Raw genomic sequence first — 57,671 nt, 5'->3', positions numbered from 1 at the left:
ATTCCACAAACACAGGTGGGAAAAATATCTACTTAAATATGATCCCCAATTAGAGACAATGTTTACCAGCTGCCACTAATTGGAAATCATACAAAACTCCAACATAGAAAATATAAACTAGAACACAACATAGAAATTATAAAGTAGAATAACCCCTAGTCACGCCCTAACCTACTACACCATAGAGAAACAAGGGCTCTCTATGGTCAGGGCGTGACAGTAACCCCCCCAAAGGTGCGGACTCCGGCCACAAAACCTGAAACCAAATGGGGGGGTTAGGGAGGTGACGAGTGTCGGTGGCGGCTCCGGTGCGGGTCGTAGCCCATAGATCCAACCATGGCGCTGTGCCTGTACTGGGCACCGGCGCAGAGGAGGGCTCCGGCCATGGAGCTGGGTTGGACGCCGTGCCTGTACTGAGCATCAACGCAGACGAAGGCTCCGGCCATGGATCTGGGCTGGCCGCCATGCCTGAACTGGGCATCGGCGCAGACAAAGTATCCGGCCATGGATCTGGGCTGGCCGCCATGCCTGGACTGCGCATCGGCGCAGACGAAGGCTCCGGCCATGGAGCTGGGCTGGCCGCCGTGCCTGGACTGGGAAACTGCTCAGAGGAAGGCTCCAGCCATGGGGCTGGACTTGACACCGTACCCGGACTGGCCAATGGTGCATAGGAAGGCTCCTGACCTGGAGCAGGATTGATCACTGTGCCTGGACTAAGCACTGGCGCAGAGGAAGGCTCCTGACCTGGAGCGAGACTGGACACCGTGCCTGGACTGGGCCCCAACGCAGAGGAAGACTCCGGCCCTGGAGGTGGACTGGACACCGTGCATGGATTGGGCACTGGCGCAGAGGAAGTCTCCTGCCCTGGAGCAGGACTGGACGCCTTGCCTGGAAGCTCGTGACCGTTAACTGTCGCAGGAGGTTCCGGACCGTTGACCGTCGCTGGAGGTTCCAGACCATTGACCGTCGCCAGAAGCTCTGGACTGGGAACAGTCGCTGGAGGTTCTGGACTGGAAACCGTCACCAGAAGCTCTGGACTGTGAACCGTGCCCGGAAGCTCTGGACTGTGAACCGTTGCCTAGGCCTAGTGAGTGGAGCCGGTACAGGTGGCACCGGACTGGTGACACGCACTTCAGGGAGAGTGAGGCGAGCACAGGACGTACCGGACTGGGAAGGCGCACTGGAGGCCAGATGAGTGAAACCGGTGCAGATGGCACCGGACTGGTGTCACTCTCTTCAGCATGCCTGTACGGAAGCATTCTCATTGCTACCACCTCTCTCCGGAATCTTTCATTGAATTCCTCCTCTGACTCCCAAACAGGCTCTGGCACTCTCCGCTGCTCGACCGCCAGCTCCATGTGCCCTCCCCAAAAGAATCTTGGGGTTTCTTTAGCAGCGGACTGACGACACGCTCCTCATGGCGAGTGCGAGGAACTGGCACAGGACATACCGGGCTGAGGCGGCGCACTGGAGATGTGGTGCATGGAGCCGTCACATATGGCACCGGACTGAGGACCCGCTCTTCAGCACGCTTGATCTGCCACATACTCCTAGCCAACTCCATCCTGGCGCTGCCGCATACTCTTAGCCAACTCCATTCTCCGGTATCCTTCCTCACACTGTTCCATCAACTCCCATGCGGGCTCTGGCACTGTCCTTGGGTCGACTGACCACATCTCTATCGCCTGCTCCATGTGCTCTGGCTCTTCACGCATTTCAGCCGGCCACCCCTTGTGCCCCCACCCAAAAAAATCTTGGGGTTGTCCTTGGGCTTTCGGTGGACGTGAACCCTGTCGTCGTCGCTGTCCTCCATTACTACCTTCCGTCTGCCGCCAAGGGAGGGTCTCGCATCCACCCATCACTTCTTCCCATGTCCAAAACTCCTTTACCCCGTGGATACACTGCTTGGTCCTCTTTTGGTGGGTTATTCTGTCACGGGTGCCGTAAGAACGGGACCAAGGCGCAGCGGATTTTGAGTTCCACATATTTAGTCCAATGTGAAACTTAAGCCAAAACCAAGAAATCAAATTAACGAACAACGGTATGTGACTACGTGGTACACATGCACAAACACAAAATAATATCCCACAAACACAGGTGGGAAAAATGTTTACTTAAATATGATCCCCAAATAGAGACAAAGATTACCAGCTGCCTCTAATTGGGAATTATACAAAACACCAACAACAAAATATAAACTAGAACACAACATAGAAATTATCAACTAGAATAACATGTAGTCACGCCCTGACCTACTACACCATAGAGAAACAAGGGCTCTCTATGGTCAGGGCGTGACAGTACTATTGTTTGTACAGATGAACATGGTACCTTTAGAAGTTTGGAAATTGCTCCCAAGGATGAACCAGACTGTGGAGGTCTACAATTGTTTTTCTGAAGTCTTGGCCGATTTCATTTGATTTTACCATAATGTCAAGCAAAGAGGCACTGAGTTTGAAGGTAGGCCTTGAAATACATCCACAGGTACACCTCCAATTGACTCAAATGATGTCAATCAGCCTATCAGAAGCTTCTAAAGCCATGGCATATATTTCTGGAATTTTCCATGCTGTTTAAAGGCACAGTCAACTTAGTTTGTTATCTTCTCACCCACTTAAAGTGTGACACAGTGAATTATAAGTGAAATAATCCGTCTGTAAACAACTGTTGGAAAAATGACTTGCGTCATGCACAAAGTAGATGTCCTAAAAGACTTGAATTTGTTAACTAGAAAATTGTGGAGTTTTAATGACTCCAACCTAAGTGTATGTAAACTTCCGACTTCAACTGTATCTGAAAATGTTTATTATATTATTATAATACATAATATGATGCATTACAATATCAACTGAACACATGCACTTTAATGTTATACCAATTCATATAGGAATAAAGCTTTTCTCCAACAACATGGAAGTGGTTCCACTCTGTAGGCTACTGCTAATCACATCATTTAGCAGGTCAAATCAGATTTTAACACTCTAGATTTGAACAATCTCTCATAACATTGGAATATCTAAAGTGAACCTGTCATGTTACTAGTTACAAATTTACCAATGATTATCTGCTAAATTGTTGTTCATCTCTGTCAGAGTAGTCCTACCTAACTGTATGTTAAACCATATTACTGATTGTTACAATGTTTTTTCCACTCAATCATTTCTTAATAACGTATATCATTGGATGTCTTATCCCTAAGGTGTTTCTTGGTGTTCTTCTCCGGCCTGAACAGAATAGTAAAGCATTTAGGAACAAATAACAGAAAGAACAACCCAAAGCTAGAGGTGATGATGGCAAAGATCTCCACAGCTACAGTCAACTTCCCAGGAGAGCTGACATAAGCTGGGATAAAGGTGATCCAGACTGCACAGAATATGAGCATGCTGAAGGTGATGAATTTGGCCTCATTGAAGTTATCAGGCAGCTTCCGAGCCAGAAAAGCCAGCACAAAGCACAAGAGAGACAGGAGTCCTATATAGCCCAACACAGCCCAGAAACCAATAGCTGAACCCACATCACACTCTAGAATGATCTTTTCCTTGTAGGTAGTGAGGTTTTTAATGGGGAAGGGAGGGGACAGGACCAACCACAGAGTGCATATCATAGCCTGGACAAACGTGAAGGACACTACTGTCAATCTCTGCTGTGGAGGACCAAACCATTTCATGACATTACTGCCTGGAAGTGTAGCCCTGAAGGCCATCAACACCACTATTGTTTTCCCCAGAACACAAGAGATGCAGAGGACGAAGGTGATCCCAAACGCTGTGTGACGCAGCATACAGGACCACTCAGAGGGCCGGCCAATGAAAGTAAGAGAACAGAGAAAACACAGAGTCAAGGAGAAGAGCAGCAGGAAGCTCAGCTCAGAGTTGTTGGCCCTGACTATGGCCGACGTTCGGTGGTGGTAGAAGACAGTTGCCGTGGCGATAGCCAGACAAGCCCCGCACACAGAGCAGGCGGCCAGGATGATTCCGAGGACCTCGTGGAAGGACAGGAACTCTACAGGCTTAAGGATACAGTGGTCTCTCTCAGCGTTGGGCCAGTACTCCTCGGGACAGATCAGACAGTCTGAAGAATCTGACCAGGACAAAACAATAGACATCAAATGTTAATAATAATAGATTCAGGTTCAATTTATTTACAAATACATGTCCCACAATGATGCACTTTGTCAGGTTACAATAAAGAATGTTGAATTAATGTGCTGCTTACATAAGATAATAAGAACAGGAACATGATTGACAGATACTACCTTTGTAGTGCTGGTAATATGAATAAACCAATACTTAGTAAACCGTGATAGAAATTACTACACAACTGTTCCTATAGTCCTACCTGTGTTATTACTGATCTCTCCCTCTGCACATTGGATACAGTCATAACAGCATACAGGCTTTCCTTTCTGTACAGCCTTACGAGTGCCTGGGGGACAGCTCTCACTGCACACTGACACAGGTACTTGTGTACTGTCCTTTACCCAGGTGATTTCCCTGTTGATGTCAAGCCTCTGGTCAGGAGGCAGGGACGCATCATAGCGCCCCACTGTCACAAACTCCATCTTCCCACTCTTCCGTCTCTGCCAGTTGACCAGCTCATAGGTGGCCACTGGGTCCCCGTTGGCATCGAAAGACACCTGGTACCCGTTACGAGAGAAGTTCACCCTCCTCAATCTCTCCAGGACCTGGGGTTTGGAAGGGCAAGGGAGAGAGAGAAGGGACGTGAGAGAAGGAGAGAGATGGAGCGATAGATGGAGATAAGGGAAGAGAGAGATGAGAGATGGAGAAAGGGGAAGAAAGATGGAAATAGAGAAATTGAGAAAAGGGAAGTTAGATGGATGGACGAGGGACGAGAGAGAAGGAAAGAGGGGAAGAGAGATGGAGAGAGAAACACAACATTAATTCACCTCAAATTTATCAGATGTGTTACTTCAGAAGAAGTTGTAAAGTATAATGAGAACTCCTAGGCCTTCATACATATAGTATAAATCAACATATTCACCAGGAAATTAGACTATAGACTTGTCATTCACCTGTGTTGGCTTCACATTAAGGTTTTTGTCACAGTTCACAGTGGAGTTTTCTCTCTCTTCACAAACGATGCTGTGGATGGCGTGTGCTATGGCATAAACAGCTTTATACACCATGTTAGTGACACGCAGCTGGGATGTATCTGTGTAGGGGGTCTGTAGCTGCTGTATATCCTCACTGCCATCACACACCTTCTCTTCAACCCCAACACCTGTAGATGAGGTCCCTACAGACAGACAGACAGACAGACAGACAGACAGACAGACAGACAGACAGACAGACAGACAGACAGACAGACAGACAGACAGACAGACAGACAGACAGACAGACAGACAGACAGACAGACAGACAGACAGACAGACAGACAGACAGACAGACAGACAGACAGACAGACAGACAGACAGACAGACAGACAGACAGACAGACAGACAGATACCAACAGACCAACAGACGGACGGACGGATGGATGGATTGATAGATAAATGATAGATAGATGATAGATAGATAGATAGATAGATAGATAGATATATAGATAGATAGATAGATACCTATACCCAGCCTACAGCCAAAGGCTCCCTCCCAGAACTCAGTGAGCAGGGGAGAGTTGGACACATTCTGTGGGGAGAGGTCCAGGAGGAAGTCCCTGAGGCCGGGGATGACGGAGCGTTGGATGCCAAATCCGATGGCCCCGGCACACAGGCCAAAACTCAGCAAATTTGGGTCAGTGACCCAGGACTCACTCCCGATCCACTGGCGGGGCAGAGAGGGCAGGCGTTCCATCTCCCTCATTAGGATTCTCATGTCCCAAGCGGATACGAATGCAACCACCACCCGGGCTGTTGAGCTGGGGAACATGATTATATCATATGCTTAATATGCTGGTCATGTTTGTCATTCATTGAAATGTCTCAGTGAAGTGAACATGAACATTAGTATTAATCAACACTTTTGACATGCGTAAGATATGCAAATCATGTTGGTCTCACAGATCAGCTTTGGGTGTAGAGAGAAATAAGTAACAATATTATTTTTTATAAATATGGTCTTGCATTTGTATGAATGAAAAGTTCACCAGTATTCATGGATCACCTGCGGATCACGTCAGCCACCCGTTGCACTCTGCTGAGTGGGTTGGTAAGGGAGACGGCTTCAGAATACTCCACACAGATGCCTTCCTTTTGTGCTGCCTGTAGGAAAGCAGCCATCCCGTTATTACCGTAGTCAGAGTCGGAACGGACCGCCCCAATCCAGGTCCAGCCGAAGTGCCTGATGAGGTGGGCCAGAGCGGCAGCCTGGAACTGATCACTGGGGATGGTTCTGAAGAAGGTTGGATACTGTTTCTTATCACTCAGACAAGCACAGGTGGAAGAGTGGCTCACCTAGGTAAAAACAGACAATCGAAAACATGAGAAAGATCATCATGTCGGCCTCACAACTCTAATGTATTGGCTACTTCCTGCTATTTTATTTTGCTATGTAGTTTGATGTCAGGGAGACATTAATAATAATAAGCCAACCCATTGTTTTTCATTAGGCCAGAATGAAAAAGTAACACTGTGACACCAATCCCTGGTCTCCCATAACAACCTCGCCTATGAAAGATAGTCCTCAGATCGTGTTTTAATGGCGACAGAAGTTCTCCAGACTCATAGTCCTCAGTCTATGTTCAAATGCCTAGAGAAGTTCTCCAGACTCATAGTCCTCAGTCTATGTTCAAATGGTTTTTTCCACATAATTTCACACAGAAATGTATATTCTTGAAAGAGAGGAGAATACAGTTGAAATACGGTAAATTAAAAGTAGAACTCATTCCTGAAAGAGAGGAGAAAATACTCCTGGAATTCAGTAAATTAAAAGAAGCTGAATGATTTATTTTCACAAGAGTTTACCTGAGGAATGCCGAAAGGGCCGGTGATGCGCAACATGCTGATGGTTGGCGTGGAGCCAGACTCGCCCACGATAGCTGTCACCGTAGCCGACCCCGAGCACTGTTCTCCGGTATCAAACATGGGATCCAGGCCGTTAGCCAGTTGGAAGGCCACTTTCACGGCCATAGGGACCGAGGCGCAGGAGTCGTGCACTTGATAACCAAGCGTGACACCCGGTAGAAGGTCTGAACTGTTGTTTATCTCCTCAACTGCGAAGATCATGGCGCGCGAGAAGCGTAACTCACGGGAATCCATACTGTAAATAGAAGATAGGTGAGTGAGCACCTCCTGACAAATCATAAACTAGCCTATAGAATGTTTCCATGGCAAACAGCCTAATATCTAGAATTATTTTCCATACCGTCTATATGACTACACTTTTGTTGTCTGTAAGGACATTGTAGCATAGCCTGCATTTGAAAATGTGATCCTTTGTAACAGTAGGCTTTACCTACACTTTTAATCGTCTTTTAACGGACAGTTTACCTGTCTTTCAAACCCTGTTTGTCTCTTTAAAAACTGTTCATCTGTCTTTAAACAAACTTTTTATCTGTCTTTAAACACACGGTTTCTCTGTTTTTAAAACACAATTTATCTGTCTACACACACAGCCACAGTCCTGTCCCCTGTTCCCTCTTGCGCTCACTGACCTCCCTGTGCACTGCAGGGGCTCAGGCAGGCTGGTGTAGCTGTGATCCACAGTGTGCATATAGTAATGAATGGAGAAAACACCCCCGATGACAAAGTCCCCATCCTGGGAGAACGCCGGAGGACGAGGGGTGCCTTGGAGCCTGCATCTGACAGACTCCAGCCCAGAGGAAGAGACAGAGGCAGACGGGAGCAAGGCAAGCCCACCAGCCACCACAGCTAGATGTAGTAGAACCAGACTACCAGCCAGACTTGGATCTAGAGCAGGAGCCGGAGAGAGCCTCATTCCTCTGATGTGTAGAAGGTATGGAGTAATACAGCGCCACACAGACCCACATAGGTCAGGTTACCTCTCTACTCTGCGTTAAATACTCCCCGTACCTCTGTGGGGATTCCTCTGGGGGCCACACTGTGGGTATGGCCATGCCAAGGAGGGAGGGGTTAGAAGCTGTTCTTTCATCTATAGAGAGTGTACGCACCAGCATCAGAACTACTTTGACTGTAATCTTTTAGATAGACATATACATACAGTAGACACACTATAACCATCTGGCTCTCTTATATTTCCACTGCAGTCTAGTCCTCTCTCCACGCTGGCTCTACACAGTATTTCCTCTACAGTCTAGTCCTCTCTCCATGCTGGCTCTAGACAGTATTTCATCTACAGTCTAGTCCTCGCTCCACGCTGGCTCTACACAGTATTTCCTCCACAGTCTAGTCTTCTTGGCTCGCTGACTCTCTTATATTTCCACTGCAGTCTAGTCCTCTGGTATGCTGGCTCTACACTGGAACCTAGAACGAAACCTGGAGAGGAACTAGGCTCCGAGGGGAAGCCAGTCCTCTTCTGGCTGTGCCAGTGAGAGAGTCAAAAACAGCAGGTCCAGGACAAGGGAGCACTTCCGGTGACCAGGTCAGGTTTCAGTTGAAACTGGAACAGCAGCACAACCAGGTGGACTGAGGACATCAAGGAGTCATCAGGCCAGGTAGTCCTGAGTCATGGTCCCAGGGCTCAGGTCCTCCGAGAGAAGAGAAAGACAGAGAGAGAAAGAGAGAGATAATTAGAGGGAGCATACTTAAATTCACACAGGACACTGGATAAGATAGGAGAAATACTCCAGACACAACAGTGAACCTAGCCCCCGACACATAATCTATTGCAACATAATTACTGGAGGCTGAAACAGGAGGGGTTGGGAGACACTGTGGCCCCATCCGACTATACCCACTGACAGGGCCAATCAGGCAGATATAACCCCACCCACTGTGCCAAAGCACAGCCCCCGCACCACTAGATATCTTTAACCACCAACTGACTATCCTGAGACAAGACAGAGTATAGCCCACGAAGATCTCCTCCTTGGCACAAACCCGAAGGGGGCGCCAACCAACAAAGGAAGATCATGTCAGAGACTCAACCCACTCAAGAGACGCACCCCTCCTAGGGACGGCATGGAAGAGCACAAGTAAGCCAGTGACTTAGCCCCCCTAATAGTGTTGGAGGCAGAGAATCCCTGTGGAGAGAGGGGAACCGGACAGGCAGAGACAGCAAGGGCGGTTCATCGCTCCAGTATCTTTCCGTTCACCTTCACACCACTGGGCCAGACTACACTCAATCATAGTCCCTACTGAAGAGATGAGTATTCAATAAAGCTTTAACTTCTTGGTGACTGGGGGGCTGTATTGAGTAGCTTGGATGAATAAGGTGCCCAGAGTAAACTGCCTGCTACTCAGGCCCAGTTACTAATATATGCATATTATTAGTATATTTGGATAGAAAACACTCTGAAGTTTCTAAAACTGTTGGAATGATATCTGTGAGTATAACAGAACTCATATGGCAGGCAGAAACCTGAGAAGAAATCCAACCAGAAAGTTGGAAATCTGAGGTTGGTTGTTTTTCAATTCATTCCCTATTGAAGATACAGTGGGATATTGGTCATGTTGTACTTCCTAAGGCTTCCACCAGATGTCAACAGTCTTTAGAACCTAGTTTGATGCTTCTACTGTGAAGTGGGGCTAAATGAGAGGGGAATGAGTCAGAGGTCTGGTAGAATTCTTTGAGCTCGTGATGCGCTGTCATGTGAGATAGCTCGCGTTCCATTGCTTTTCTGCAGACAAAGGAATTCTCCGGTTGGGAAAATGTTTGAGGATTTATGTTAAAAACATCCTAAAGATTGATTCTATACTTAGTTTGACATGTTTCTATGGACTGTAAACGGAACTTTTTGGACTTTTCGTCCGACCATTCGGCTGGAATTGCACGTGCGTTTGGATTTGTTTACCAAACGCCCTAACAAAGGAAGGTATTTGGACATAAATTATGAACTTTATCGAACAAATCAAACATTTATTGTGTAACTGGAATTCCTGGGAGTGCATTCTGATGAAGATCAACAAAGGTAAGTGAATATTCATAATGCAAATTCTGACTAATGTTGACAACATAACATGGTGGATATCTCTTTGGCTGTTTTGGTCTCTGAGCGCCGTACTCAGATTATTGCATGGTGTGCTTTAAAAAAAAATCTGACACAGCGGTTGCATTAAGGAGAAGTTTATCTAAAGTTCCATGTATATTAGTTGTATCTTTTATCATTGTTTATTATGAGTATTTCTGTGAATTGATTTGGCTCTCTGCCAAATGTTTTGGAACTACTGAACATAACACGCCAATGTAAAATAAGATTTTTGGATTTAAATATGCACTTTATCGAACAAAACTTACATGTATTGTGTAACATGAAATGCTATGAATGTCACCTGATGAAGATCATCAAAGGTTAGTGATTAACTTTATCCCTCCTGTCTCAGCCTCCAGTATTTATGCTGCAGTAGTTTATGTGTCGGGGGGCTAGGATCAGTTTGTTATATCTGGAGTACTTCTCCTGTCCTATTCAGTGTCCTGTGTGAATCTAAGTGTGCGTTCTCTAATTCTCTCCTTCTCTCTTTCTTTCTCTCTCTCGGAGGACCTGAGCCCTAGGACCATGCCCCAGGACTACCTGACATGATGACTCCTTGCTGTCCCCAGTCCACCTGGCCGTGCTGCTGCTCCAGTTTCAACTGTTCTGCCTTATTAGTATTTGACCATGCTGGTCATTTATGAACATTTGAACATCTTGGCCATGTTCTGTTAAAATCTCCACCCGGCACAGCCAGAAGTGGACTGGCCACCCCACATATGCTCTCTCTAATTCTCTCTTTCTTTCTCTCTCTCGGAGGACCTGTGCCCTAGGACCATGCCCCAGGACTACCTGACATGATGACTCCTTGCTGGCCCCAGTCCATCTGACCGTGCTGCTGTTCCAGTTTCAACTGTTCTGCCTTATTATTATACGACCATGCTGGTCATTTATGAACATTTGAACATCTTGGCCATGTTCTGTTATAATCTCCACCCGGCACAGCCAGAAGAGGACTGGCCACCCCACATAGCCTGGTTCCTCTCTAGGTTTCTTCCTAGGTTTTGGCCTTTCTAGGGAGTTTTTCCTAGCCACCGTGCTTCTACACCTGCATTGCTTGCTGTTTGGGGTTTTAGGCTGGGTTTCTGTACAGCACTTTGAGATATCAGCTGATGTACGAAGAGCTATATAAATACATTTGATTTGATTTGATTTGATCTCCATTTGTTCTTTTTGGGACTCCTCTCTTTGGCTGGAAAAAAAATTCTGTGTTTTTCTGTGGCTTGGTTGTGACCTAACATAATCGTTTTGTGGTGCTTTTGATGTAAATCCTGGATTAATGACAATTTTATCTTTAAAATGGTGTAAAATACTTTAAAAATACAAAAATACAGTGCACTTTCACTGTCTGTTGTGGGGTGGTTCCGCTAGAGGAACGGGGTTCTGCTAGCGGTACCCCAGTCCTAGACAGGCACACCATGCGATTATGTTAGGTCAGCGCTTAGCCACCAAAAACCATACAGCCATTTTCTAACCATTTAGTGCAGCGACTGTGCAAAAAAGAAGGCCCAAAATGAAGCCTATGTGGGATATGAATTCCATATCAAACTGTCTTCGATGACAATCCATCAGGCCACTATGAGGTCTATCTGTGTTGATTCTAATCTTCCGGAAGTGGGTTAAAATCCCCCTAAAAGTGTTTTGATATACCCAATTTACAATTTGTGAAAAACACTGCATTCAACCCTATGTAAATCAGTCAGTTCTTAAACTCTCTAGGATAGGTGGGACGCTACCTTCCCACCTAACCAACATCTGGTGAAATGGCAGAGCACCAAATTCAAATGAATTTACTATAAATAGTCAACTTTCATGAAATCACATTTGCAATACACCAAATTAAAGCTACACTTGTTGTTAATCCAGCCAATGTGTCAGATTTCAAAAAGGCTTTACGGCAAAAGCAAACCATGCTATTATCTGAGGACAGCACCCCTTGAAACGTATACTGACAATCATATTTCAACCCGCCAGGTGCGGCACGAAACTCAGGAGTAAAGATATAATTCATGCCTTACCTTTGATGAGCTTCTTCTGTTGGCACTCCAATATGTCCCATAAACCTCACAAATGATCCTTTTTCCAAAATGTCCATTTATTTGGCGCGTTTGATCCAGAAAAACACTGGTTCCAAATCGCGCAACATGACAACAAAATATCTTATAAATTACCTGTAATCTTTGTCCAAACATTTCAAACAACTTTCCTAATACAACTGTAGTTATTTTTGAACGTAAATCATCTATACAATTTAAGACGGGATAAACAGCATTCAATACCGGAGGAAGACAAAGTATAGCATGCTTTTCAGGTTGTGCGCCTCTATCAAACAATACACTCCCCTCGACCCGTGTTCTGAACAGGGTTACTTCTTCATTCCTCAAAGGAAAAACATCAACCCATTTATAAAGACTGTTGACATCCAGTGGAAGCGATAGGAACAACAAGCAACTGCCTTATAATTCTAGATTCCCAATGAAAACTATTGAAAAGAGAGTGACCTCAATTTTTTAAAATTTTCTGGATGGTTTGTCCTTGGGGTTTCGGGTGCCAAATAAGTTCTGTTATACTCACAGCCATCATTCAAACAGTTCTATACACTTCAGAGTGTTTTCTATCCATATCTACTAATATGGCTATGCCGGATTAAGTGATATGACATGCTATTCTATAAAATAATTTCTCTGTAATTGATATTACGTGATTGAGCTAATCATGTAAATGTGATTAACTAGAGAGTCGGGCACCACAAAATAATATTTATAGAGCTGTTATCTTCTGAATAAACTCTTAAAGACCTCGTAATATTTTACATCAACAGCAGTCAATATTAATCGTCATCTTAATTCAGTCTCAGCTGAAAGTTGCAAATTCTTGGTTATCTGCACGAACCCTGGCTAAGTTGAACCAGCAATACAAAATTGGGTTAAATTATTTATTTACTAAATACCTAACTAATCGCACATAATTACACATACAGATAATTAAATCATAACTTGATTACAAATGACATCATAAAGGATAATGTCCCTAGCGGGCGGAACAGATATGACAGCTTGTTACACAAAAGAAAGGGGGCTGGGTTTGAGTGAAAGAGCGGGAAGACTGAGGAACAAAGGGCAAAGCTGTGCTATCGTAAATACAGTATCTATGCATTCTAAATTACCGGCCATTTGGAAAAGGAAAATGCAATAAATATTTACTCTGAGCTGCGCTTCAGTAGGTTGGTTGTATATGGAAGGCCGTTTTGCCCAACCGAGTCCTGAAGGATGTCTCTGCTGGAAAATTGGATACGTTGTAGTAACGTCATTGTGTGGTAGACGGGATACTCTGTCTGTTCCTTCCTAATCTGCGTTTGCAGCTGTGGTTGCTAACTCAAAGGCTAGGAGGTATCACTTCTGTAGTGAATAAGAGTTTAAAGTTCATACCATTCGCAGCTCATGGTGATGTTGGCTTCGTTCTGTATCTGTTATTATCTGAACCATTTTGACATCAGACCGTCATCCTCACATCCTCGGAACAGGAGATTATATTGTCGTCAAGGGCTTACATAAGAAGGGAGAGGAGGGCGTGTTTGAAAAGTTGTATAGCACATGTCCCTTCACAGGGGCGGGCCACTGATTGAGCAGAGCCCTATCTTATGAAAACCCAAATCTCACATTTTAGAAGCTAAAATCACATGTCATCCCATCACGAATAATTTCATATTCAAACATTTCAATTGAACAACAATTCCACGTGAATCCGATAACTCTGATGTGTAGACTTTCCACTGTAGAGTTTATGTCATCTTGTCATTGATGAGAATGTCTCAGATGACAACCGAACTGACATCATATTCATTAAAAGGTCATTTACAACCTTCACGAGTGCAGTCTCAGTGCTATGATGGGGTCTAAAATCAGACTGAAGTGTTTCGTATACGTTGTTTGTCTTCAGGAAGGCAGTGAGGTGCCGTGCAACAGCGTTTTCTAACATTTTTGAGAGGAATGGGAGTTTTGATATAGGCCGATACATTTTTATATTTTCTGCGTCAAGGTTTGGCTTTTTCAAGAGAGGCTTTATTACTGCCACTTTTAGTGAGTTTGGTACACATCCGGTGGACAGGGAGCTGTTTATTATGTTCAACATAGGAGGACCAAGCACAGGAAGCAGCTCTTTCAGTAGTTTAGTTGGAATTGGGTCCAGTGTGCAGCTTGAAGTTTTAGAGGCCATTACTATTTTCATCAATGTGTCAAGAGATATTAAAAAACTTGAGTGTCTCCTTTGATCCTAGGTCAGTGTTGGTCAGACTCAGGACAACTGAGCTTTGGAGAAATACACATATTTAAAGAAATGTCTGTAATTTGCTTTCTAATGATCATGATATTTTCGTCAAAGAAGTTCATGAATTTATCACTTCTGATGTAAAAGCCATCTTCTCTTGGCGAATACTGATTTTTAGTTAGCTTTGCGACAGTATCAAAAATAAATGTAGGATTGTTCTTACTCTCCTCAATTAAGTTGGAAAAATAGGATGATCGAGCAGCAGTGAGGGATCTTCGATACTTTCCAAGCAAATCAGAAGACTTCCAGTTTGGTATAGTGCCATTTCCGTTCCAATTTTCTGGAAGCTTGCTTCAGGACTCGGGTATTTTCTGTATACCAGGGAGCTAGTTTATTATGACAAATGTTTTGAGTTTTTAGGAGTGTGACTGAATCTAGGGTATTACATAAGGTTAAAATAAGTTCCTCGGTTAGATGGTTAATGTTCCAACCGGACAATTCCTTTGTATGTAGAAATTAAGTGGAATGTAGCTACCTTTCACGTGAGTGCGCCAGACCGAGGTTGTGGCACTCTGACAGACAACTCACTCAATGAGCTCTTATGAACGCCTCCTTTAGGGTAGAATCCTCAAAACAGGTTCTAAATACTGTTGACATCTAGTGGAAGCCGTGGGAAGTGAAACATAACTATATCCCACTGTATCTTCAATCCTGGTTGGATTCTTTCTCAGGTTTTGCCGGCCATATGAGTTCTGTTATACTCACAGACATCATTCAAATAGTTTTAGAAACTTCAGAGTGTTTTCTATCCAAATTGAATCATTATATGCATATTCTAGCTTTTACGGCTGAGTAGCAGGCAGCTTAATTTGGGCATGTTTTTCATCCAAGCTACCCAATACTGCCCCCTACCCCAAATAAGTTAATCTGGAGTTATTGTTGCGACACTAATTGCTGTAATTGGTACACTTGGAATGCAAAAATATGAAAACCTCAATAGAAATATCCAAATTAGAGCACAGAAAAATCATGAACAAATGAAACTCACATAATCACCCAGAAAAATCAATTGCAATACCATAGCAATTATGTTGACTGACTATTTATGGTAACAAACTGCTTAATTTGAGCACCACTGAGCATTAACATTCTATTAATGGCTTTAAAATCCCCTAATCGATTTCCGAAAATTCTAATAATATAGAAAACAATCCCCATAAAAATCTGTCAGTTTAAGATAGCGATATTTTTAGTTATCACTTTTGCCTAATAGCAAGGTGCTCCATCCATCATGCTGGAAAATACATTGTTCATCACCAAACTGTTCCTGGATGGTTTGGAGAACTTGCGTTGGATGTGTTGGTACCTTCTTTATTCATGGCTGTGTTCTTAGGCAAAATTGTGAGTGAGCCCACTCCCTTGGCTGAGCAGCAACCCCACACATGAAAGGTCTCAGGATGCTTTATTGTTGTCATGACACAGGACTGATGGTAGCGCTCACCTTGTCTTCTCCGGACAAGATCTTTTCAGGATGCCCCAAACAATCGGAAAGGGGATTCATCAGAGAAAAACACTTTACCCCAGTCCTCAGCAGTCCAATCCCTGTACCCTTTGCAGAATATCAGTCTGTCCCTGATGTTTTTCCTGGAGAGAAGTGGCTTCTTTGCTGCCCTTCTTGACCCCAGGCCATCCTCCAAAAGTCCTCGCCTCACTATGCATGCAGATGCACTCACACCTGCCTGCTGCCATTACTGAGCAAGCTCTGTACTGGTGGTGCCCCAATCCCGCAGCTGAATCAACTTTAGGAGACAGTCCTGGCGCTTGCTGGACTTTCTTGGGCGCCCTGAAGCCTTCTCCACAACAATTGAACTGCTCTCCTTGAAGTTCTTGATGATCCGATAAATGGTTGATTTAGGTGCAATCATACTGGCAGCAATATCCTTGCCTGTGAAGCCCTTTTTGTGCAAAGCAATGATTACGGCACGTGTTTCCCTGCAGGTAACCATGGTTGACAGAGGAAGAACAAAGATTCCAAGCACCACCCTCCTTTTGAAGCTTCCAGTCTGTTATTCAAACTCAATCAGCATGACAGAGTGATCTCCAGCCTTGTCCTCATCAACACGCACATGTGTGTTAACAAGAGAAACACTGACATGATGTCAGCTGGTCCTTTTTTGGCAGGGCTGAAATGCAGTGGAAATGTTTTGGCAAAGAAGGACTTTGCAATTAATTGCAATTCATCTGATCACTCTTCATAACATTCTGGAGAATATGCAAATTGCTATCATAAAAACTGAGGAAGCAGACTTTGTGAAAATTAATATTTGTGTCATTCTCAAAACTATTGGCCATGACTGTATAGTATGGGGACAGTTTAGTGCCAAATATACATTCTGATCTTTCTTATGCCTCTCAGATAAAGGACAGACACTTGAGAACAAGCTTCCTTTAGAGCCAGCGTGCCAAGAGGACAAGACTGTAGAGGAAATATAAGAGAGCCAGATGGTTATTGTGTGTTTACTGTATGTTTACATCTATCTAAACCATTACAGTCAACATAGGGCTGATGCTGCCGCATTTTCCCTCTATAGCTGAAAGAAGCAGGACCTGACTGGGTGAGCCTCTAACCCCTCCCTCCCTGGCATGGCTATACCCACATTGTGGCCATGAGAGGAATCCCCACACAGGTTCGGTGGGTATTTAAATGAGATTATTTTATTTATTTATTTATTTGACCTTTATTTAACCAGGTAGGCAAGTTGAGAACAAGTTCTCATTTACAATTGCGACCTGGCCAAGATAAAGCAAAGCAGTTCGACAGATAAAACGACACAGAGTTACACATGGAGTAAAAACAAACATACAGTCAATAATGCAGTATAAACAAGTCTATATACAATGTGAGCAAATGAGGTGAGAAGGGAGGTAAAGGCAAAAAAGGCCATGATGGCAAAGTAAATACAATATAGCAAGTAAAATACTGGAATGGTAGTTTTGCAATGGAAGAATGTGCAAAGTAGAAATAAAAATAATGGGGTGCAAAGGAGCAAAATAAATAAATAAATAAAAATTAAATACAGTTGGGAAAGAGGTAGTTGTTTGGGCTAAATTATAGGTGGTCTATGTACAGGTGCAGTAATCTGTGAGCTGCTCTGACAGTTGGTGCTTAAAGCTAGTGAGGGAGATAAGTGTTTCCAGTTTCAGAAATGTTTGTAGTTCGTTCCAGTCATTGGCAGCAGAGAACTGGAAGGAGAGGCGGCCAAAGAAAGAATTGGTTTTGGGGGTGACTAGAGAGATATACCTGCTGGAGCGTGTGCTACAGGTGGGAGATGCTATGGTGACCAGCGAGCTGAGATAAGGGGGGACTTTACCTAGCAGGGTCTTGTAGATGACATGGAGCCAGTGGGTTTGGCGACGAGTATGAAGCGAGGGCCAGCCAACGAGAGCGTACAGGTCGCAATGGTGGGTAGTATATGGGGCTTTGGTGATAAAACGGATTGCACTGTGATAGACTGCATCCAATTTGTTGAGTAGGGTATTGGAGGCTATTTTGTAAATGACATCGCCAAAGTCGAGGATTGGTAGGATGGTCAGTTTTACAAGGGTATGTTTGGCAGCATGAGTGAAGGATGCTTTGTTGCGAAATAGGAAGCCAATTCTAGATTTAACTTTGGATTGGAGATGTTTGATATGGGTCTGGAAGGAGAGTTTACAGTCTAACCAGACACCTAAGTATTTGTAGTTGTCCACGTATTCTAAGTCAGAGCCGTCCAGAGTAGTGATGTTGGACAGGCGGGTAGGTGCAGGTAGCGATCGGTTGAAGAGCATGCATTTAGTTTTACTTGTATTTAAGAGCAATTGGAGGCCACGGAAGGAGAGTTGTATGGCATTGAAGCTTGCCTGGAGGGTTGTTAACACAGTGTCCAAAGAAGGGCCGGAAGTATACAGAATGGTATCGTCTGCGTAGAGGTGGATCAGGGACTCACCAGCAGCAAGAGCGAACTCATTGATGTATACAGAGAAGAGAGTCGGTCCAAGAATTGAACCCTGTGGCACCCCCATAGAGACTGCCAGAGGTCCGGACAGCAGACCCTCCGATTTGACACACTGAACTCTATCAGAGAAGTAGTTGGTGAACCAGGCGAGGCAATCATTTGAGAAACCAAGAGTGTCGAGTCTGCCGATGAGGATATGGTGATTGACAGAGTCGAAAGCCTTGGCCAGATCAATGAATACGGCTGCACAGTAATGTTTCTTATCGATGGCGGTTAAGATATCGTTTAGGACCTTGAGCGTGGCTGAGGTGCACCCATGACCAGCTCTGAAACCAGATTGCATAGCAGAGAAGGTATGGTGAGATTCGAAATGGTCGGTAATCTGTTTGTTGACTTGGCTTTCGAAGACCTTAGAAAGGCACGGTAGGATAGATATAGGTCTGTAGCAGTTTGGGTCAAGAGTGTCCCCCCCTTTGAAGAGGGGGATGACTGCAGCTGCTTTCCAATCTTTGGGAATCTCAGACGACACGAAAGAGAGGTTGAACAGGCTAGTAATAGGGGTGGCAACAATTTCGACAGATAATTTTAGAAAGAAAGGTTGTCTAGCCCGGCTGATTTGTAGGGGTCCAGATTTTGCAGCTCTTTCAGAACATCAGCTGAATGGATTTGGGAGAAGGAGAAATGGGGAAGGCTTGGGCGAGTTGCTGTTGGGGGTGCAGTGCTGTTGTCCGGGGTAGGAGTAGCCAGGTGGAAAGCATGGCCAGCCGTAGAAAAATGCTTATTGAAATTCTCAATTATGGTGGATTTATCAGTGGTGACAGTGTTTCCTATCTTCAGTGCAGTGGGCAGCTGGGAGGAGGTGTTCTTATTCTCCATGGACTTTACAGTGTCCCAGAACTTTTTTGAGTTAGTGTTGCAGGAAGCAAATTTCTGCTTGAAAAAGCTAGCCTTGGCTTTTCTAACTGCCTGTGTATAATGGTTTCTAGCTTCCCTGAACAGCTGCATATCACGGGGGCTGTTCGATGCTAATGCAGAACGCCATAGGATGTTTTTGTGTTGGTTAAGGGCAGTCAGGTCTGGGGAGAACCAAGGGCTATATCTGTTCCTGGTTCTAAATTTCTTGAATGGGGCATGTTTATTTAAGATGGTTAGGAAGGCATTTAAAAAAAAATATCCAGGCATCCTCTACTGACGGGATGAGATCAATATCCTTCCAGGATACCCCGGCCAGGTCGATTAGAAAGGCCTGCTCGCAGAAGTGTTTCAGGGAGCGTTTTACAGTGATGAGTGGAGGTCGTTTGACCGCTGACCCATTACGGATGCAGGCAATGAGGCAGTGATCGCTGAGATCTTGGTTGAAGACAGCAGAGGTGTATTTAGAGGGGAAGTTGGTTAGGATGATATCTATGAGGGTGCCCGTGTTTAAGGCTTTGGGGAGGTACCTGGTAGGTTCATTGATAATTTGTGTGAGATTGAGGGCATCAAGTTTAGATTGTAGGATGGCTGGGGTGTTAAGCATGTTCCAGTTTAGGTCGCCTAGCAGCACGAACTCTGAAGATAGATGGGGGCCAATCAGTTCACATATGGTGTCCAGAGCACAGCTGGCGGCAACGGTGAGAGACTTGTTTTTAGAGAGGTGGATTTTTAAAAGTAGAAGTTCAAATTGTTTGGGTACAGACCTGGATAGTAGGACAGAACTCTGCAGGCTATCTTTGCAGTAGATTGCAACACCGCCCCCTTTGGCAGTTCTATCTTGTCTGAAAATGTTGTAGTTTGGAATTAAAATGTCTGAATTTTTGGTGGTCTTCCTAAGCCAGGATTCAGACACAGCTAGAACATCCGGGTTGGCAGAGTGTGCTAAAGCAGTGAATAGAACAAACTTAGGGAGGAGGCTTCTAATGTTAACAGGCTCCGCGAAGGCAGTAAAACGGGTCCGGATAGGTGACTGCAGCCCAGGTGTGATTGATGGAACTCAGGAGTGATTGACGGAGCTTGCTAGCTCCGGAATAATTGATGTTTGCTCCGGAATCGACGAAGGCCGATAGTCACACGGATAGCAGCTAGCTAGCTGTGAGATCCGGGTATGAATGTCCAGAGAGCAGTCGAAATCCAGGGACATGGAGAGAAAAATTGGTCCGGTATGTTCCGTTCCGAGCCGCTGGCGATAGATTTTCGAGCTAAAGGATAGCTGATGACCACAAACCGTGGTTAGCTGAATACTAACGATTTGCCAGTAAAGGAGCTAACTAGCTTCTGAACAAGATTCTGGATTAGCTTCTGGCTAGTTTCAGGCTAGCTTCTTGGAGTTTCTGGCTAGCTTCTTGGAGGATTACAGATCTGAGGTAAATAATACTTTTTTATAAATATACATTGGTGAGGCGGGTTGCAGGAGAGTGTTTTGAAGATGAGTTGATGTAAAATAAAAATAAAGTGTATGTGAAAAAGTTGTAAATATATATATATATATACAGGACACGACAAGACGAGGACAAAAGATGTCTGAACTGCTATGCCACCTTGGATTAGTGAGAGGAGAGGTAAGAGAGGTAAGAGGTAACCTAACCTATGTTGGTCTGTGTGGCACTGTATTACTCCGTACCTTCTACACATCAGGGGAATGAGGCTGTCTCCGGCTCCTGCTCTCGATCCAAGTCTGGCTGGTAGTCTGGTTCTACTACATCTAACTGTGGTGGCTGGTGGGCTCGCCTTGCTCTCGTCTGCCTCTGCCTCTGTCTCTGGGCTGGAGTCTGTCAGATGCAGGCTCCAAGGCACCCCTCGTCCTCCGGTGTTCTCCCAGGACGGGGACTTTGTCATCGGGGGGTTTTCTCCATCCATTACTATATGCACACTGTGGATCACAGCTACACCAGCCTGCCTGAGCCCCTGCAGTGCACAGGGAGGTCAGTGAGCGCAAGAGGGAACATGGGGACAGGACTGTGGCTGTGTGGGGAGAGAGATACATTGTGTTTTAAATATAGAGGAACAGTGTTTTGAAGACAGATAAACAGTGTGTTTACAAACAGATTAACTGTGTTTTAAAGACATATGAAAAGCATTGAAAGACAGATAGACTGTGTTATTAAGACAGATTAAAAGTGTGTTTGTATCTGAGAGAGTAGATAAAGCCTACTGTTACAAAGGGTCACATTTTCAAAATACAGGCTATCCTACAATGCCCTCAATTACCGATAACAAAAGTGTAGGTCTTTTGACAGTAAAATATGGCTAGATATTAAGATGTTTGCACTCATATAACCATATATTCTATAGGCCAGTTTACCATTTAGTCAAGAGGTGCTCACTCACCTACCTTCTATTTACAGCATGGATACTCGTGAGTTGCGCTTCTAGCGCGCCATGGTCTTCGCAGTTGAGGAGATTAACAACATTTCGGACCTTCTACCTGGTGTCACACTCGGTTATCAAGTGCACGACTCCTGCTCCTCGGTCCCCATGGCCGTAAAAGTGGCCTTCCAACTGGCTAACGGCCTGGACCCCATGTTTGATACCGGAGAACAGTGTTCTGGGTCGGCTAAGGTGACAGCTATCGTGGGCGAGTCTGGCTCCACGCCTACCATCAGCATGTTGAGCAACATCGGCGCAGTGCAGCATTGTTGTTATTTATTTGTAAATAAATAAAACCTGAATCTATTATATTTATTAACATTTGATGTCTGTTGTTTTCTCCTGGTCAGATTCTTCAGACTGTCTGATCTGTCCAGAAGAGTACTGGCCCAACGCTGAGAGAGACCGCTGTATCCTTAAGCCTGTGGAGTTCCTGTCCTTCCAGAAGGTCCTCGGAATCATCCTGACCGACTGATCTGTGGGCGGGGCTTGTCTGGCCATCGCCACGGCAACCATCTTCTACCGCCACCGTCGGCCATCGTCAGGGCCAACAACTCTGAGCTGAGCTTCCTGCTGCTCTTCTCCTTGACTCTGTGTTTTCTGTGTTCTCTTACTTTCATTGGCCGGCCTTCTGAGTGCTCCTGTATGCTGCGTCACACAGTGTTTGGGATCACCTTCGTTCTCTGCTTCTCTTGTGTTCTGGATAAAACAAAAGTGTTGTTGATGGCCATCAGGGCTACACTTCCAGGCAGTAATATCATGAAATGGTTTGGACCTTGTTACAGGAATTTAATTCCTCTATGTTTTAATACCCAATTAAAATTCAACACTCTGTCAATTCCTAAGAATTTGTAAGACTCTTATTTGCATAAAATGGACAGAGACCAGTCTCAAAATCGACCATCAGCGTTTATTCTCGAGAGTACTGAACATGATACAGTTTCCCACAGGTTATAAACTGAAAATGACATCATTAGTTTTCATACTACCCCGTCTCATTCCGTTCCAGTACAATGGCTGTATAGTTCTCAAGCCTTCCCACATCGTCACCCCCTACTAAGATAATTTACAACCCGAGCCAAGGTCTGCCTGTGTAGATAAGCATTCTAGCCAGTCTGGCTATAAGTTCATTCATTTCTACCAAGGAACAGACAGTCATTGTTCTAATTCTTGATTATATTTACACACATTATATTCAGTACTAGGGTTAAAAGAAAATTCATACATCTATACAGTAACATAATAGTATTCTGATTAGTCAGTCCTGATTGAAATGTATACATAATTCGTCATTATTGATAAAAAATCCCTTAACATATCCACCCTTTGATTAAATATTATACATCCAATCACACATCTAGTTTTATAAAAAAATTTAAAGCATACTTCTGTTTTTTATTAGAAATATTTATTGTTATCAAAATATCACCTAAACATAACCCAATTCTTGCATTCACATGGACTGTTTTTAGGCCAACATCAGAATCATAACTCTTCTCATCAGAATTTCCGTTACAATCTTCATTGAAACAAGAAAACATCTAAATTCCCTAAACATCAAATATGGTCTCCTCGCGAGTGAAAGGATCCGGATTCTTCTATTACGTCCGGAGCCATGTATTTTGTATTCCACTGGTCAGAGCTTAGGATTGGTCCATATATCACCATCTGAAGTGTCATTGATTTCTCCAGAACCCTGGAAATTATAACTTTCATACACGCAATCAAACACATCTGCACAAAACTAACACAGTCACACAGGTGAAGGTAGCCCATAACTGTCACGTTTTATCAAGGTGGGTGGAATCAAGCGCAGAGAGCAGGTTTCAGTGGTTCGACAGTTTATTCTCCGGCGCACAAAAAACACGGTCAACCCAACACACAGGGTGAATAATCCAGCACAGGATCAAAATAGACCGGAGAATAAAACACAAGGACTACACCAAATGACATGAATACAAAAACAATCCCGCACAAAACAAGGGCGGGACAACCTACTACATATAAGGACGTTAATTAAACTAAAATACACACAGGTGAAACTAAAAAGACAAAACCAACAGACAAATGAAAAAGGGATCGGTAGTGGCTAGTAGGACGGTGACGACGACCGCCGAGCACCGCCCGAACAGGCAGGAGAGGCAACTTCGGCGGAAGTCGTGACAGTAACCCCCCCCCTGACACACGGCCCCCGCAGCACGCCGCCACCGTCCTCGAGGACTACCCGGAGGACGAGGTGCTGGGCGATCCGGGTGGAGGCGGTGGAAATCTCTCACGGGAGGGAAGGGTCCAAAATGTCCCCCACCGGAACCCAGCATCTCTCCACCGGACCGTACCCCTCCCAGTCCACGAGGTACTGTAGGCCCCCCACCCGGCGTCTCCATTCCAGAATGCCCCGAACTATGTACACCGGGGACCCCTCGATGTCCTGAGGGACCTCAGGCACCTCACCTTCTTGCAGGGGACCAGCCACCACCGGCCTGAGGAGAGACACATGAAACAAGGGGTTAATACGGTAATACCTAGGAAGTTGTAACCTGTAACACACCTCGTTTATTCTCCTCAGGACTTTGAACGGCCCCACACACTGCGGCCCCAGCTTCCGACAGGGCAGGCGGAGGGGCAGGTTTCGGGTCGAGAGCCAGACCCTGTCCCCCGGTGCAAACACGGGGGCCTCACTGCGGTGCTGGTCAGCGCTCCTCTTCTGCCGTTCTCCCGCTAACCGCAGGAGCCTCGGTCTGGCTCTGATGCCATGGGGCCAGGACCGGCTGGTAACCTAACACACACTCAAAAGGGGACAAGTTAGTTGAGGAGTGGCGTAGGGAGTTCTGAGCTAGTTCAGCCCAGGGAACATACCTTTCCCACTCACCAGGCCGGTCCCGGCAATAGGACCGCAGAAACCTGCCCACTTCCTGGTTTACGCGCTCCACCTGCCCATTACTCTGTCCTATTGCAGGTACTGATTTCCCCCACATATTTCCCAGAAGTACTATATCAAACCGTAAACAGTCTCCCTTGCCTCTGTGAAAGGAGGAAGCTTAGATTTCAGAGGAACATGTGGATATAAATAGTGCAAATCCATATAACTGTTATTATCTGGCTTTCCTGCTTCCATGAATAGCTCTACCATACAGGCCATTCCCTTAGGTAACCAGTTTCCCTTTCCTTAAGATCTTTCATCTGAACTATCCACACCGGCTCTTGGCTCTGGTCAACTCCACAGTCAGTATCTGCTTTTTCAGGGGGACTCTGCTTGTATTCTGCTGACTATAGAGCAATTAGCTGCTCTAACTTTTTTCTACCTGGAATGCACTAGGTTATCAACTGAAACCCTTACTTTCACTACACTCCAGCTTCTTCCATGCTGGGTATGTAGATTTATGTAGCCCTCTCACATGATGTGAGCTATAACCTGTTTCCATGAACTACACAGCTTCCATAATAGCTGCTCTTAGTCCTGAACTGCCAAGGAGTCAGAGGCCCCATTTGGTCTACCTAGAACTCCACTGAGACATCCTTCCCAATCCCACTCTCACTTCCTGTTTATCCAGATCAAGTGATCTCTTATGCTTGGTTAATGCTTGGTTAATCCTCATTGTTTAACTATGTCAATATTACCTTCTGGCCTTCTCGGGGTTCATGGTGTATCAGGAATAAGGTCTCACAACCAGACAGCTCAGGATTGACAGCCCACCCATAAAGCCCCACTCTCTTCCAGAAAACACATCATTAGCAAGAGCCAGACACACTTTCACTTCTATGAACAAAAACAGGGATGGAATGACGGGAAAGGAAATCTTCATTCGAGAGATGGCCCCCGGAATTCTGTTAATTCCAGTTCTCCTCTCGAACACTGCTGTTGTTCGACAGTGTCAAGGTGTCTTACCCTCCCGCAGTGTGATATTAATCCGGGTCTTTCTCATTCAGCTAGCTGTCACCAGGAGTCCTTGGTATGGTCCCCCCAACAGGCCCCAGGGACTGGATTGAGTGACTTCACCTGTAATTCACCTGTAATGCATAAAATCCTGGACATACAGGCTTGGTTAACAAACAGTTTCTCATATGTTTTATCTGATTATATCTTTAACTTCAATGCTTCAAAACTTCAATTTGTTACATTTTATTTTTTATTTGTTTATTATTATTAGTTTCCTATCCTAGACCACAAACTTCCCCATCCCCCTTTTGATACCTGGCTCTGCCCAGGTAACTACCTTATCTACCCTAAATAATGACTTAGGTAGGATTAGTAAATTATCCTTATGTTCTGACATTATCATGTACGTCCAATTCTCCCTTGGGCATCCATTCATATCAATCCTGTACCAATTCTCTGTCAAGTGTCTTATCTACTTTAACAAGTATATGTGCTACTTATATATGTTCTTAAATATATATATTTACCGATTTAAACAGTAACCCTTTTCTCTCCTATCTCTCAAATACCACTAAAAGTCTCACTGTTTGACTTTATCTAAAATCATTGATTTTAGAAAAAACATGTCTATGAGTGGCAATCTCCAAAGTCCTTACATTTCCTTAATCAATCTATCTTAATCCTAACAAAAATGCTAAATCATCACAGATGTCATATATTCCTGTCAAAATGTAATACTATTTTAATAAAAACCTCTTAATAGTCAAACAAAGTCAAAATAAATGCTAACCATATCAAATCCTTCCTACACTAATAAGCTTTTTCCTTCAGGGATCCACAGTATTTTATCTGACAATAACATGAATTGACCTTAAAATCAGTTTCATCAATAATATAATATATGTTACATAGTGTGTGGAATACCTTATCTACAGTAATTGATCACCCCTAAGAACTGTAACTTATTTTTCTATGTAATTTCCTGCCCTATTGGCTTAATACATCTCCTATCCAAACCTCAATGTATCTTATCTCCCCCTATTTATTCTCAATGAAAAATATGATTTTTTTTCTGTTGTAATACCAAATCAATAATAGCCAGTTCAAAACCTTCACAGCTAATGTTGTAAAACAGAATCTTGAACCACTTTCTCATCTGCGGTTCAAACAAAAATTCGAACCCAAAACTATAACTCCATTATAATTAATTTACCTTAAAACTAGTAACCCAAATGACCACAAATTCATTATACAAATGGCTCTCCCCTGAGGCTGATCAGACCCCAAGAGATAGCCATGATAAGGTCAAAGGTCACACCACGCCTTTACGTTCGTGTTCATCACCATATTAAAGAAGCTTTTATCTTTAACCATTTTCATTCACTTGTCTAATTAAAACTCAGAAAATAAAACTCATAATATTCCATATGTGAGTGTACCCCTTTAAGATATCTTTAAGATATCTTGTTAACCCAAATGTTTACTACAACAACAAAACCTAATAATTATGATTATCCCCTCAAATAATTTGTTTTAAATTTCCTAGATGTTTCATGTAACTCATTCAGTCTATCTCCAAATTGTCGCCCCAAAATACTTTCAACCCTGACATTAGACTCAAACAACTGTGATAAACGTGCACTGTCCCTTTAAAATAAAACATTCCCCATTTAGCCATACCCTATTGTAGACATTTCATTGTTCCCCGTAATGAAAACAGATAATGTTTAGAATACGTTAACTTCTTGTTCGAATTCACTGGCGTTACCTAACCAAAAATCAATACCCGGGAAACAATCACAACTTTTTGCGATTCAACTATTCTTACCTCCCTATATTATAGCCAAATATAGCCCAATGGAACACCTAGCAATTCTGTTGCTGTAGCATCTTTTCCTTACGATATTCAGCTCCTTTTTAAAAAATGTATTTGGAACTTTTGAAAAGTTTTTGAAAAGTCACTTTTGAAAAGTAACTCAAAGCTATAATGCATTTTCCCTCTAAATACCACAACCCATTTTCTCTGTCATAATTTGAGGAACTTTGTTGTGTAGTCAACGTAATGACGCCGCTAGTCAGCCTGCCTCTTGTAAAATATGTATTCCCTATTCAGATTGAGTTCTGCTTTAAATTCTATCGACAAAGTAAAACCAACCGAACCTCTCAACTTTCTATACCCCAACATTTAAACGTACCATGTTCTGTGCTAAATTTATCTCGTATGTCAGTCGATTCATAAAAATATAACATCCTGGTGGCACAACACTTTATCGTATCTCTCCGTTATTCCCTAAAATTAATCAGGTTTAGGTGACTTTTTCTTCTATGATACATTTATTTAAATACTACTCCCATCTCAATACATTATTCCAGCAGATTTTTTGGGGCAAAATAGAGTATTACATCGAAATTGTCTCGCCATTATTTTTAATGAATTCTTCTTTCAATTCAACCTAAACAACATATTAAAAACGTTCAGTTCATATCATATACAAACACAAGCAACCATGTTTTTCCAGGCAAAACATACAAATAGCTGAATTAACATCTAAAATCAATTCTAGTCTATCAGTGTCAAAGCTGAGATACGAACCTTAGTTTCCGCTATTGAAATGATTGAGTTTCCCCACCAATAATTATATTATTATAATTGTCTCTAGTCGCAAACTCCGGCACCGAGAATTCCCCGAAAATAGTCCTAATTTAAACCCTTCCTGACTATTTTAGTAGTATTAGCTTATATTCAGGGTTCATCATTGTCTTGTCTGAGTCAGATTTTGGGCGCCTTCCCTTCTTTTCCTTTGTTAAATTACAATATTGGTGGTGACGTTTGTAGGGAGTGTTACACTCCCGGGCGAAATGTCCAGTTTCATGACAATTATAACATTTTATACTTTTCTTTTGACTCACCTCATCCACTTTTCTCGACCTTTTTCCTTTTTCTGCCTCTATTATCCTCGGCTTCAGCAGGCTTCACATATATGGGTGGTGATATTGCAGGTAGCTCCTGCAGCCGTATTCTCACAACCACTATTTCATCGACAGGATTACCTCTGTTTTCTTGGTATACTCGAGAAGGATATAGTTTGTTACCCTCACCCCCGCCCAATTGGCTAACCTTTTTCATCTGCCCGGAGTGGAAGGCAGTGCATCTTTTTTTTGCTTCTGAAAGCCAAACTCCGGCTGTGTATAAGCCTTGTTTGTTCTGCTTCTGCATGTCCTTTGCCACATTCCTTATGTATCTGTTTTATAAGAAATTCTAACTTTTCAACATCTAGATGCCCATCAAAACCAAACCTTTTATTCTCCATTTTAAACAGAAATCAACATTCCTTCTGTCTTTCTGCTCCATATAACGGTAATCTCGCGTCCGTTCCGGGACCTCCTTGGAGGATTTACTACCCATGATTAATAAATCCTTACCGACACTAGTAGCTATGGTATCTAATCACTTATCTGTGACTTTCTATATTTTACCTTCTATGTGTGTGTATTTATCGTTACCCAGTTACTTTAGTTGCTCTCCTGTCTGACTATGTGTGTGTATTTACCCAGTTACTTTAGTTGCTCTCCTGTCTGACTATGTGTGAGTATTTACCCAGTTACTTTAGCTGCTCTCCTGTCTGACTATGTGTGCAAAATTATTCAGTGCAGCAAACTCTCTCCAGAAGTTCAGTGAGGATCTCTGAATGATCCAATGTTGACATAAATGACTAATGATGATAAATACAATCCACCTGTGTGTAATCAAGTCTCCGTATAAATGCACCTGCACTGTGATAGTCTCAGAGGTCCGTTAAAAGCGCAGAGAGCATCATGAAGAACAAGGAACACACCAGGCAGGTCCGAGATACTGTTAAAGCCGGATTTGGATACAAAAAGATTTCCCAAGCTTTAAACATCCCCAGGAGCACTGTGCAAGCGATAATATTGAAATGGAAGGAGTATCAAACCACTGCAAATCTACCAAGACCTGGCCGTCCCTCTAAACTTTCAGCTCATACAAGGAGAAGACTGATCAGAGATGCAGCCAAGAGGCCCATGATCACTCTGGATGAATTGCAGAGATCTACAGTTGAGGTGGGAGACTCTGTCCATAGGACAACAATCAGTCGTATATTGCACAAATCTGGCCTTTATGGAAGAGAGGCAAGAAGAAAGCCATTTCTTAAAGATATCCATAAAGAATATCGTTTAAAGTTTACCACAAGCCACCTGGGAGACACACCAAACATGTGGAAGAAGGTGCTCTGGTCAGATGAAACCAAAATTGAACTTTTTGGCAACAATGCAAAACGTTATGTTTGGCGTAAAAGCAACACAGCTCATCACAATGAACACACCATCCCCACTGTCAAACATGGTGGTGGCAGCATCATGGTTTGGGCTTGCTTTTCTTCAGCAGGGACAGGGAAGATGGTTCAAATTGATGGGAAGATGGATGGAGCCAAATACAGGACCATTCTGGAAGAAAACCTGATGGAGTCTGCAAAAGACCTGAAACAGGGACGGAGATTTGTCTTCCAACAAGACAATGATCCAAAACATAAAGCAAAATCTACAATGGAATGGTTAAAAAATAAACATATCCAGGTGTTAGAAAGGCCAAGTCCAAGTCCAGACCTGAATCCAATCGAGAATATGTGGAAAGAACTGAAAACTGCTGTTCACAAATGCTCTCCATCCAACCTCAATGAGCTCGAGCTGTTTTGCAAGGAGGAATGGGAAAACATTTCAGTCTCTCGATGTGCAAAACTGATAGAGACATACCCCAAGCGACTTACAGCTGTAATCGCAGCAAAAGGTGGCGCTACAAAGTATTAACTTAAGGGGGCTGAATAATTTTGCACGCCCAATTTTTCCGTTTTTTATTTGTTAAAAAAGTTTGAAATATCCAATAAATGTCGTTCCACTTCATGATTGTGTCCCACTTATTGTTGATTCTTCACAAAAAAATACAGTTTTATATAATTATGTTTGAAGCCTGAAATGTGGCAAAAGGTCGCAAAGTTCAAGGGGGCCGAATACTTTCGCAAGGCACTGTAGGTGAAAACTTTATTTAGGTATGTCTTTTGAATTAATAGCTATCCTATTTGTACAGAACGACCATCCTATCTAACAAAACTTACTATATCCCACCCTTAATAACCCTTCGGCTTGCAAAACCAGGATTTATTAAGTTCTATTTTATTTATGGTAGTGCACCTTACCACGGGTCATTTCAGACCTGTTTCCTTCCTTCCTATCTATTTTGGTTAAAACACAAAGTAGAAACCTATTGTATTTGTTCAGAATATTCACCTATCATTGATTAAATCCAAACTCCTTTAGAACATCCAATCAAAAATATCTTAAATAGTTCCTCCCAAATTCGAGAATAAAGGCTACTGACCTTGCCACCGACTGGGAAAAGCACTTTGTTGGATCTAGTCACCGTCCCTGTCGGTCTGGGGTGTACACCAGCCTGGTCTTTACCCTCAATTCAGAGGCCAGGTCTTAAATAACGGGACCAGATCCGCTCGTGCACGATTTACGGTGTACGACCTTCAGATGGCAGAGACGGGTATTTAGATCCGGCTCGAAGGACCAATTGTTAGAGGAATTTAATTCCTGTATGTTTAAATACTCAATTAAAATTCAATACCCTGTCAATTCCTAAGAATTTGTAAGACTCTTATTTGCATAAAATGGACAGAGACCAGTCTCAAAGTCGACCATCAGCGTTTATTCTCGAGAGTACTGAACATGATACAGTTTCCCACAGGTTATAAACTGAAAATGGCGTCATTAGTTTTCGTACTACCCCGTCTCATCTCCGCTCCAGTACAATGGCTGTATAGTTCTCAAGCCTTCCCACATCGTCTCTCCCTACTAAGATAATTTACGACCCGAGCCAAGGTCTGCCTGTGCAGATAAGCATTCTAGCCAGTCTGGCAATAAGTTCATTAATTTCTACCAAGGAACAGACAGTCATTGTACTAATTATTGATTATATTTACACACATTATATTCAGTACTAGGGTTAAAAGAAAATTCATACATCTATACAGTAACATAATAGTATTCTGATTAGTCAGTCCTGATTGAAATGTATACATAATTCGTCATTATTGATAAAAAATCCCTTAACAGTCCTCCACAGCAGAGGTTGACTGTAGTGTCATTCACATTTGTCCAGGCTTTGATATGCACTCTGTGGTTGGTCCTGTCTCCTCCCTTCCCCATTAATAACCTCACTAACTACAAGGAAAAGGTCCTTCTCAAGTGTGACTTAGGCTCTGTAGGGGCATTCTGGGCTGTGTTGGGCTATATAGGACTTCTGTCTCTCTTGTGCTTTGTGCTGGCTTGTCTGGCTCGGAAGCTGCCTGATAACTTCAATGAGGCCAAATTCAACACCTGCAGCATGCTCATATTTTGTGCAGTCTGGATCACCTTTATCCCAGCTTATGTCAGCTCTCCTGGGAAGTTGACTGTTGCTGTGGAGATCTTTGCCATCATCACCTCTAGCTTTGGGTTGTTCTTTCTATTATTTGTTCCTAAATGCTTCATTATTCTGTTCCGACCGGAGAAGAACACCAAGAAACACCTTATGGAGAAGACATCCAATGATAAACGTTATTAAGAAATGATTGAGGGAGATAAACATTGTAACGTTCAGTTATATGGTTTATCATACAGTTAGGTAGAACTACTCTGACAGAGATGACCAACAATTTAGCAGTTAATCATTGGTAACATTGTAACTATTAACTAGTAATAGGGTCACTTTAGATATTCCAATGTTATATGATAAAATCTATAGTGTTAAAATCTCATTTGACCTGCTTGTCTCCACCCCCCACCAGGTGTCTCCCATTTCTACCCATTATCTCCTGTGTATTAATACCTGCTTGTCTCCACCCCCCACCAGGTGTCTCCCATTTCTACCCATTATCTCCTGTGTATTAATACCTGCTTGTCTCCACCCCCCACCAGGTGTCTCCCATTTCTACCCATTATCTCCTGTGTATTAATACCTGCTTGTCTCCACCCCCCACCAGGTGTCTCCCATTTCTACCCATTATCTCCTGTGTATTAATACCTGCTTGTCTCCACCCCCCACCAGGTGTCTCCCATTTCTACCCATTATCTCCTGTGTATTAATACCTGCTTGTCTCCACCCCCCACCAGGTGTCTCCCATTTCTACCCATTATCCCCTGTGTATTAATACATGCTTGTCTCCACCCCCCACCAGGTGTCTCCCATTTCTACCCATTATCTCCTGTGTATTAATACCTGCTTGTCTCCACCCCCCACCAGGTGTCTCCCATTTCTACCCATTATCTCCTGTGTATTAATACCTGCTTGTCTCCACCCCCCACCAGGTGTCTCCCATTTCTACCCATTATCCCCTGTGTATTAATACCTGCTTGTCTCCACCCCCCACCAGGTGTCTCCCATTTCTACCCATTATCTCCTGTGTATTAATACCTGCTTGTCTCCACCCCCCACCAGGTGTCTCCCATTTCTACCCATTATCTCCTGTGTATTAATACCTGCTTGTCTCCACCCCCCACCAGGTGTCTCCCATTTCTACCCAGTATCCCCTATGTATTAATACCTGCTTGTCTCCACCCCCCACCAGGTGTCTCCCATTTCTACCCATTATCTCCTGTGTATTAATACCTGCTTGTCTCCACCCCCCACCAGGTGTCTCCCATTTCTACCCATTATCTCCTGTGTATTAATACCTGCTTGTCTCCACCCCCCACCAGGTGTCTCCCATTTCTACCCATTATCCCCTGTGTATTAATACCTGCTTGTCTCCACCCCCCACCAGGTGTCTCCCATTTCTACCCATTATCTCCTGTGTATTAATACCTGCTTGTCTCCACCCCCCACCAGGTGTCTCCCATTTCTACCTACTATCCCCTGTGTATTAATACCTGCTTGTCTCCACCCCCCACCAGGTGTCTCCCATTTCTACCCATTATCTCCTGTGTATTAATACCTGCTTGTCTCCACCCCCCACCAGGTGTCTCCCATTTCTACCCATTATCCCCTGTGTATTAATACCTGTTTTTTCTGCGTGTCTGTTGCCAGTTCATCTTGTCTTGTTAGTTCTTACCAGCGAGTTTCCTCATGTTCCTGTTCTAGTCTCTGATCTTTCTGCCTGTCCTGACCCTGAGTTTACCTGCCACCCTGTACCTGCCTGTCCTGACCCTGAGTTTACCTGCCGCCCTGTACCTACCTGCCTGCCACCCTGTACCTGCCTGTCCTGACCCTGAGTTTACCTGCCGCCCTGTACCTGCCTGTCCTGACCCTGAGTTTACCTGCCACCCTGTACCTGCCTGTCCTGACCCTGAGTTTACCTGCCACCCTGTACCTGCCTGTCCTGACCTGGATTACGATCCTCTACCTGCCCTCGACCTGCCGTTTGCCTTACCCTTTTGTTATAATAAATATTGGAGATTCAAACTATTGTTGCCCTGTGTCTGCATCTGGGTCTTATCCTGAGCCGTGACACACGTGACACATTAGATTAAATTCTCTCTGTGTCACTCAGATCTTTTGAACCAGTAGATATCCCAGCTGAGGATGACCAACAGTTGGTATTCTATGTTGCTTATCCATCTTATTTCATAGCAGCAAAAGCAATGTGTTCAGAGAAACATTTACTATAAACCTCATTGTAATCTGGCACCGTGATTAAATTTTTATTATTTAATTTTTGTTTATTATTATTACAATTTGCGTTGTATGGTGGTGATTATTTAACTAGAGTTTATTCAACTGAGCAATATATGAATACTTAAAAGTGTACTTAACACATTGATTTTGCAGTACTTATATCAAAAAATTTCTCATCTTCCTTCACACCTGGAACAGGTCACTGGGCACAGTCCGCTGGAACGAGGGGTAGGAGAGTTTATCTGTCAGACAGGTACAGGTCGCAAAGTAGCTCACCTGTGGAGAGAACAATATATTATACATGTTAAACGATCCATCTCTGTCTCTGTCTCTCTCAATTCAAGGGGCTTTATGAACTTGTTATAGCTGCAATCTGGATAAGTGTCATCAACAACCGCTGAATAGCATAGCGCTACATTCAATAAATATTACTACAAATATTTATATTCATGAAATCACAAGTGCAATATTGGAAAACACATCTTAACCTTTTGTTAATCCACCTGTCGTGTCAGATTTTGAAATGATGTTTTACAGCGAAAGCAATCCAAGCGTTTGTGTAAGTTTATGGATCGCACAACAAAACATTAAGTACACTTAGCATCAGGAAGCTTGGTCACGAAAAGCAGAAAAGCAATCAAATGAATTGTTTACCTTTGATGATCTTTGGATGTTTTCACTCACCAAACTCCCAGTTACACAACAAATGTTCCTTTTGTTCCATAAAGATTATTTTTATATCCAAAATACCTCCGTTTGTTTGTCGCCTTATGTTCAGAAATCCACAGGAAAGAGCGGTCACGACAACGCAGAAAATTCCAAATAGTTTCCATAATGTCCACAGAAACATGTCAAACGTTTTTTATAATCAATCCTCAGGTTGTTTTAAAAATATATAATCAATAATATATCAACCACAAATGTCTTTCACAGTAGGAGGGGGAAAAGCAAAACCTATCCAAACTGTTGCGCGAACAAAAGTCATGTTACCACTTGACGCGATGTTATCATTCTGGCTAATTTTTCAAAATAAAATCCTGAAACTATGTCTGAAGACTGTTGACACCTTGAGGAAGCGATAGGAAAAGGAATCTGGTTCATATCCCTTTAAATGGAGCAAAGGGAGGCTATGGAACATGGAGTTTTCAAAATAGAAGCCACTTCATGTTTTGATTTTCCTCAGGGTTTCGCCTGCACTATCAGTTCTGTGATACTCACAGACAATATTTTGACAGTTTTGGAAACTTTAGAGTGTTTCTATCCAATACTAATAATACTATGCATATATTAGCAACTGAGACTGAGGAGCTGGCCATTTACAATGGGCACCTTTTCATCCAAGCTACTCAATACTTCCCCTGCAGCCATAAAGAGTTAACATGGGAAACATACAGTTGAAGTCAGAAGTTTCCAAACATCTGAGCTAAATACATTTAAACTCAGTTTTTCACGATTCCTGACATTTAATCCCACTGCAAATTCCATGTCTTAGGTCAGTTAGGATCACCACTTTATTTTAAGGATGTGAAAAGTCAGAATAATAGTAGAGACAATTATTTTATTTGATTTCTTTCATCACATTCCCAGTGGGTCAGAAGTTTACATACACTCAATTAGTATCTGGTAGCATTGCCTTTAAATTGTTTAACTTGGGTCAAACATTTTGGGTAGCCTTCCACAAGCTTCCCACAATAAGTTGGATGAATTGTGGCCCATTCCTCCTGACAGAGCTGGTGTAACTGAGTCAGGATTGTAGTCCTCCTTGCTCCCGCATGCTTTTTCAGTTTTGCCCACAAGTTTTCTATAGGATTGAGGTCAGGGCTGTGTGATGGCCACTCCAATACCTTGACTTTGTTGTCGATTTTGACACAGATTTTAAGTATGCCCCAAGCATTGTCCATTTGGAAGAATCATTTGCGACCAAGCTTCAACTTCTGACTGATGTCTTGAGATGTTGCTTCAATATATCCACATATTTTTCCATCCTCATGATGTAATCTATTTTGTGAAGTGCACCAGTCCCTCCTGCAGTAAAGCAACCCCACAACATGATGCTGTCACCCCCATGCTTCACGGTAAGGATGGTGTTCTTTTCACTTGCATGCCTCCTCCCATTTCCTCCAAACATAAGCATGGTCACTTTGTCCCCATATGCAGTTGCAAACCGTAGTCTGGCATTTTTGTGGCGGTTTTGGAGCAGTGGCTTCTTCCTTGCTGAGCGGGCTTTCAGGTTATGTCAATATAGGACTAGTTTTTCCTGTGGATATCAATCATTTCGTACCTGTTTCCTTCAGCATCTTCACAAGGTCTCTTGCTGTTGTTCTGGGATTGATTTGCACTTTTCGCACCAAAGTACTCTTTGAGAGTACAAGGGCTCTCTATGGTCAGGGCGTGACATTACCCCCCCAAAGGTCCGGACTTCGGCCACAAAACCTGAAACCAAATGGGGAGGTTAGGGAGGTGACGAGCGTCGGTGGCGGCTCCGGTGCTGGTCGTAGCCCACCCCAGACCATAGATCCAACCATGGCGCCGGGCTTAACGCCGTGCCTGTACCGGGCACCGGCGCAGAGGAGGGCTCCTGCCCTGGAGCGGGACTGGACACCGTGCCCGTACTGGGCCCAAACGCAGAGGAAGGCTCCTGCCCTGGAGCAGGACTGGACGCCTTGCCTGGAAGCTCGTGACCGTTGACCGTCGCTGTTGGTTCCATAACATTGACCGTCGGTGGAGGTTCCGGACCCTTGACTGTCGCTGGAGGTTCCGGACCATTGAATGTCGCTGGAGGTTCAAGACCATTGAACGTCGCTGGAGGTTCTGGACCATTGATCGTCGCTGGAGGTCTGGACCGTTGAACGTCGCTGGAGGTTCCGGACCATTGACAGTCGCCAGAAGCTCTGAACTGTGAACCGTCACCGGAAGCTCTGGACTGTGAACCGTCGCCGGAGGCCTAGTGAGTGGAGCCGTTACAGGTGCTACCGGACTGGTGACACGCACTTCAGGGAGAGTGAGGGGAGCGAGCACATGACGTACCGGACTGGGGAGACGCACTGGAGGCCTGGTATGTGGAGCCGAAACAGGTGGCACCGGACTGGTGACACCGACTTCAGGGAGAGTGAGGGGAGGAGGCACAGGATGTACCGGACTGGGACGGCGCACTGGAGGCCATCACATATGGCACCGCTCTTCAGCGCTCTTGCGCTGCCGCATACTCCTAGCAAACTCCATTCTCCGGTATCCTTCCTCACACTGTTCCATCAACTCCCATGCGGGCTCTGGCACTCTCCTTGGGTCGACTGACCACATCTCTATCGCCTGCTCCATGTGCTCTGGCTCTTCACGCATTTCAGCCGGCCACCCCTTGTGCCCCCACCATAATCTTGGAGTTGTCCTTGGGCTTTCGGTGGACGTGAACCCTGTCGTCGCCGCTGTCCTCCATTATTACCTTCCGTCTGCCGCTGAGGGAGGGTCTCGCATCCACCCATCACTTCTTCCCATGTCCAAAACTCCTTTACCCCGTGGATACACTGCTTGGTCCTCTTTTGGTGGGTTATTCTGTCACGTGTGTCGTAAGAACGGGACCAAGGCGCAGCGGATTTTGAGTTCCACATATTTATTCCAATGTGAAACTTAAGCCAAAACCAAGAAATCAAATTAACGAACAACGGTATGTGACTACGTGGTACACATGCACAAACACAAAATAATATCCCACAAACACAGGTGGGAAAAATGTCTACTTAAATATGATCCCCAAATAGAGACAAAGATTACCAGCTGCCTCTAATTGGGAATTATACAAAACACCAACAACAAAATATAAACTAGAACACAACATAGAAATGATCAACTAGAATAACATGTAGTCACACCCTGACCTACTACACCATAGAGAAACAAGGGCTCTCTATGGTCAGGGCGTGACAGTACTATTGTTTGTACAGATGAACATGGTACCTTCAGGTGTTTGGAAATTGCTCCAAAGGATGAACCAGACTGTGGAGGTCTACTATTTTTTTTCTGAAGTCTTGGCTGATTTCATTTGATTTTACCATAATGTCAAGCAAAGAGGCACTGAGTTTGAAGGTAGGCCTTGAAATACATCCACAGGTACACCTCCAATTGACTAAAATGATGTCAATCAGAATCTTCTAAAGCCATGGCATATATTTCTGGAATTTTCCATGCTGTTTAAAGGCACAGTCAACTTAGTTTGTTATCTTCTCACCCACTTGAAGTGTGAAACAGTGAATTACAACTGAAATAATCAGTCTGTAAACAACTGTTGGAAAAATGACTTGCGTCATGCACAAAGTAGATGTCCTAAAATACTTGAATTTGTTAACAAGAAAATTGTGGAGATTTAATGACTCCAACCTAAGTGTATGTAAACTTCCGACTTCAACTGTATCTGAAAATGTTTATTATATTATTATAATTCATAATATGATGAATTACAATATCAATTGAACACATGCACTTTAATGTTATATCAATTCATATAGGAATAAAGCTTTTCTCCAACAACATGGAAGTGGTTCCACTCTGTAGGCTACTGCTAATCACATCATGTAGCAGGTCAAATGAGATTTTAACACCCTAGATTTGAACAATCTCTCATAACATTGGAATATCTCATGTGAACCTGTCATGTTGATATTTACAATGTTACCAATGATTATCTGCTAAAATGTTGTTAATCTCTGTCAGAGTAGTTCTACCTAACTGTATGATAAACCATATAACTGAACGTTACAATGTTAATCTCCCTCAATCATTTCTTAATAACGTTTATCATTGGATGTCTTATCCCTAAGGTGTTTCTTGGTGTTCTTCTCCGGCCTGAACAGAATAGTAAAGCATTTAGGAACAAATAACAGAAAGAACAACCCAAAGCTAGAGGTGATGATGGCAAAGATCTCCACAGCTACCGTCAACTTCCCAGGAGAGCTGACATAAGCTGGGATAAAGGTGATCCAGACTGCACAGAATATGAGCATGCTGAAGGTGATGAATTTGGCCTCATTGAAGTTATCAGGCAGCTTCCGAGCCAGAAACGCCAGCACAAAGCACAAGAGAGACAGGAGTCCTATATAGCCCAACACAGCCCAGAAACCAATAGCTGAACCCACATCACACTCTAGAATGATCTTTTCCTTGTAGGTAGTGAGGTTTTTAATGGGGAAGGGAGGGGACAAGACCAACCACAGAGTGCATATCAAAGCCTGGACAAACGTGAAGGACACTACAGTCAATCTCTGCTGTGGAGGACCAAACCATTTCATGACATTACTGGCTGGGAGTGTAGCCCTGAAGGCCATCAACACCACTATTGTTTTCCCCAGAACACAAGAGATGCAGAGGACGAAGGTGATCCCAAACGCTGTGTGACGCAGCATACAGGACCACTCAGAGGGCCGGCCAATGAAAGTAAGAGAACACAAAAAACACAGAGCCAAGGAGAAGAGCAGCAGGAAGCTCAGCTCAGAGTTGTTGGCCCTGACGATGGCAGACGTTCGGTGTCGGTAGAAGACAGTTGCCGTGGCGATGGCCAGACAAGCCCCGCCCACAGAGCAGGCGGTTAGGATGATTCCGAGGACCTCGTGGAAGGACAGGAACTCCACAGACTTAAGGATACAGCGGTCTCTCTCAGCATTGGGCCAGTACTCTTCGGGACAGATCAGACAGTCTGAAGAATCTGACCAGGACAAAACAACAGTTTTATTTATTTACAAATACATGTCCCACAATGCTGCACTTTGTCAGTTTACAATAAAGAATGTTGAATTAATGTGCAGCTTACATGAGAAAATAAGAACAGGAACATGATTGACAGATACTACCTTTGTAGTGCTGGTAATAGGAATAAACCACTACTTTACAGTGATAGAAATTAATACACATTTTTGCCAACTGTTCCTATAGTCCTACCTGTGTTATTACTGATCTCTCCCTCTGCACATTGGATACAGTCATAACAGCATACAGGCTTTCCTTTCTGTATAGCCTTACGAGTGCCTGGGGGACAGCTCTCACTGCACACTGACACAGGTACTTGTGTACTGTTCTTTACCCAGGTGATTTCCCTGTCGATGTCAAGCCTCTGGTCAGGAGGCAGGGACGCATCATAGCGCCCCACTGTCACAAACTCCATCTTCCCACTCTTCCGTCTCTGCCAGTTGACCAGCTCATAGGTGGCCACTGGGTCCCCGTTGGCATCGAAAGACACCTGGTACCCGTTACGAGAGAAGTTCACCCTCCTCAATCTCTCCAGGACCTGGGGTTGGAAGGGCAAGGGAGAGAGAGAGAGGGGACGAGAGAGAATGAGAGAGAAGGAGAGAGGTGAAGAGCGATGGAGATAAGGGAAGAGAGAGATGAGAGAAGGGATGAGAGATGGAGAGATCGATGGACAGAGGGGAAGAGAGAGATGAGAGATGGAGAGAGAAACAGAAAATTCATTTTATCTTTTATTTTTATCAAATGTGTTACTTCAGAAGAAGTTGTAAAGTATAATGAGAACTCCTAGGCCTTCACACATGTTGTCTATATAAACATATTTATCAGGAAATTAGACTATAGACTTGTCATTCACCTGTGTTGGCTTCACATTGAGGTTTTTGTCACAGTTCACAGTGGAGTTTTCTCTCTCTTCACAAACGATGCTGTGGATGGCGTGTGCTATGGCATAAACAGCTTTATACACCATGTTAGTGACACGCAGCTGGGATGTATCTGTGTAGGGGGCCTGTAGCTGCTGTATATCCTCACTGCCATCACACACCTTCTCTTCAACCCCAACACCTGTAGAGGTCCCTACAGACAGACAGAGAGAGATACCAAGAGACCAACAGACCAACAGACAGACGGATGGACAGACAGACAGACAGACAGATAGATAGATAGATAGATAGATAGATATATACCTATACCCAGCCTACAGCCAAAGGCTCCCTCCCAGAACTCAGTGAGCAGGGGAGAGTTGGACACCTTCTGTTGGGAGAGGTCCAGGAGGAAGTCCCTGAGGCCGGGGATGACAGAGCGTTGGATGCCAAATCCGATGGCCCCGGCACACAGGCCGAAACGCAGCAAATCTGGGTCAGTGACCCAGGACTCACTCCCGATCCACTGGCGGGGTGGAGAGGGCAGGCGTTCCATCTCCCTCAGCAGGATTCTCATGTCCCAAGCGGATACAAATGCAACCACCACCCGGGCTGTGGAGCTGGGGAACATGATTATATCATATGCTTAATATGCTGGTCATGTTCGTCATTCATTGGAATGTCTCAGTGAAGTGAACATGAACATTAGTATTAATCAACACTTTTGACATGCTTAAGATACTGTATGCAAATCATGCTGGTCTCACAGATCACCGTTGGGAAAAGAGAGAAATTTAAAACAATAGTATTTTTTATAAATATGGTTTTGCTTTTGTGTGAATGAAAAGTTCCCCAGTAATCATGGATCACCTGCGGATCACGTCAGCCACCCGTTGCACTCTGCTGAGTGGGTTGGTAAGGGAGAAGGCTTCAGAATACTCCACACAGATACCCTCCTTTTGTGCTGCCTGAAGGAAAGCCGCCATCCCGTTATTACCGTAGTCAGAGTCGGAACGGACCGCCCCAATCCAGGTCCAGCCGAAGTGCCTGATGAGGTGGGCCAGAGCGGCAGCCTGGAACTGATCACTGGGGATGGTTCTGAAGAAGGTTGGATACTGTTTCTTATCACTCAGACAAGCACAGGTGGAATAGTGGCTCACCTAGGTAAAAACAGACAATCGAAAACATGAGAAAGATCATCATGTCGGCCCTCACTACTCTAATGTATTGGCTACTTCCTGCTTTTTTTATTTTGCTATGTAGTTTGATGTTAGGGAGACATTAATAATAATAAGCCAACTCATTGTTTTTCATTGGGTCAGAATGGTAAGGATACACAAAAGTGTGACACCATTCCCTTGCCTCCCATAAAAACTGAGCCTATGAAATATAGTCCTCAGATCATGTTTTAATGCCTACAGATGTTCTCCAGACTCATATTCCTCAGTCTATGTTCAAATGGTTTTCTCCACATAATTTCACACAGAAATGTATATTCCTGAAAGAGAGGAGAATACAGTTGAAATACGGAAATGTAAAAGTTGAACTCATTCCTGAAAGAGAGGAGAATAAACTCTTGGAATTCATTAAATTAAAAGAAGCTGAATGACTTCTTTCCACAGGAGTTTACCTGAGGAATGCCGAAAGGGCTTATGATGCGCAACATGCTGATGGTTGGCGAGGAGGCAGACTCGCCCACGATAGCTGTCACTGTAGCCGACCCCGAGCACTGTTCTCCGGTATCAAACATGGGGTCCAGGCCGTTAGCCAGTTGGAAGGCAACTTTTACGGCCATGGGGACCGAGTTGCATGAGTCGTGCACTTGATAACCAAGTGTGACACCCGGTAGAAGGTAAGAACTGTTGTTTATCTCCTCAACTGCGAAGATCATGGCGCGTGAGAAGCGCAACTCACGGGAATCCATACTGTAAATAGATGATGGGTCAGTGAGCACCTCTTGATGAATGATGAACTAGCCTATATAATGTTACCATGGCAAACAGCCTAATATCTAGTATTATTTGCCACACCGTCTATATGCCTACACTTGTTGTCTGTAATTGAGGACACTGTAACAGTAGTCTTTACCTACTCTCTCAGACACAAACACACTGATTATGGTCTTTAAAAACACTGTTTATCTGTCTGTAAACACTGTTTATCGGTCTTTAAACACACTGTATATCTGTCTTTAAACACACTGTATATCTGTCTTTAAACACACTGTTTATCGGTCTTTAAACACATTGTCTATCTTTCTTTAAACACATTGTCTTTCTGTCATTAAACAAACTGTTTATCGGACTTTAAACACACTGTTTGCCGGGCATTCAACACACTGTTTCTCTGTTTTTAAAACACAATTTATCTGTCTACCCACACAGCCACAGTCCTGTCCCCTGTTCCCTCTTGCGCTCACTGACCTCCCTGTGCACTGCAGGGGCTCAGGCAGGCTGGTGTAGCTGTGTTCCACAGTGTGCATGTAGTAGTGCATGGAGAAAACACCCCCGATGACAAAGTCCCCGTCCTGGGAGAACGCCGGAGGACGAGGGGTGCCTTGGAGCCTGCATCTGACAGACTCCAGCCCAGAGGCAGAGCTAGAGGCAGACGAGAGCAAGGCAAGCCCACCAGTCACCACAGCTAGATGTAGTAGAACCAGACTACCAGCCAGACTTGGATCCAGAGCAGGAGCCGAAGAGAGCCTCATTCCCCTGATGTGTAGAAGGTATGGAGTAATACAGCGTCACACAGACCCACATAGGTCAGGATACCTCTCTTCTCTGGGTTAAATACCCACCGTACCTCTGTGGGGATTCCTCTGGGGGCCACACTGTGGGTATGGCCATGCCAAGGAGGGAGGGGCTAGAGGCTGCTCTGCTCACTCAGTCAGGAATGAGGCTCTCTCCTGCTTATTTCAGCTATAGGGACTGTAATGGTTTAGATAGACATAAACATACATTAGACACACAATATCCATGAGCCTCTCTTATATTGTGAATTCTATGGTTTTACCTAGATTACTTGTAGTTTTTCATGTTGTTTCTCTGTACTTTTGTAATGACTTGGTGCTGCCTATCTTTGCCAGGACACTCTTGAAAAATAGATTTTAAATCTCAATGAGCCCTTCCTGGCTCTACCCAGTATTTTCCCAACAGTCTAGTCCTCTTGGCACGCTGGCTCTTCAACGTATTTCCCCCGTATTTCCCCTACAGCCTAGTCCTCTTGGCTTGTTCCACACGTATATTTCCTCTACAGCCTAGTCCTCTTGGCTTGTTCCACATGTATATTTCCTCTACAGCCAAGTCCTCTTGGTATTCTGCTTCTACAGAGTAGTTCCCCTACAGTCTAGTCTTCTTGGCACGCTGGCAGTACACAGACTTTTTTCTAAAGTCTAGTCCTCTTGGTACGCTTCCTCTCTTATTGTTCCCCTACAGTCGAGTCCTCTTGGCACGTTGCCTCACAGTTGAAGTCAGAAGTTTACATTCACCTGAGCCAAATCCAATTAAACTCAGTTTTTCAAAATTCCTGACTTTTAATCAAGTAAAAATTCCCTGTCTTAGGTCAGTTAGGATCACCCCTTTATTTTACGAATGTGAAAAGTCAGAATAATAGTAGAGAAAATGATTTATTTCAGCTTTTATTTCTTTCATCACATTCCCAGTGGGTCAGAAGTTTACATACACTCAATTAATACTTGGTAGCATTGCGTTTAAATTGTTTAACTTGGGTCAAACGTTTTGGGTAGCCTTCCACGAGCTTCCCACAATAAGTTGGGTGAATTTTGCCCCATTCCTCCTGACAGAGCTGGTGTAACTGAGTCAGGTCATGAGTCATGAGTCATGGTGTTAATACTTGCGTACTATTGTTTGTACAGATGAACGTGGTACCTTTAGGAGTTTGGAAATTGCTCCCACGGATGAACCAGACTTGTAGAGGTCTACACGTTTTTATCTGAAGGGCCAGTAGGAGGAACTCTTTCCTCTGGTCTAAAAAATATATATCCCAATGCCCCAGGGCAGTGATTGGGGACACTGCCCTGTGTAGGGTGCCATTATTCAGATGGGACGTTAAACGGGTGTCCTGACTTTCTGAGGTCATTAAAGATCCCATGGCACTTATCGTAAGAGTAGGGGTGTTAACCCCGGTGTCCTGGCTAAATTCCCAATCTGACCCCCACACCATCACGGTCACCTAATAATCCCCAGTTTACAATTTGCTCATTCATCCCCCCCCTCCTCTCCACTGTAACTATTCCCCAGGTCGTTGCTGCAAATGAGAACGTGTTCTCAGTCAACTTACCTGGTAAAATAACGGATAAATAAAATAAAACCTGAGGTGTTAACAAGACATTCAGATTACCAAGTCACATTTTTCTTATTATAACTTTCAGATATTTTAATATTTCATCAATTAGTCTTTGAATTAATGAATTATTCTTTACCTCACGTAAGTCTCATTCCAAACGTCGTAATTTTAATTTTGTTGGTTATCTGCACGAACCCAGTCTTCACTATGAGTCATCCATACATCAATGGTCTTAAATCCTTTATTTACTAACTAAGTAATTGACAGAAATGCATAATCAAAGAGTAGATTTTTACAAGGAAATGATAGTGAAGTTTCCCTAGTGGGATAAACCGGTATCGCGGCTTGGTGGACAAAAGGGAAGTGGGGGTCGACTGAGATAAGACACTACAAGTTGATAATTATAACAATTTAAATGATAATCCTTTGCACATGAACGTCCACTCATTCGGGAATAATTGCATTCAATACATATATTTACGCTCAGTGTGTCGTGGGGTTCTCTGTTGAAAAGGTTGTTTCTGTTGGAGAGTTTGTCCGCCCTCTCTCGCTCTGCCGTGTTTGGAATTGATAGTTCAGAGTAACATTCAGCAATGTCATTATAGAATAGATGTTTCGGCGGTTTGTCGTCGTCGCGTTCAATGATAGCGAATTCCTAGCTGCAGATTACCAATTAGTATCAAAGATTTGTTCTTATTCTGTTGGTATCGATAGTCTAAGAGTTTAACCACGTGGTATGGTTCAAAGATTCAGTAATCTACTCAAACCTTAACTCCCTCCCTGATGAGGTACAGGTCTACAACCTTAGCCCTCTCGTGGTTCTCGAGGTAAGCTGATCAGAAGTGGGAAAACTCAGGTGGGGGTTTTATTCGGAACATAAAAAGGGGCTTAGACTGTTGCTTTGTTCTCTGTATGAAACTCACTCTCTCTCTACACTGTCTGGCCATGAGGAAGAATCTCCTCCAGGAATATACGACCTCTCTGACCACAGCAGCCTGGGTGTAGGAGAGAGAGAGAGAGAGAGTGGGGGGGGGGGGGGGGGGGGTGCAGAATTAGGGGCATGGTGCTCGCTGAGTCCAAAGAGGGCAACGTCATGACACTATTTAAAGGCACAGTGAACTTAGTGTATGTACACTTCTCACACACTGGAAGTGTGAATTATAAGTCAAATAATCTGTCTGTAAACAAATGTTGGAAAAATGACTTGTGTCATGCACAAAGTAGATGTCCTAAATGACTTGTGTCATGCACAAAGTAGATGTCCTAAATGACTTGTGTCATGCACAAAGTAGATGTCCTAGCAGACTTGTGTCATACACAAAGTAGATGTCCTAGCAGACTTGTGTCATGCACAAAGTAGATGTCCTAAATGACTTGTGTCATGCACAAAGTAGATGTCCTAAATGACTTGTGTCATGCACAAAGTAGATGTCCTAGCAGACTTGTGTCATGCACAAAGTAGATGTCCTAGCAGACTTGTGTCATGCACAAAGTAGATGTCCTAGCAGACTTGTGTCATGCACAAAGTAGATGTCCTAGCAGACTTGTGTCATGCACAAAGTAGATGTCCTAGCAGACTTGTGTAATGCACAAAGTAGATGTCCTAGCAGACTTGTGTAATGCACAAAGTAGATGTCCTAGCAGACTTGTGTCATGCACAAAGTAGATGTCCTAGCAGACTTGCCAAAGCAATAATTTGTTAACAAGAAATCTGTGGTGTTGTTGAAAAAAAAAAAAAAAAAAGTTTAAAACCTGTTAAGGCTAGGGCAGAATACTGCCCCCGTTGGTGAAATGCGTGCCCATAGTAAACTGACAATTTTTTTTTAAATTGCTAATATATGCATATAATAAATATTATTGAATAGAAAACACTCTAAAGCTTCTAAAACCGTTTAAATTATGTCTGTAAGTAAAGCAGAACTCTCAGGGCACTCATTCTCCTAAACTCTCTCTTGTCATCCAAAAAGTTGGCCCAACTTTGACGTCATCGCCCCCACCCTTCCCAAGCACCTACAGTCCTGGGAACAGTTCCTATGCCTTCAGCGCGGTGTCCGCTTTCAATGGGGCTTCTCATTGTGTGAATCGCGCGCTCGGTCGCGCGAGATCTCACGCGCATTCTGCGCCTGTGGTGTCTTTCTTTCAAGATTGATTAAACGATGTGTGTGTTTCTCTTTGTCCTGAGAATTGCGGTGAAGCTATATAGCATGCTAACGCTGTGTTCTGAACCAAGTTTGACAAGTTTAGTCGACATATAATCTGTAATTTCGACGTTTTGGTGCGAACTAACTTGACTTTTTGGCTGCATTTCAACCGAAATATGTCGTGTTTGATAACCGAAAGACACAGACTTCAAAACTAAAGCTGTTTTTGGTAAGTATAAACCCTTCCAGGTCTTCTGATGGAAGAACAGCAAAGGTAAGGGAACATTTATGTGTTAAATTTGGGTTTCTGTGGAGGAGCCAAAATGCTAATTCCTGAGTGCCGACTCACATTATAGCCTAGTGAACGAAATCTGTAATGTTAAAAATAAATGTAACACAGCTGTTTTATTAAGAAGAAGTGTATCTTTCTAAGTATATGTAGAACATGTATATTTAGTCAACGTTTATGATGTGTATTTCTGTTATCTGGCAGAGTTACTATAATTTCTCCAGGCATTGTTGTAGCATTTTTTAGCCATGACCTTCTATGTAAACCGTGATTTATGGATATAATTAGCATATTATTGAAAAAAACATAAATGTACTGTATAACATGTCCTATTCCTGTCATCTGATGAAGATTTTCAAAAGGTTAGTGAATTATTTTACTTTTAATCCTGCTTTTGTGATTGCATCTATTGTTCTACAAAATGGCTATGTAAATTAGCCTATCTTTGGTGGTGGTTTGACATAAATATGTGCTATGTTTTCGCCGTAAAACAGTTTAGAAATCTGACTTGGTGGCTAGATGAACAAGGTGTTTATCTTTCATTTGAGCTATTGGACTTGTTAATGTGTGGAGGTTAAATATTTCTAAGAATATTTTTTGCGTTCTGTGTGCTACTGTGTCAGTTGAGCAGTGGGGGGAGGTGCCCTAGCGGGACGTGTGGTGCCAAGTAGACTCCAACTTCCAATTTCAACTGTATCTGAAAATGTTTATTATATTATTATAGTACATAATACAATGCATTACAATATCAATTGAACACATGCACTTTAATGTTATATCAATTCATTCAGGAATAAAGCTTTTCTCCAACAACATGGAAGTGGTTCCACTCTGTAGGCTACTGCTAATCACATCATTTAGCAGGTCTAATTAGATTTTAACACTCTAGATTTGAACAATCACTCATAACATTGGAATATCTAATGTGAACCTGTGTAATGTTACTAGTTACAATTTTACCAATGATTATCTGCTAAAATGTTGTTAATCTCTGTCAGAGTAGTCCAACCTAACTGTATAATAAACCATATAACTGATTGTTACAATGTTTTTTAACCTCAATCATTTCTTAATAACGTTTATCATTGGATGTCTTCTCCATGATGTGTTTCTTGGTGTTCTTCTCCGGCCGGAACAGAATAATAAAGCATTTAGGAACAAATAATAGAAAGAACAACCCAAAGCTAGAGGTGATGATGGCAAAGATCTCCACAGCTACAGTCAACTTCCCAGGAGAGCTGACATAAGCTGGGATAAAGGTGATCCAGACTGCACAGAATATGAGCATGCTGAAGGTGATGAATTTGGCCTCATTGAAGTTATCAGGCAGCTTCCGAGCCAGAAAAGCCAGCACAAAGCACAAGAGAGACAGGAGTCCTATATAGCCCAACACAGCCCAGAAACCAATAGCTGAACCTACATCACACTCTAGAATGATCTTTTCCTTGTAGGTAGTGAGGTTTTTGATCGGGAAGGGAGGGGACAGGACCAACCACAGAGTGCATATCAAAGCCTGGACAAACGTGAAGGACACTACTGTCAATCTCTGCTGTGGAGGACCAAACCATTTCATGACATTACTGGCTGGAAGTGTAGCCCTGAAGGCCATCAACACCACTATTGTTTTCCCCAGAACACAAGAGATGCAGAGGACGAAGGTAATCCCAAACGCTGTGTGACGCAGCATACAGGACCACTCAGAGGGCTGGCCAATGAAAGTAAGAGAACACAGAAAACACAGAGTCAAGGAAAACAGCAGCAGGTAGCTCAGCTCAGAGTTGTTGGCCCTGACGATGGCTGAAGTTCGGTGTCGGTAGAAGACGGTTGCCGTGGCGATGGCCAGTAGAGCCCCGCCCACAGAGCAGGCGGTCAGGATGATTCCGAGGACCTCGTGGAAGGACAGGAACTCCACAGGCTTAAGGATACAGCGGTCTCTCTCAGCGTTGGGCCAGTACTCTTCTGGACAGATCAGACAGTCTGAAGAATCTGACCAAGACAATGTAACAGACATCAAATGTTAATAATAATAGATTCAGGTTTTATTTATGTACAAATACATGTCCCACAATGCTGCACTTTGTGAGTTTACAATAAAGAATGTTGAATTAATGTGCAGCTTACATGAGATTTTTTTTATTTTTTTATTATTTTTATTTCACCTTTATTTAACCAGGTAGGCCAGTTGAGAACACCTTTATTTAACCAGGTAGGCTAGTTGAGAACACCTTTATTTAACCAGGTAGGCTAGTTGAGAACACCTTTATTTAACCAGGTAGGCTAGTTGAGAACACCTTTATTTAACCAGGTAGGCTAGTTGAGAACACCTTTATTTAACCAGGTATGCTAGCTGAGAACACCTTTATTTAACCAGGTAGGCTAGTTGAGAACAAGTTCTCATTTACAACTGAGACCTGTCCAAGATAAAGCAAAGCAGTTCGACAGAGACAACAACACAGACTTACACATGGAGTAAAACAAACATACAGTCAATAATACAGTAGAAACAAGTCTATATAGATGATAAGATAGGAACATGATTGACAGATACTACCGTTGTAGTGCTGGTTATATGAATAAATCACTAAGTAAACTGTGACAGAAATTACTACACATTTTTGCCAACTGTTCCTATAGTCCTACCTGTGTTATTACTGATCTCTCCCTCTGCACATTGGATACAGTCATAACAGCATAAAGGCTTTCCTTTCTGTACAGCCTTACGAGTGCCTGGGGGACAGCTCTCACTGCACACTGACACAGGTACTTGTGTACTGTTCTTTACCCAGGTGATTTCCCTCTCCATGTCAAACCTCTGGTCAGGAGGCAGGGATGCATCATAGCGCCCCACTGTCACAAACTCCATCTTCCCACTCTCCCGTATCTGCCAGTTGACCAGCTCATAGGTGGCCACTGGGTCCCCGTTGGAATCGAAAGACACCTGGTACCCGTTACGAGAGAAGTTCACCCTCCTCAATCTCTCCAGGACCTGGGGGTTGGAAGGGGAAGAGAGAGCGAGAGAGATGGGACGAGAGAGAAGGAGAAAGGTGAAGAGAGATGGAGATAAGGGAAGAGATAGATGAGTGAGTGGAAGAGAGATGGAGAGATAGATGGACAGAGGGGAAGTGAGAGGATGAGAGATGGAGAAAGGGGAAGAAAGATGGAGAGAGAAACAGAACATTAATTCAAATCAAATTTATCAGATGTGTTACTTCAGAAGAAGTTGTAAAGTATAATGAGAACTCCTAGGCTTTCATACATGTTGTCTATATAAACATATTCACCAGGAAATTAGACTATAGACTTGTCATTCACCTGTGTTGGCTTCACATTAAGGTTTTTGTCACAGTTCATAGTAGAGTTTTCTCTCTCTTCACAAACAATGCTGTGGATGGCGTGTGCTATGGCATAAACAGCTTTATACACCATGTTAGTGACACGCAGCTGGGATGTATCTGTGTAGGGGGCCTGTAGCTGCTGTATATCCTCACTGCCATCACACACCTTCTCTTCAACCCCAACACCTGTAGAGGTCCCTACCGATAGAGAGAGAGAGAGAGAGAGAGAGAGAGAGAGAGAGAGAGAGAGAGAGAGACAGACAGACAGACAGACAGACAGACAGACAGACAGACAGACAGACAGACAGACAGACAGACAGACAGACAGACAGACAGACAGACAGACAGACAGACAGACAGACAGACAGACAGACAGACAGACAGACAGACAGACAGACAGACAGACAGACAGACACATGTAAATAGATAGATGGACAGAAAGATTGGTGGGTGGATGGATGGATGGATGGATGGATGGATAGATAGATAGATCGATTGATACATACCTGTCCTCAGCCTACAGCCAAAGGCTCCCTCCCAGAACTCAGTGAGCAGGGGAGAGTTGGACACCTTCTGTGGGGAGAGGTCCAGGAGGAAGTCCCTGAGGCCGGGGATGACAGAGCGTTGGATGCCAAATCCGATGGCCCCGGCAAACAGTCTGAAGCGCAGCATATCTGGGTCAGTGACCCAGGTCTCACTCCCGATCCACTGGCGGGGCGGAGAGGGCAGGCGTTCCATCTCCTCCAGCAGGTTCCTCATGTCCCCAGAGGATACGAATGCAACCACCACCCGGGCTGTTGAGCTGGGGAACATGATTATATCATATGCTTAATATGCTGGTCATGTTTGTCATTTACTGGAATGTCTCAGTGAAGTGAACATGAACATTAGTCTTAATCAACACTTTTGACATGCCTAAGATACTGTATGCAAATCATGTTGGTCTCACAGATCAGCGTTGAGAAAAGAGAGAAATTAATAACAATAGTATTTTTTATAAATATGGTCTTGCATTTGTGTGAATGAAAAGTTCACCAGTAATCACGGATCACCTGCGGATCACGTCAGCCACCCGTTGCACTCTACTGAGTGGGTTGGTACGGGAGAAGGCTTCAGAATACTCCACACAGATACCCTCCTCTTGTGCTGCCTGCAGGAAAGCAGCCATCCCGTTATTACCGTAGTCAGAGTCGGAACGGACCGCCCCAATCCAGGTCCAGCCGAAGTGCCTGATGAGGTGGGCCAGAGCGGCAGCCTGGAACTGATCACTGGGGATGGTTCTGAAGAAGGTTGGATACTGTTTCTTATCACTCAGGCACGCACAGGTGGAAAAGTGGCTCACCTAGTTAAAAACAGTCGAAAACATGAGAAAGAACATAATGTCGGCCTAACAAGTAATGTATTGGCTACTTCCTGTTTTTTTATTTAGCTATTTTTTATGATGTTAGGGAGACATTAATAATATTGTTTTTAACTGTGCCAGAATGAAAAGGATACACAAAAGTGTGACACTAATCCCTGGTCTCCCATAACAACCTAGCCTATGAAAGATAGTCCTCAGATCATTTTAAAAATCCTATAGAAGTTCTCCAGACTCATAGCCCTCAGTCTATGTTCAAATTCCTTTCTCCACTTCATTTCACACAGAAATGTATATTCCTGAAAGAGAGGATAATACAGTTGGAATACAGAGAATTAAAAGTAGAACTCATTCCTGAAAGAGAGGAGAATATACATTGGGAATACAGTAACTTAAAATATGCTGAATTATTTCTGTCCACAGGAGTCTACCTGAGGAATGCCGAAAGGGCCGATGATGCGCAACATGCTGATGGTTGGCGTGGAGGCAGACTCGCCCACGATAGCTGTCACGGTAGCCGACCCCGAGCACTGTTTTCCGGTATCAAATATGGGGTCCAAGCCGTTAGCCAGCTGGACGGCCACTTTCACGGCCATGGGGACCGAGGAGCAGGAGTCGTATACTTGATAACCAAGCGTGACACCCGGTAGAAGGTCTGAACTGTTGTTTATCTCCTCAACTGCGAAGACCATGGCGCGCGAGAAGCGCAATTCACGGGAATCCATTCTGTAAATAGAAGATGGGTCAGTGAGCACCTCCTGACAAATCATAATCTAGCCTATAGAATGTTACCATGGCAAACAGCCTAATATCAGGTATTATTTTCCACACCGTCTGTATGTCTACACTTTTGTTGTCTGTAATTGAGGACATTATAGTATAGCCTGCATTTGAAAATGTGATCCTTTGTAACAGTAGTCTTTACCTACTCTCTCAGACACAAACACACATTTTATCTGGCTTTTAACACACTTTTAATATGCCTTTAAAACGCTGTTTATCTGTTTTTAAAACACTGTTTATCTGTCTTTAAACAGACTGTCTCTTTTTTTTTAAAGTTTATCATCCTTAAATAGACTATTTATCTGTCTTTAAACACACTATATCTCTGTCTTTAAACACACTGCTTACCCATCTTTAATCACAGTTTCAATGTCTTTAAAACACAATGTATCTCTCTCCCCACACAGCCACAGTCCTGTCCCCTGTTCCCTCTTGCGCTCACTGACCTCCCTTTGCACTGCAGGGGCTCAGGCAGGCTGGTGTAGCTGTGATCCAAAGTGTTCAAATAGTAATGAATGGAGAAAACACCCCCGATGACAAAGTCCCCGTCCTGGGAGAACGCCGGAGGACGAGGGGTGCCTTGGAGCCTGCATCTGACAGACTCCAGCCCAGAGGCAGAGCTAGAGGCAGACGCGAGCAAGGCAAACCCACCAGCCACCACAGCTAGATGTAGTAGAATCAGACTACCAGCAAGACTTGGATCCAGAGCAGGAGCCGGAGAGAGCCTCATTCCCCTGATCTGTAGAAGGTATGGAGTAATACAACGCCATACAGACCCACATAGGTCAGGATACCTCTCTTCTCTGGGTTAAATACCCACTGTACCTCTGTGGCGATTCCTCTGGGGGCCACACTGTGGGTAATGCCATGCCAAGGAGGGAGGGGCAAGAGGCTGCTCTGCTCACCTGCTTCTTTCAGCTATAGAGATGCACCAACATCAGAACTACGTTGACTGTAATGGTTAAGATAGACATAAACATACATTAGACACACAATAACCATGAGCCTCTCTTATATTTCCTCTACAGTCTAGACCTCTTGGCAAGCTGGATCTACACAGTGTTTATCCAACAGTCTTGTCTTCTTGGTATGCTGGCTCTATACAGTTAATCCTCTACAGTTAGTCCTCTTGGCACACTGGCAGTACACAGGATTTATTCTACAGTCTGGCAGACTGGCTCTACAGAGTATTTCCACTTAAGTCTAGTCCTCTTGGCACGTTGCCTCACAGTTGAAGTCAGAAGTTTACATTCACCTTAGCCAAATCCATTTAATCCTTTTAATCCAAGTTAAAATTCCCTGTTTTAGGTCAGTTAGGATCACCACTTTCTTTTAAGAATGTGAAAAGCTTTTATTTCTTTCATCACATTCCCAGTGGGTCAGAAGTTTACAAACACTCAATTAATATTTGGAATCATTGCCTGTAACCTCTCTGGGATAGGCGGGACGCAAATGTCCCACCTGGCCAATTGCCAGGGAAATGCAGAGCACCAAATTCAAATAAAATATTTTAAAATTCAAACTTTCATTATATCACACATGTAAGATACCAAATTAAAGCTACACTCGTTGTGAATCCAGCCAACATGTCAGATTTCAAAAAGGCTTTTCGGCGAAAGCACAAGAAGCTACTATCTGATGATAGCTAGTTATATGACACAGGTTCACTTTAGATATTCCAATGTTATGAGAAAATGTTAAAATCTTGAGTGTTAAAATCTCATTTGACCTGCTAAATGATCTGATTAGCAGTAGTCTACAGAGTGGAACAACTTCCATGTGTTGGTAAAAAGCTTTATTCCTTATTGAATTGATATAACCTGTGCATGTGTTCAATTGATATTGTAATTCATCAATTTATGTATAATAATATAATAAACATTTTCAGATACAGTTGAAGTCGGAAGTTTACATACATCTAGGTTGGAGTCAATAAAACTCGTTTTTAACCTCTAACGTCGAGCAATCCCATATCCGGGAGCGTAATCATAGCCTCAAGCTCATTACCATAACGCAACGTTAACTATTCATGAAAATCGCAAATGAAATGAAAGAAATATATTCACTCACAAGCTTAGCCTTTTGTTAACAACACTGTCATCTCAGATTTTCAGAATATGCTTTTCAACCATAGCTACACAAGCATTTGTGTAAGAGTATTGATAGATAGCATAGCATTAAGCCTAGCATTCAGCAGGCAACATTTTCACAAAAACAAGAAAAGCATTCAAATAAAATCATTTACCTTTGAAGAACTTCAGATGTTTTCAATGAGGAGACTCTCAGTTAGATAGCAGATGTTCAGTTTTTCCAAAAAGATTATTTGTGTAGGAGAAATCGCTCCGTTTTGTTCATCACGTTTGGCTAAGAAAAAAATCTGAAAATGCAGTCTCTACAACGCCAAACTTTTTACCAAATTAACTCCATAATATCGACAGAAACATGGCAAACGTTGTTTAGAATCAATCCTCAAGGTGTTTTTCACATATCTATTCGATGATAAATCATTCGTGGCAGCTGTGTTTCTCCTCGAAGCAAACAAAAAATACACGCAGCTGGAGATTACGCAATAATTGCAATGGAGGACACCAAGCGGCCACCTAGTAGATGTAGTCTCTTAAGGTCAATCTTCCAATGATTTGCCTACAAATACGTCACAATGCTGTCGACACCTTGGGGAAATTACAGAAAGTCTAAGCTCATTCGTGACCCATACACAGCCATATAAGGAGACATTGGAACACAGCGCATTCAAAATCTGGGGCACTTCCTGTATGAAATTTCATCTTGGTTTCGCCTGTAGCATTAGTTCTATGGCACTCCCAGACAATATCTTTGCAGTTTTGGAAACGCCAGAGTGTTTTATTTCCAAAGCTGTCAATTATATGCATAGTCGAGCATCTTTTCGTGACAAAATATCTTGTTTAAAACGGGAACGTTTTCATAGGAAGTCGATTGTTGATTTCATAGGAAGTCAAAAGTCACTCTTTTTGGGGCCAAATGCCATAAGTAATTTGACATGCTCAAAAATACTGCAGAAATACAAAATTGACTGGCCTGATGAACACAGGATGGCTGGGCAGTGATAGTTGTTCCTTTCCATCACTAGTTTGGTGATGTTTTTTTCACTATAGAATCATATTGCAAATGCACGTGCATTTGCAATATGTTTCAATGGGAATTTACCATCACGAATTTGGCATGCTCAAAAGTCAAACTATACTTTGCTCAAACTATACTTTTGTCAACTTTTATCATCATAATTATGATATTTTTACTTGTGCATAAGGCATATGTTTTGTCCATTTGCAATATGATTTCATAGGAAGTCAAAAGTCAAAAGTAACTTTTTCTTTGGCCAAATAACATAAGAAATTTGACGTGCTCAAAAATCCTGCAGGATGGCCGGGCAGTGATAGTTGTTCCTTTCCACCACTCGTTGTGTTGATTTCATCATGTCCATTTGGTGATGTTTTATCACTATAGAATGATATTGCAAATGCACGTGCATTTGCAATATGTTTCAATAGGCAATTACCATCACGAATTTGTCATGCTCAAAAATCCTGCAAAAATGCTAAATTGACTGGTCCGATGAACTCGGGATGGCTGGGCAGTGATTCTGGCTCCTCTCCATCGCTCGTTAGGGTTGATTTCAGAATGTCAGTTTGGTGATGGTACCTCACTGTTTAAACATATTGCAAATGGACAAGAGTCACCAGCAAGTCACCGTCCATCATTCAATTAGATATCATTCTGACACCAAACTGATACAAACTGACACCAAACCCACTTTTTCCAACTCGTTTAGTAGCCAACTATCACATACTTTAGAGCTGGCCCAAAATTCACAACGCCTTCTGTTCAAATCATAATAAAAACGTAAAACACAAAGTTACGTTCCAGCTGCGGGTCCAATTCAGATGTCATGTGTAGGCCTAGCTGAGGCGACCCCGAATCCCAAGTTTCGGCTCGATAGGTCATTTGGTGTCCGAGCAAGACCCTAATTGGTGCTGAAAATCCACTTTTTTCCATGACTTACTACGGGGTCCTTGAATGAGCTATCGGACAGGAACGTTGGGGTCCGTCTATATGGGCCGAGCCGGTTTCAATGCACCTAGCCTTGCGTCTCTGAGACTTTTCTAAATGTCGTCATTTTCGTAATGGTCAAAATTAATTGAAGTCATTCCAAATGTACGAGGCTGTTTCTCGGTCCGAGAACCTTCTAGAGCCACGTAACTCACTACGCACTATCCACCTGAGGTCTAGAACAGGTTTCCAAAGTTTCAGAACTCTAGGTCTGACGGTTATTTTTTTAGCTCAAACAAAGCTAACTATTACAGGCACTGTCTGTCTCTACGCACCCCAATACGTCCCTCCTTCCAAGTTGTGTGTCTGTGTGATTTAGTTTTCCTTTGAAATTCTATGGGACAAATGACTGATTTACAGTTTATAGGGGTTGCCTAATCACACATATGAAGTTTTGGACAGATCTGACTTTTTTAACCCTTTTAACAGCCCCTGTGACACCAATTATGGCACTTCCGGTTGGCACAGGAAGCTATAAGTCAACACATATCCTCAATGGGGTATGCTTTTACAGAATCCAGAGTTTGAAGTCGTTACGTTAAGAACTGACTGATTTA

The 57,671-nt window shown here is 43.4% G+C and overlaps 3 protein-coding genes and 1 pseudogene across 3 annotated transcripts; 1 reads left to right on the top strand and 3 right to left on the bottom strand.

Annotated features, from left to right (window-relative positions):
* Positions 1-2,791: 2,791 nt before the first annotated feature.
* LOC109878832 (extracellular calcium-sensing receptor-like) lies at positions 2,792-7,892 on the bottom strand. The gene is made up of 7 exons (XM_031795426.1): positions 7,609-7,892; positions 6,920-7,214; positions 6,120-6,409; positions 5,594-5,874; positions 5,033-5,241; positions 4,339-4,684; positions 2,792-4,080 (listed from the first exon to the last, which is right to left on the bottom strand). The coding sequence occupies exons 1-7, from the start codon at positions 7,890-7,892 to the stop codon at positions 3,164-3,166; spliced, it is 2,622 nt and encodes an 873-aa protein (XP_031651286.1). The 3' UTR covers positions 2,792-3,163.
* Positions 7,893-20,943: 13,051 nt separating this feature from the next.
* On the top strand, positions 20,944-32,170 carry LOC109878821 (extracellular calcium-sensing receptor-like; annotated as a pseudogene).
* Positions 32,171-38,923: 6,753 nt separating this feature from the next.
* Positions 38,924-43,549, bottom strand: LOC109878829 (extracellular calcium-sensing receptor-like). The gene is made up of 7 exons (XM_031795428.1): positions 43,236-43,549; positions 42,443-42,737; positions 41,683-41,972; positions 41,152-41,432; positions 40,806-41,014; positions 40,145-40,490; positions 38,924-39,911 (listed from the first exon to the last, which is right to left on the bottom strand). The coding sequence occupies exons 1-7, from the start codon at positions 43,517-43,519 to the stop codon at positions 38,995-38,997; spliced, it is 2,622 nt and encodes an 873-aa protein (XP_031651288.1). The 5' UTR covers positions 43,520-43,549; the 3' UTR covers positions 38,924-38,994.
* Positions 43,550-48,280: 4,731 nt separating this feature from the next.
* On the bottom strand, positions 48,281-53,786 carry LOC109878820 (extracellular calcium-sensing receptor-like). The gene is made up of 7 exons (XM_031795420.1): positions 53,472-53,786; positions 52,674-52,968; positions 51,935-52,224; positions 51,389-51,684; positions 50,860-51,080; positions 50,188-50,533; positions 48,281-49,533 (listed from the first exon to the last, which is right to left on the bottom strand). The coding sequence occupies exons 1-7, from the start codon at positions 53,753-53,755 to the stop codon at positions 48,617-48,619; spliced, it is 2,649 nt and encodes an 882-aa protein (XP_031651280.1). The 5' UTR covers positions 53,756-53,786; the 3' UTR covers positions 48,281-48,616.
* Positions 53,787-57,671: the final 3,885 nt, after the last annotated feature.

The sequence above is a fragment of the Oncorhynchus kisutch genome, linkage group LG18 (genome assembly GCF_002021735.2).
Source record: "Oncorhynchus kisutch isolate 150728-3 linkage group LG18, Okis_V2, whole genome shotgun sequence".
Classification (NCBI taxonomy): domain Eukaryota; kingdom Metazoa; phylum Chordata; class Actinopteri; order Salmoniformes; family Salmonidae; genus Oncorhynchus; species Oncorhynchus kisutch.
This window is presented reverse-complemented; position numbering and strand designations above follow the sequence as displayed.

Bases quoted from the DNA above. Each gene is read 5' to 3' on its own strand.
- LOC109878832 (XM_031795426.1), bottom strand. From the start codon at position 7,892: ATGAGGCTCTCTCCGGCTCCTGCTCTAGATCCAAGTCTGGCTGGTAGT. The intron at 7,215-7,608 runs GTCAGTGAGCGC...TTCTATTTACAG, and splicing joins CCCCTGCAGTGCACAGGGAG to TATGGATTCCCGTGAGTTAC. The intron at 4,685-5,032 runs GTGAATGACAAG...TCCAAACCCCAG, and splicing joins TTAATGTGAAGCCAACACAG to GTCCTGGAGAGATTGAGGAG.
- LOC109878829 (XM_031795428.1), bottom strand. From the start codon at position 43,519: ATGAGGCTCTCTTCGGCTCCTGCTCTGGATCCAAGTCTGGCTGGTAGT. The intron at 42,738-43,235 runs GTCAGTGAGCGC...ATCTATTTACAG, and splicing joins CCCCTGCAGTGCACAGGGAG to TATGGATTCCCGTGAGTTGC. The intron at 39,912-40,144 runs GTAGGACTATAG...TGTCCTGGTCAG, and splicing joins AGAGATCAGTAATAACACAG to ATTCTTCAGACTGTCTGATC.
- LOC109878820 (XM_031795420.1), bottom strand. From the start codon at position 53,755: ATGAGGCTCTCTCCGGCTCCTGCTCTGGATCCAAGTCTTGCTGGTAGT. The intron at 51,685-51,934 runs GTGATCCGTGAT...CATGTTCCCCAG, and splicing joins GTGGCTGACGTGATCCGCAG to CTCAACAGCCCGGGTGGTGG. The intron at 49,534-50,187 runs GTAGGACTATAG...TGTCTTGGTCAG, and splicing joins AGAGATCAGTAATAACACAG to ATTCTTCAGACTGTCTGATC.